Source organism: Cryptomeria japonica, chromosome 3 (assembly GCF_030272615.1).
Source record: "Cryptomeria japonica chromosome 3, Sugi_1.0, whole genome shotgun sequence".
NCBI classification, from domain to species: Eukaryota; Viridiplantae; Streptophyta; class Pinopsida; order Cupressales; family Cupressaceae; genus Cryptomeria; species Cryptomeria japonica.
The window spans coordinates 997,434,436-997,506,524 of record NC_081407.1 but is presented as its reverse complement, the minus strand read 5'-3'; the positions used below and the strand labels follow the sequence as shown (position 1 = coordinate 997,506,524).

Sequence of the window (72,089 nt, the reverse complement as noted above, 5' to 3'; positions counted from 1 at the left end):
CCTTGCAACAACCCCCCCTAGAGCAAGCGAGGGGTTTGAACCTGTGACCAAGCTCTGAAACCACTTGTTACAAGTGCAATTGTCATTTCACCAAAAGATCAACATGTTAATGCCCAATACAACCACTAGAATTATAGAATCCACAAGAGGCAATTAAGCCATGTCACAAACCCAAGCACTGTGCTACACAGCACAAGGAAACCAAGGGCACACACCTTGCAACAATAAGACCCCAAAGGTGTAATACGAATCTCCACTGATGTAGTGATATCTCCAAGAACCAACTGAAAATCGCAAAAAAATGAATCTACAACCACCTTTGCCCCCAAACGTAACTCAACCTCACAGCTAGGCCTAGAGATGTTGTGGGCATTATCCTTGATTGTTAAGAGTCATGTGCCCTTAGTAGGTACTCCTCCCCAATACAATCAATTTGACACCTATAGTTCTCAAATTGGTGTTGACATACCTAGGATGATAGTACACATGGTTGACTCCACACCCTCCATCCCTAATATCATGCTTCTACCATTCCCCTAGGTTAAACCAGCATGGCTAGCAATTCCAGTACCACTTATGTTGTGGCACATACCAGTTTTGTCAGTGTTGGTGTTATCCCTAGTGGTGGTACTAGTCCTCATGTTAGTGTTGGTGGAGGTGGTGGCATGCTTCTTGCTCCTCCACCTCCTCCTCCACCTGCTAATCTTGTCTTGAACACCATCTTGTAGAATATGGGACAATTGCAACAGCAACTCATGAACCTTGCATCTGCCACTGGCCAGTCTTCAATGTCTTTTTACTATCGCAAGAGTCCACTCGATATTACCATCCTTAACATCATCCTTCTCCAAGGGGTTGAGGCATTAAATTTTTATCAATTCAATGGACATGGTGACCCTAATGTTCATATTGACTCGTTCATGACTATGTGTAGTGATTACCATAGTTTAGATTTTTTCCTACTTAAGCTTTTCTCACATTCCCTCAAGGTTACTACGTTAAAATGGTACAACTCATTACCTAGTCACTCCATCCAAACATTTGACCAGCTTATGGATATGTTCCTCAAATGGTTCTAGGCTAACATTGGCAGTAGGGTCATCATTGTAGACCTTGTTCATTGTAAACAAAATCTAAAAGAGAAGGTTATAAATTTCATTTCACGATACCAATCTATCTCTACTAGAATCTCATTTGCCCTACCAGATAGTGACTTGCAAAGAATGTTCATTGGAAATATGTAGCCAACATTGAGGGAGAAGTTGTCTCTTAACCGATATTAGAATTTCGCTAACCTATGTTCTACTCTCATTAATTACCAGCATATGATGACTTGGTTTGGTGAATCTACTTCGAACCCTCATACTGGTGCTTTCGGGGGTATGTCCATGGAAGGGTCTAGAAAGAAATAAGTTGTGGCTAATGTCATAGCTATACCACCAATAGCTATTGCACAAGAACCATAGTGTAATAGGGTCTTCACCAATTTGAATGACTCCTATCTAAGATAATGCAAAAGTTGTTAAAGGATAACCTTATAACACTTCCAAAGATAAGACCTTTTCCCAACAACCGACCATACCCTCATTGGTACGATGGTTCAAAATTATGTCAATATCATTGTGTGCCTGGACATGATACTAAATGTTGCTATCATATTAGACACGTAGTCCAAGACCACATTGACAATGGAGCTATTAAGGTCGGTGAAAGAAAACATAAATCCAATAAATTTGTTAATAAAACAAATAGTGAATTGCAAATTTATATAGATCCTTTTTCACCGCACTCATCCAACTTCATCTATGCATCATCTAGGAATCCAACATCAAATGAGGGCCCTTATATTAACATGGTCACTATCACTCCAATCTCGCCTAGCAACCAGAAGACGAAAGTGTCAGACATATCATTCACCCTTCCAGATACCCCATATTGGGAAAGCCTACTCCTTTGTACATCCCTGTGAAGTTTAATGGTCAAACTATTACAGGTGTAATGGTTGATCCTTCATGCAGAGTTGATGTCATCACAAAGGAAACTTTGTTTGTAAATGGATGGCATAGGCTAAGATATGATGAGTGTCATGCTACCTTGAGAACGCATAATGGGTTATCTCTTTCCCCTTTGGGTGGTATCACCTTGACAGTCCTTGTGGGATCCAAGGTTGTTTCAACTACGTTCCTCATCATTCTTGAATTGGACCTCTTTCGTGCTAAGCTAGGTATTCCTTGGTTGGTAGTTATGGATGCAGTCCCCTCAATGATCCATAAATGATTTTCATCATGAATGTTTAGTGCATGTTGTTCAAGATACTGGATATTAACCATTAGTATCCAATGGAGATTTTTCGCTAGATCATTTTTGGTCTACGCCTATTCTTCCTCCTAGTGACTCAATGTATAGAGCCTATTATCAACATAAAATGAGAGAGTTGGATCCTAAATTGGTCCAGCCTAGCTATTTGTTGCCGCTTCCCACATCAACTTTCACTCTATCTATTCCTATGTTAGAGCAAGTAGTGCCTTATACCCCATCTTCGTCGGGAGCTAAGGTTAAGTCTGTTCTTCCAAGTAGACCTCCTCATTTTCCCAGGACTACACAACCTTCAGTGGTGTCTTTTGTTCCTACGAATGGACTTAGTGCAAACAAAGAAAAGGAACCCACATTGTCAAAGTCTACGGCCCGCCCTCTCTTTGAGCTCTCGATCCTAGTAGATATCCTCCATCCTATTCGATATGAGAAGGGGAAGTGCTTCCCTTGTTCTCATTTGTCACTGTTGGCTCCTACTTCACATCCTTTATAAGCACCCCTTGTTCCTCGAGCTACTCCTCAAGCAAAGTGGGGAAGGGTTCTTGTCACCGTGGATGTAGTGCCTATCTCGGGGGCACCTCTTGTTCCATCGATGGGGCCTTCTCTTGTGCCAGTCACAGTCTCAGAGGCCTCTCCTATGGAGCATGATGTTCTTGACCCTTCTCAAGATTCATCCCCTGGTCTCCTTATTCGTCATAATCAGTGTGCACGCGAGTGTCAGCATCTTTGATGGGCAATGGCCCAAGAACGTGATATTGCCTTGCAATCTAAGGGTGTGCTTTCATCATCTATTCTTGTTGTATTTGTTCTTGTTCCATTGGAAGTTCCAATATCTACATCATCTTCAGTGTTGTTACCAACCACTTCTGGGACTTTTGATGAACCTCCCTCCAAAAGGGTGCAGGACTTCATTGTGCCCTCCCTGGAGCCACCTCTCATCATCTCAATGCTTGAGATACCTCCGTTGTCTCAACCATTGGATATGTTGCACATGCAAGTGGTCTCTAGTGTTTTTTTACTTTATCCTCCTATTTCGCAGTTGCTTCTTCATCGCAGCTTTCCTAGGGTCCTTTAGCCTGCTACGGTTGATTGGAGGCTTGAGCCTCCTTTCCAACCTAAGCACAAGTTTGAGCAAGGTTTCATCCCAAATTTTCATCGTCGCAAGGTAGCTCATGTATGTTCCTCACCTATCTCTTTGTCTGCTCCATTGTTTTTTACTCTACTTGTTTCTATCTATGTTGTTGGGAACGCCCCACCTTCTCCTAAGTTTGTCACTGCCCCTCTTGTGGAGGCTAGCAATATGACTCCTACATCGCCTACTTGGACTGAGTCACCTACTTCCTCTACAGAGGTATTCTTGTTTGACTCTTTGGAGTATATCTCGATGATGTCTACTATCTTTATATGATCGTTGACTCTTGCCTCTTCTAAGCTTGTGGACGTGGATGTTGAAGTTGCCTCAACCCTCACTCTCATTGCTAGTGAGGTACCTAGTGTTTCCCTTACACTTGTTCCTCTTCAGGCTCATCCTCCTTCCCCATATGATCTAGATTGGGAGGACGATGATCTCCTAAGGGACAACCCTTAGGACAATACCCTTCTTATCTTGTAGCATTAGTGTGTGTGCATGATTGTGTTCCCTCATTCTTTCTTTACATGTTTGTTCCCTCTCGGAGGACCCAAGTCACTATGTTGATGCTTAGAAATGAGAGGTTGACTATCTTTATTTTTTGTGCTCTCCTGGAGGACCCAAGTTACTCCATAGGTGCTCGGATACATGGTATTTTTCGTCGTACAACTTCTTATATCTATTATCTTTTTCTTCTCTATGTCGTATCTTTCTTTTTGACATTCAGGACGATGCAAAGTGTTGGGGGCATCTAGGCCTTCCTCCATGTTGACCCGACTCTTTATTTTTATCTTTGTCTTCATGTCTTCTTCTTCAGATCCTAGAAATTTGGCATTATGATGCAACACCCATTTGTAGCTATACTATTTATTTTATCTTGCTACTATGGGTTCTAAAGCCAATTATTGGATCCCCTGTGCTCTTGCATTTTGTTTGATGTTGTGGGTCTCATGTGTCATCCGTCAAGGGTGACATTCCATAGAAACATCTCACTATGTTAACATGACACAACATTTCTTCTCCTTAGATCGGCATGCCTTTCATGCATACCATTGTAAGAGGGGACTATCATATCTACATAATCTGCATTTGCATCTAATTATCTATTTATCTTGTTTGCCTTGGTGGAGGTTGAACCACTTGATCTATTTATCTTGTTCGCCTTGGTGGGGGCTAAACCACTTGATCTATATGTCTTATCGCCTTTTGTGGGGATGAGTCCACTACTTATCAAATCAATCTATAGTTGCCATATCATATGGCTTTCTAGTATAACACAACTTGTTATCCATACTAGCAAAATCTTGCAAATCATCGCCCTATCATATGGCTATCTAGCATAACACACTTTTCTACCCATACTGGCGCCATCCTTTTTATCTCAACAACTAATATCTTGTATCTTTCATAATAGGGGTTTTCCTCTATTAATTGGGGTTTGTTTCTATTACACTATCTTGTCAGCTTCTTGCCTGATCGTTAATTATCAAAAAAATTGTCTGCAGCTAACGTGTTTGTAATGAAACAACTTAGCAAAATCTGATCCACTTTCAAGTTTCATCTCACTAGGGGAAACTTTATTTGATGAGCGAATTTTGTTTCCCTTTGCAATCTTGGTAGCATATCTTTACTTTATCTTTGCATCTCTCGATAAATATATGCTCGCTAAAGTGGGGGCAAAATGTAACATCGTAAATTGCACCTCATGCAATTCCACGTCACATGGGCGCCTCGCTTTAAGCTGATTGGAAACATTCTTTGTCTCCTTGTCCTTTTGTCCACATGGATTGCTTTGTCAGCTTAGAATTTGGCCTCTTCCCGATCATGTTGATCGTTCAACTTATGGATACTAGCACTTCGTGGAGACGTTCGCACACCGCACTAGCGTCCCACAAATATGTCAGTTTACCTGTGACAATTTGACCGTTATGCCTACACCTTGAAGAGTTTGTAACACCTCTATTTGTGGCCACCAACGTTGGGATTCTTCATGGGGTCTATATCCCATGCATTTGAGATGATTTTGGGATTTCTTGATCACTTGGTGAAACTCTCAAGCTTTGGGCATATTTTCTATATCTCTGTTAGAGGTTTTCTATCCAGCATCTTCCATTATCATGGTCTTTGGAGAGCTCTTGGAACTCAACTCTGTTCATCTAGGTGATAATTTCTTGAGTGTTGAAGGGGAGTTTCTCTCTTTCTTTCTTTGTTTGCATATCCATTCCTTTTATTTAGCATATCAATTGTTCTATCTATTTTATTTTACCTTTATCTCTTTTCTTACCCTTGTGGCTATTATCTTGGCTATTTGTGGAGGTGGAAACACCAAAACAAGGGTCTGGCTAAGGTAGACCTCTTAATACAACCCCAACATTTTCCCTTTTTGCTTGTGTGTAGTTTCATGATCAAGGGAAGGAGATTATCTTGTTGGAGGCTTCAATCGTGGATCGGTTGTAAGTTTCCTTCATCTTTCTCTATCTCTTTTATATGTTTGCATTCCATATTGTCTCTTTTGTTCAGCATTACATTATTAGCTTAGTGATATTATTGTGTCAATGTCCAATGTATGGTCTTTGTGCTTTGTCCATTCAGGACGTTAGTGTGTCACATTGGTGTCCCAATTCTGTGCATTTAGCAAAGTCTATTTCAGGGGTCTTTGTGGTCTTAGTTGTTTAATTTTGTACTTTACATCCCCTAGCTCACCTTTAGTGCCAGTTTAAGTGAGTTAGAGCGAAGGTCAGTTTGTTCCTTGAAGTTCATCACTTCGAGGGTAGCATTCCATATTGTCTCTTTTGTTCAACATTACATTATTAGGTTAGTGATATTATTGTGTCCACGTCCAATGTATGGTCTTTGTGCTTTGTCCATACAGGACGTTAGTGTGCCATGTTGGTGTCCCAATTCTGTGCGTTTGTCCTAAGATTAGAGACTTAGCAAAGTCTGTTTCAGGGGTCTTTGTGGTCTTAGTTGTTTAATTTTGTACTTTACATCCCCTGGCTCACCTTTAGTGCCAGTTTAAGTGAGGTAGAGTGAAGGTCAATTTGTTCCTTGAAGTTCATCACTTCAAGGGTAGCGAACCTCATCCTCTACAGTGAAAAAATTAGCTTCACTTCCTTTTTAACACAACAATATTTTTTAATTTTAAAATGACCATCAAACAAAGTGATATTTCTAACTTAACAAAAAATCACCAATTTAAAAAAATAAAATAGAATAATCTGAAACATGGCAATCGGTAATCTCCACACAAAATGACACTATTAAAAAACTTCATATCTGTAAAACACTATGGTTTTTCGTCTAATTTTTTGTGATTTAATAGCAATGGGGATACAAATCATGAATATTTAGCTACTGAAATTTCGAAAAAAATCTATTGTGGTTTGCAGATTTTAGAAACTATACGAAATGTTGTTTTGTGTGGAATTTAGCGGCTTGCTAAAAACACATGCTAAATGCATGTTTAAGTGACATATTTCTCCACAAAGGTCTCCTTAATAATAAAAATCCTTTGTGAATACTCATAAGACTGACATCAACGAAATATATTGAAAGCCATTTAATAAATCACAGCTGCTTTTTTCATTTTATTTCATTTAAAATAAAATATAAATCCATACATACTTTCTTAGTGGGAATAGATTAGCCTCCTAAAGCCTAAGCTATTATAAAATTGAGGTCTCTCTTTCCCATGCCTAATTGACTATAACTCCAGTTGCATCTGAATGCAATTTCTTGTATTTCAATCATTGATTCCTAAAGTTAAGTTGTTTTTATTCATTTATATAGTGACTATCATCATACTTTTAGTAGACACTTTCAGGCACAATAATCTTTTATATATTTACTGGATTCTAGCAGAGGATTTGTTCGAAATGCTACATCTATATAGAAACTACCTTTTCTTCTAGTTCCAGATTTAGTTCCTTATCTCATCATTGGAGATTATTGTATGATATGTATCAAAGAGTCAAAGTAAGTATAATTACATGCAAGAGAGGAAATTAATAAACAATTTTTCTTTAGAAATTGAATAATAAATCAAAAGCATTAATGGTTGCTTAAATTCTTATTTCCTATGAATTTGTGTAGTTATTGTAGAGAGTTGTTCACTGTTTCTTGCTTTCTATGGAAAGAGGGCAACATGTCTCAGCACGCGGAATGAAGTTTTTTAAATAGAATAATTATGAGTAAAAAGTGCTTCTCCCATCGTTTCATAGCCACGTACTAAAAGAGATTTCTTAACGTACGTTCACCTTTTCTTGTGGAAAGTTCTTTCACAATAAATAGTCTATCGGCTAATTAGGGGAAGAGCACTAGTAGCCGTAATAGCTAACTTCACGCACCCACAGATCCTAAACGATATATTGAATTTTGATATTTTTTTTTGGTTGTCTTCGTATGCGACTTAACTTCTTAAACCTATTGATTTGGCTTCTTGGTAGTAACGATCCAATCTCTATGGGTTGTTATGCGTCGAAAGGTCAAAAAGTGGTCATTTCAAAGTGTCAACCAATACTTGACCTCTTTTGCGCCAATACCCGCACACCAAAACACCAATATCCATTTATAAAATACCTAAAACCTAAAATATTTTTCACCTTTTTATTAAATATAATTAACCTAAAAAAATCATGACATGCATATAATTAAAAAAATGTAAAAATGTAAAAATGTTTAAAATGGGTGGTCAAAAAACATGTTGACCACCCATAACCCCCTTCCCGCAAAGGTATGGTGGCCCCACGTGGCACGAACTCCTGCTATCTTTTTTGCCCTAAAAACTTAGGGAAATAAAGAATTTTGAAGGTATTTGCACTCGCAACCTTCCGTCAGTGGCCTCCTCCGCAAGCTCGGCCTCCTCTGCAACCTCCGTCGACAGCCTCCTCCGCAACCTCGACATCCTCTGCAACCTCCGTCAGCGACCTCCTCCGTAACCTCAGCTCTCAGGTAACAATAACTTGTCCTCCTTGCATATTGGATGTCCAATGACGGTTTTGCTCCTTTGCAGCTGCATAATGCTTTGTCTATTGATGAATTCTCTATTTATAAAGTCGAAATCATTGCAGTTAATGCAAAAAAAATTGATTATTGTTCATAATAGTTTGAAACCCCTTCATTATTTATCATTTCCTTTTATGGGTGCGTTGTTAAATGGTTTCTCTCTATTTATAATGTCGAAATCATTACAGTGAATGCGAAAAAAATGATTATTGTTTATAATTGTTCGAAACCCCTTCATTATTTATCATTTCCTTATATGGGTGCATTGTTAAATGGTGTCTCTCTGTTTATAATGCCAAAATCATTACAGTGAATGCGAAAAAAAATTGCTTATTGTTTATAATTTTTCGAAACCCCTTCATTATTTATCATTTCCTTTTGTGGGTGCACTGTGAAATGGTGTCTCTCTGTTTATAATGCCGAAATCATTACAGTGAATGCGAAAAAAATTGATTATTGTTCATAATAGTTCGGAACCCCTTCATTATTTATCGTTTCCTTTTATGGGTGGGCTATTAAATGGTGTCTCTCTATTTATAATGCTGAAATCATTACAGTGACTGCGAAAATAATTGATTATTGTTCATAATAGTTCGAAACCCCTTCATTATTTATCGTTTCCTTTTATGGGTGAGCTGTTAAATGGTGTCTCTCTGTTTATAATGCCGAAATCATTACAGTGGCTGTGAAAATAATTGATAATTGTTTATAATTGTTTGAAACCCCTTCATTGTTTATCATTTCTTTTTATGGGTGCATTGTTAAATGGTGTGTCTTTGTTTATAATGCAGAAATCAGTACAGTGAATGCAAAAATAATTGATTATTGTTCAGAATTGTTCGAAACCCCTTCATTATTTATCACTTCCTTGTATGGGTGCATTGTTAAATGGTGTCTCTCTGTTTATAATGTCGAAATCATTACAGTGCATGCGAAAATAATTGATTATTGTTCATAATTGTTTGAAACCCCTTCATTATTTATCATTTCTTTTTATGGGTGCGATGTTAAATGGTGTCTCTCTGTTTATAATGTCGAAATCATTACAAAGAATGCAAAAAAGATTGATTATTGTTCATAATTATTCGAAACCCCTTCATTATTTATCATTACATTTATACAAATATACATATACACACACACATGTGTGTGTGTACACGTGGCACGAACTCCCGTTATCCTTTTGGCCCTAAAAACTTAGGGAAATGAAGATTTTATGTGGCATTTTCATTGTTTGCTCTACCTTCAATTTGTTAATATACTCACTGTAAATATTATCAAGCATACCATACATTACTTCCAATAAATTTCATATGAGAAATACAACAACATCAGCCAGCCATTTACTCATTTTATTTTCAGCTATATGGTTATTGTCTATATTATCATGAATACAGAAATAGAGACACAATACCATTTTATTTTGTTCAAAGATGTTCAATGATGAGTTACAGAAATAGATTTGTTTTTCATCATTTATCTCAATGGCATTGAGGGTTTCATTTCAATGATCTCTCTCTGTATATATATTTATACGGTAGCATTTTTTTGTTGTTGAAAGATGTTCAATGATGTAATTGTTCACTATCTAGTAGAATATCAACAATATCCAATTTTCAATCACATCACAGTTCACTATCTCGTGCTTCTAGTTTCTCTCCTTGTTATATAATGCTTCAAGTTTTCTACCTATGTCTGTGTGTCTATATATATATATAGACACACACACACACAACACAGTTACATAATTATAACTCCTGCATGGCTTTTTTGAGTTCTCTGGCTATATGGTTATTGTTATATAATGTTTCAATTTTTGTACATCTCTCTCTCTCTCTCTCTCTCTCTCTCTCTCTCTCTCTCTCTCTCTCTCTCTCTCTCTCTCTCTCTCTCTCTCTCTCTCTCTATATATATATATAGAGAGAGAGAGAGAGAGACACACACACACACACACACACACATTACAGGTACATACTTACAACTCCTGCATGGCTTTTTTGAGTTCTCTGGCTATATGGTTATTGTCTATATTATCATGTATACACAAATAGAGACACAATACCATTTTATTTTGTTGAAAGATGTTCAATGATGAGTTACAGAAATAGATTTTTTTTTCATCATTTCTCTCAATGGCATTGAGGGTTTCATTTCAATGATATGTCTCTCTCTATATATTTATACGGTACCATTTATTTTTTGTTGAAAGATGTTCAATGATGGAATTTTTCACTATCTAATAGAATATCAGCAATATCCACTTTTCAATCACATCACAATTACATATTTTACTCCTGCACCTCATGCTTTTAGTTTGTCTCCTTGTTATATACAGTTTCAAGTTCTCTGCCTATTTTGGTTATTGTCCATATATATGTATACACATACATATATATACACACATATACATATATATGTGTATGTATATATATACATGTGTACATGTATTTACATATACATGTATATGTATATGTATATATATATATGTATATGTATATGTATACATGAAGAAACACACAATAGCATAATATGTTCTATAACGATGGTTGATGCAAGTTCGCTGGCTATATGGTTATTGTCTATATATATTTTTATATGTATATGGACAATAACCATATAGCCACAGAACTTGTTGTAATCAACAACAGTTTCCTTATTCAAGGGTGGTCATTCAGATTGGTACACATTGAATAACTAAATTCCTTCTACAGTCAATGTTAAATGTTATAAATATTTCAATTTAAATTATATTGTTTTCAGTAAACCAGCATTTATTTCAATATAGTCATTGTAAATAATAATAACAGCCATGTTGGATGTCCAATGATGGTTTATACTCCTTCGTAGCTGCATTATGCTTTGTATATTGACGATTTCTTTGTATGCGGTTTACAGTTTCATTTCATGCTCTCTTACAGTTTAGTGTGCCTATATGTTTGTCATCCACACACACACACATACATATATGGTTATTGTCCATACACAAATACACACACACACATATACATGTATGTGTGTGTGTGTAGAATAAAACTAAACAATTCGAAGCAATGGAGGTCTGCATATTCAATATGACATGAACGAATGTTTCCCACAAAAATTCAAATTTGAAAATTGGTAGCTACCACAATTTAATGCATTGCACATTTGAATTATATTATAAGACAAAATTTTCCATGTCACTTTGATTACAATCCAATTCATTGCATATTTCTGAGTTCTGCAAATTCCCTTTGCACATTCCTTAGGTAACTCTTTCTTTGCAATATATATGTACGTTATACATATGCATATGCATATGTATGTACATGTGCATATGTGCAATTCTATGTACATGTGTGTATGTATGTAGCTGGATATGTATATATATGTACTTATGCATTCAATAATTTATGGATGATTTGTTGTTACAACGTTACGCTGCCATCGATTATTGTTGTTTTTTGCAGGCGTGCTAGAGCATCGAGGGAAGAACCATACTTGTGGAAGATCATAATATCAATGTAAATGTGTTTATTAACACACTTCAATTCTTTGGAGATTATACCTTTAATGCTTACATTTTATATTAATTTGTGTAGATATCTTAGGTAGTTATGCATTTCTTATTAAATGTGTTTCTTAACACACCTTAGTTTGTTTTGCATTTTGTTGTGATTGTTATGGCAGGCAATGATCTAGGACTCACTATGTCAAAGACAACAAGCATGCCTCTCAGGTAAAGTCTATATGACTTTACTTTGGCAATGATCTAGTAGACAATGCAATTTGTGAATTGTTTATGTTTCAATTTCTGAATTGTTTGTGTTTTATTTGTTTAAATTTCTCACTTAGTTCATATGTTTCAATCTTCTCTTTGTTGGAATTGTACTTTCACAATGATCTAGTAGACAATGCAATTTCTGATTTGTTTATGTTTCAATTTCAGAATTTTGATCTTTTTCAATTTGTTTAACTCATCATTGAACATCTTTCAACAACAAAAAAAATGCTACCGTATAAATATATATAGAGAGATAGATCATTATGCACACACACACACACACAGGTACAAAACTTGAAACATTATATAACAAGGAGAGAAACTACGAGCACGAGATGCATGAGTGGAAGATGTAATTGTGATGTGATTAAAAAGTGGATATTGTTGATATAGTATGAAGATGCAGATTCATTTCTCAAATGAGTAAATGGTTGAATGATGTTGTTGTATTTCTCATATGAAATTTATTGGAAGTACTACATGGTATGCCTGATAATATTATTTACAGTGAGTATATTAACAAATTGAAGGCAAAGCAAACAATGAAAATGCCACAAAAAATCTTCATTTCCCAATGTTTTTAGGGCAAAAAAGATAGCGGGAGTTCAACATATTTTTTTACCACACATTTTAAACTTTGTAATAAAAGTTGTATGTCTTGGTGTATATATGTGTGTGTGTGTGTGTGTGTGTGTGTGTGTGTGTGTGTGTGTGTGTGTGTGTGTGTGTGTGTGTGTGTGTGTGTGTGTGTGTGTATTTAGTCACTGTAAGTAATAGTATCAGGCATACACATTATTGTAATGATAAATAATGAAGGGGTTTCGAACAATCATGAACAATAATCAATTTTTTTTGCATTCGCTGTAATGATTTTGGCATTATAAACAGAGAGACACCATTTAACAGCGCACCCATAAAAGAAAATGATAAATAATGAAGGGGTTTCGAAGAAAACGAAAATATATTTAGTTGTTTTGCCATTCTCTGTGATGATTTTGGCGTTATTAAACATTCTTTGTGAGGATTTTGGCATTATTAAACTGTAAGAGAGCATTGAAATGAAATTGTAAACCACATACGAATAAATCATCAATAGACAAAGCATAATGCAGCTAGGAAGGAGGTAAACCATCATTGGACATCCAATATGGTTGTTAATATTATTTAAAGTGACTATATTGAAAGAAATGCTAGTTTATATTATTTACAGTGACTATATTGAAAGAAATGTTGGTTTATTGAAAACAATATAATTTGAATTGAAAGATTTATAGCATTTAGTTAACAATATTCATTGAACAGAGGGAATTTAGTTACTTTGTGTGTACCAACCTGAATGTGCGCCCTCGAGTAAGGAATGTGCAGAGGGTATTTGCAGAGCTCAGGAATATGCAATGAATTGGATTGTAGTGAAAGTGACATGGAAAATTTTGTCTTATAATATAATTCAAATGTGCAATGCATTTGATTGTGGTAGCTAGCTATTTTCAAATTTAAATTTTTGTGGGAAACAGTCGGTCATGTCATATTAAATATGCAGTCCTCCATTGCTTCGAAGTGTTCAATTTTCTTCCCTGCTTTGAATGAAACTTGGTTTTTTAAATTGGATTTTATGCAAATTCTTGGATATTGGGGAGCCTTACACTAGTTGTTGCAAATGCAGGTACCAAATGCAGATCCATTTAATGCTTGAAGGTGTGAAGTGATATTTGGAAGAATGTACACTTGAGTGTCTAAGAAGTTTACAATTGATTGTTTTTATGTCATGTAATGCACCAATAGTTGTGCATATGTAATTGTAATTGGAGTACATTTGTACTCTTAAGCCACTTGCATAAAGTGGCAAATGTAAACATTAAGTTTTTAAAAAAATAAAAATGTTTATTATTTGTGCAAGATGTTTTGTATTAAAATAGGAAATGTACCAGTAGTTGTTTATTTTTTTACTTTTTGGTTTTCAACTACTAATTCATTTGTGAACATGTATTGGTGTTAAAATAAATATTTACTGGTATTTTTTTATTTATGTACTGACCATTTTTTTTTTATGTTTTGGGGAGTCAACATGGTATTAAGGTGACGGTTATTGGAACTATTTCAGCTATTGGTACTCTTCCCCTAACTAACAAGTACCAAATGAATTGCTCAAGTTCTAGTTCTAGATATAAGGAAGTCTGTCACTTTTGCCTGATTGGAATCTAATGCAAAAAGAAACCCATTTGATTTATGTGGATCATTTGATTTATGTGGATCATCAAACTTGTCCATATCCACCTTTGACAACAGGTTCCATGATCCCGTATAAAGGCTAGCAGTTGAATCAAGATTGGTTGGTTTTTGTGATCCACTCTCGTTGCTTAAAAGATCATCTTGTGTCTTTACTTTAGAGAGGGGTGTCACATAGATAATTCTTAGAGTTGTAACATCGTTTCCCTAATGTCCAACATTTCTCCTTTCATATTAGTCACTTCTACTAATATTTAAGAGTATGTATTTTACATACCTTCTCACTTGTGCACTTTTTCATCTATTGGATCTAAAGCTCCAACTAAATAAAACTTTAAATCTATATCCTCTTTCTTAGGAGATTTTCCTAGTGTGTGAGGTTTATTAGGTCAACCTCTAGTTTGTGGTCCTATTGTGATGCCTTCAAAATATTTTTTATTAGAACTTATTCATAACAAACCAAAAAATACTAAAAAAATTACTATAATTTACCTTTACCTAGAACTCGCTTTAAAAAAAAAAAAAAATCTAAGAAAGTCATTATTTTAAAGCCTTTAAGAGAATTTGATGAAAACCCTAATTTCACAATAACTACTTCAAGTTAGCTTTGAAATACCTAAAATTCGGACTATAGTAGCTTCTTATGTCCTTGATCAATTCTCAAAAAAAAAAAAAATGAGAGAGTTATGCACTTCATAATGTGACCTCCAAAATTTTAATAATTGTCTTGTTTCTCGTCTTCCAAATGTCAAGATCATACTTTGGTACCACTTGTAATTAAATAACTTGCACAATAGAAGACTACAAAAGCAAATACTTAGAAATATTATAGAAATAATTGCAAATGGTTGATAATAATAAACCACTTGAAAATGATAAACTTCTAAAAGTCGACAAAAATAGAATTCATAATGTGATGATCAACCAATACTCACTACCTTCAATATATAACATACTTTTTTCTTGGATGCCACCTAGGATAACTAGATGGCCTATAGAAGACTAGAGAAATTTTTATATAATGTAATTGAGGGCAATGCTAACCACAAGTTGACTACACTTATCCCAATACAATTGATGATAGCACCTATAGAATGTATTTCCTTTTTTAGATGTTATGAAGGTGTATTTTGATCCTCATTGTCCTTCCATAATTAATCATGCTTCTATCTTGACACAAATTGTTTCACATAAATTCAAGTATCACACCTCTATTGACAATCATTCATACATGGTTGTTATACTCAAATCTTGTATGGTGCCTAATCTCATCAATTAGTTTTAATCGGTATTCAACATTGACATTAAGGCACGCGAACATTTTTTGTTAAAGAAGTGTGAAATTTAATTGCAATTCTAATGTAGTAATGTTGTAACACAAACAATATTGGAATAGATACTGAGAGACCCATGTTGTTGAGAGATTATTATTTTGTAATCGATTATCCTTATTACAAGAAATATTCATTGTAATGACACTCGTGAAGGAGGTAGAGTATAATGTTGGCAATAACAAACTCATTTGAGGTCATTTATGGTACTTTGTCAAATCCTAGGCCCTAGCAAGGAGTAATAGAGCACCTTGCATTTATTAGGTGGGTCCCATGCATGTTGGTGTAGGATGTTGGACACCATTCTTAAGATGTATATCCATGTAGGGTAGTTATTCAAATATGATGTCTATTATTGCGATTTACTATTCTTAGAAGATGTTCTTCATGTGGAGCATGGGTTTTGCATGAACCCATGGTTTTTACTATTTTGATAAACCATTTGTGGTTTTCCTCTCCCATTGTTCTATAAATTAGAGGCATGAGATAGCAGTTCCATGGGTTATTCAAACGTTCACATGTGTTGTTGAAATGTTGTCATAATGAAGAGAGAAGTGTATTGTTTTATGCACTCTTGTTCACCGATGATTAATACACATTTCAAACTCTCTTTAATAGTGGAGTTTCCCTAAAGAATTTCTCACATACATTTAGTATTGTGTTAAATTATCATGGTTTGTCAATTTTTATTTATTATTATATACCTTCACTAAATCTATAACAGTTAATCTAATGTATTAAGAAAAATCAAATTCGCATACTCTTTGAGGACCTCGCATTTGTAGTAGTTTAACTTGTTCTAACAACAATTTCTAGAGATATTCAACATTATTTCTTCATTCACTCCACCATGAGTAATAATATGGCAACTTGACAAGCTACGAATTTATTTAAAGGGAGATGCATTATCCATTGTAAAGGGACCTACTATAGCTCTCACCATGTGACTTTTTTCATCTTCATTCTCTCTTTTATGTGAAAGCATTCACGAGCCGTATTTTGCAAGTATTTTAAGATGTTATTCCATTTTTCCTTTCTTGGGAGGGGTTTTTCCTATGGGCTTTAGCCTTCATGGATATCCAAGATGACCACATATTCATCAATATTCATTTTTTATTTCATCTAAGTTACACATAATGGTTGGTGTTTGTGTAATATTCATACTTCACCTTAAATATGTACGAGTGTGATGCACCTATTAAATAATTTTACTTGAAATATTAGGAATATTTAATTTCCTTTACCTATGTATCTAATAATGGTGTATATACAATAAGATACACAAACGCTAGCAATATCTCATCAATCCTTAATTGATGGCAATTGAGTACCACATTTGATTAGTCGGTCACCTTTATTAAATCAAAAACACCTTTGCCTCAAAAGGATTTAACTAACTAATCTACTAATTGAAAGTTAAACTCTTGACTTCTTAATTAAACTAAATTAAGCCACCACTTGAATGTGGGTGATTGAGAGAACCTCATTACCTTTGTCATATCAAAATGAGTCAACTAATTCATTAAGTGTTAGTTAAAATCTTGACCGCATAGTTAAATAAACTTACCTCTTGCTTGGGAGTGACTAAGAATTGAACTCATGACCTCTTGGATATGTCACTTGCTTAAGTCAAGCATCTAAGAAACTACTTATATGTATTGCATCCACCTATTTGTTGGATGATTTTAATCTTTTTCACTCATCCATATTGGAATTTGTATTTTGCATCATTTATTTGTTTATACCTGTAGCTCCTATAACTCACCTCTCATCAACTAAATCTCGGTTGTGTTTCGACTATTGTTGAATCTTAGATAGACTGATACAAAATTAAATGTCACATATCAAACATTCCTATTACACCTATTAGTGTACTCATTGCATCTTAGGGTCTGAACAACTTGTTCCATTATAATTAGATCAGCTTGAAATGATTAAAAATTACACCCATCAAATTCCAAAAAGATTAAAAATCTTATACTAAAAAATAAAAATTATATCCAATTAGAAATAATTAAATATAATATGCATAAGTAAAATTAACCACAAAATTCATGTTCAAGGATGGTATAGCAACAAGGCAAATCAAACCACTAGAGAGGATATATGGAGATCTTCACTTGAAGATCATATCAAACTAAATTTGTTATGCTACCTCTAGAGGCAGTTCAAATTTAGTAGGGGGGTTTGTTCTTAGGAAATCGGTTGGAAAATTTGTTTATAGGGCTCTCTGTTCCTAGAGATAAAATCTCTCTGTTCCTAGAGATAAAATTTAACAATAATGTAGAAAGCAAAAGGATTAATAGCTACCTTGATAGTTGTTGCTTCTCTCGAGGAGAAGCCCGAGATTGATGTGGGTGTTGTCTCAATGGTAGTGATTCAAGCTACTACTAAAAGAAAGTTTGGATTGAAAACTAAAAAGGTAATGTTGAAGAAATGAAGGCTACAAAATCTAATTTGTAGGATATCGAATTTGGTCATTGTAAACAGATGTTGAATATAATAGTAGATCTCCTAGGAAATGTAAGTGCAAATCAAGAGCCATTAACGATGACATGGTCATGTATAACTCTTGGAAAGACCTAAAGAAACGTAACATATATCAACCAACTTTATTATTTAGTTCAAGAGCTGAGTTTGTAAGGTTTTTTTTGTATTCATTGGTGGAAATACATATTGCCTGCTCATTGTGAGTGGTCAATTTGGAGCATTTTGGTGCCTTGTTTTGTCGATGTTGTTTGTTTGCAAAGAGGTTGTATAGAAAGTGAGTAAGGATAACAAGCTCCAATTGGGTTGAATGTAGAAATAAAGAGTCACAACTCCCTTATTGAGCATTAGGCAACATTCAAGTTTGTACAAGGGGTGGCAAAAGAGAAAGGTTTGGAGTTTGACAAGTGTAAAGCAATTATAAGGGAGATTTTATAGCAAATATTGAGTTGATGGTGGTAGATGCAAATTTGCAACTATGGTTGTTGAAGGTATTTATATGAGATGAATTTGAAGAGATAATAACTCCAAATATACAAATTTGCAACTATGGTTGTTGAAGGTATTTATGTGAGATGAACTTGAAGATATAATGCCTACAAAGAAAATGGAGGTGGCAAGAGCAAGAAAGAGTGTGGTGATCATTATGTGAAAGAAGAAAACTACATCTCCCTAATGCATCATGAGGGCATATTTTTTAAGCAAGAAACTAGTCTTCAGGAGACATATTAATGTAATGTGGCTAAGGTGATGGCAGAAGTAATGTTTCACATGACAAGATGGTTGAAAGATAGTAATAAATACACTATAATAATGTTCTGTAATGGTCCTATCAACAAGTATGGCATCACAAGGTAGAGCTTAGAAATGGCATACAATTACTAGCATTGGCAAGGTCGACTCATCAATGAGCTCAAGGCAAAACCAACAGGTGTAGTAAGCATCAAGGAGGTGTTCCAACCTATTGTGGGTGTGCCTATAAGCGACGAGAATTAAGGGGTCACATTGAGTTTTAGATTTATGTCTTACAATCATGTTTTATTTGAGGTTGGCTTTTGTTAGGTTGATTGTATCAAAGGCTTAGTCCCTTTTTTATCAGGTGGCTTTACCAACATTGTGTAGGTATCAAATAGTTAGAATGTTCATGTAATGTTGGGCTATAATGTCTTTTTGCTAGCTATTGGCTATCCTTATTGTTAGAATAAGTATGTTTGGAAGTATATTCTTATGCTTTGAAGGGCTGCAATAGAACTCTCTCTAAATGATTTTTTTTTTAAATAAACTACTAATGATTGATAATTCAATGTCAAATGTTGTGATAAATTGTTAGAATTTAGTCATTAATAATAATTCTTCCTAGCACCAAATGCCTAGAGGTGATAAGAAAATTACAATTGGCAAATAATGAAAATCAATATTCTATATGATGGATCAAATTACAAAAGAGAACTTTGCCAGCATATAGATCCTTGGATCAATAAATCAAGAAGATGAGATGGTCAAAAGATATGGGTTTAACTACTAATTATTCTCAAACAAGTGGATTAATTCAATCTAAGAAAAAGGTGGCCTTTACTAAACAAAGGTGTTACCTAACTACTATCAATCCTTGGTACCTAACTACTATCAATCAAGGATTGACGAGATAATGGTGGCACTTGTGTACAATCCAGTTCCCCCAGAAGCATACCTAACTACTATCAATCAAGGATTGACGAGATAATGGTGGCACTTGTGTACAATCCAGTTCCCCCAGAAGCATATAAGGATGAAGCATATAAGGATATAGTGCCAGTAGACTGGATTTAACGTTATTTTGGGAGCCATACGATGACACGGATTTACGCGTGGGGAGCAGTCCCGGTTGGAGACTCAGTCATTATCAGCTAATGGTGGCACTTGTGTACCTCAAGTCATTATCAGCTAGTTAAATAAGAAAATTAACTATTCCTAATATTCTAACTAAACATGATTGATGAGATGATGGTAGCACTTGTGTACCTCAAGTCAAGGTGCACACATGTCATTATCAGCTAATTAAATAAGAAAAATTAACTATTCCTAATATTCTAACTCAATATTTAATATGTGCAATATCACACTTAAGATGGAGACGATCTAAGGTGAAGTAAACATTATGCCAACATAAAAAATGGGTTATAGTACCTGTTCAAAATAATTGCTTTTTAATGTCTTTTTTTTTGTTGTTGTTTTGAAACAGATGGCCTTAGAAGCGCCCTAAGTATCATTCAGAAAGAAGCCCAGTACACCCAACACAAGCCCCCCATGCCTATGGCTAACAGGTAGAGTTTCCAGGCACCACCCACGCCCGAATCAAAGCCCAAGGGGGGCTTAGGAGCATACCTCGGAGATACAGTTTCCTGCAACTTGATACAATGAAGATAACTAATTACACCCAGCAAAAGCAGCATAATAATTTGATTAGCAGGATTTTGGCTTTGATTAATAGAAACCCCTTAATCATATTTTCTTTAGTTATCAATTTGATTTGGTTTCCCTCAATTATAGCTATAGGATTTGTTTGTATATGGTCTCAGCTAATTAATTTCAAACCATTATCAATGCCCTTTATTTCCAGTATGATGGCCATAATGGGCTTGTGAACCCCGTCTGGATTTATGTGGTTATGGGTGTTGAAACTCTAACCCAAGTCCAGAAGACATCCATGTCTAGGTATTAACATGACTGCTTTAGCTCTTCCTTTGTTTTACTAACCTCACTTTGAAAAAAAACTCTCATTCAAACTGTGCTGTTTTTTTTTTTCAATTTTTCCTCTGGAATTTGAATTCAGACTGGCTTCACTACTTTTGTATAGTTTATGATTCCCCTTTCAAATCTGCATGCACCTTACTTTTTTCATATCTGAGTTACCGTTTGGTTAGGAGTTCAAGCCATTTCCTGAACCGTTCGATACTTGTAAGCTACTATTGCATTTCCTAGGTAACACACCTTTCTTGGCATTTTGAGTATTATATACATGAAACTAGAATCTATGCAATCCTCAATCTCCTGTTTGAGTTAGCTTGATGATGAATCATAGAGCATGATTCAAAATGTTGATCTAAAAATCTATTAGACAGTTCTCATAAAAAAGATTTACAACTGAATCAGTAATTAATATAGTTTCCTCTTTACCCATAAAAATCAACAATTATATACTCTGCAATCCAATCAAGCAATCCTCAATCTCTTGTTTGAGTTAGCTTGATGAAGGAATCATAAGAGTGTGATTCAAAATGTTGATGTAAAAATTTGTTGGGCAGTTTTCTTCAAAACAAAGATTTACAATTGAATCAGTAATTAATATTGTTTCCTCTTTACCCATAAAAATCGACAATTATATACTCTGCAATCCAATCAAGTGAGAGGCATGCAGTAGTTCAAATCTTACAATAAATCACATGATGTATTGCAAAAGAAAGTTACTTCAGTTCAAAGTCATAAAAATAACTTGTAAGCTAAAGCAAATCAAGAGGGGTACAATTTACAGCCTGCATAACAGTAAACTGTACAAAGCTAACAATGGTCTAAAGCAAACCATCTTAAGTAGACATTCAATCTGAAAAATGAGACAAGCATACATTTTATACCAACATATATGCTTATAAACATGTCACTTGAAGCCCAGTAGCATCTTAGGGCAAAAGATATCCACATCGACTGTTGTGTAAAGGACCATTAAAAATTAATCAAAGTGAGACCAACAAATTTACAAGTTAATAGGTAAAGAATACTTCAAATAAAATGAATTTTCACTAGATAGGATGTTACAGTGGTCTTGATGTCATCTCGTGGATTGGAGTATCTGAGAAGCTTCCAGATTACCTTTAAACTTTGAAGACAGGAAAGAATGTCTAATTGCAACTTTAAACTTGTGTTGTGCCAGCAGTAAACCCAGGATCTTCGCATCTGTATCTACCATCTGGTCCTATTCCAAAGCCTTTTGGATCTGCAAACACGTTCTCAAGAAGCTGACCACGCTGTGGAAGAGGGCTTGCATCTGCAAATTCCACTGCATCTTCAACAATCTCATCAATCTTCTTTTCAATTGCCTTCAAATCTAATTCATTGGCCAGATTATTCTCTACAAGGTATTTTCTTAAAGATACTATTGGATCCCTTGCTGCATAATGAGCCTTTTCCGCTGCAATAGCAAAAGAAACTTATCAAATATGCATTACCAGATAAATATCAATAACTGTAGAGTGCCTCCTCTTGCTAAATTGAAAATTAAAAACAGTGGAAAATAAGCATTTGCAGCGTAGATAGTTACAGTTAGGTAGTTTCATTAAGGAGGTTCGAGAACACAGTAGTCTGCTATTAGATAACTTACAAGTCAAATGCAGTTAATCTGCGAAAAATAAGGCTCAAATTGGACATGTAATTTTGTCATGTCATAGATTCTACAGTGTTTCCATGGACATCAATAAAGAATTTGTTTTGTTCATAAAACAAATGCAAAAAGGAAGGGATTCTAATGTAAATCTAAAAGGTGCAGGTTGCATTTATCATAGCAATGGCACAGTTAAGGTAGACAAAGCTAATCTTACCAGGATCACGAAGCTCATCAGGATCAGCCAATGAGTGACCTCTAAATCTGTATGTCTCACATTCAACAAGTGTAGGACCATCGCCTCTCCTTGCTCTGGCTACAGCTTCCTTAGCCACTTCTCTCACCTTCAACACATCCATCCCATCAACATGAACACCTGGCATCCCAAAAGCAGGTCCTTTCTTCCAAATCTCTGGAACTGAAGTTGCCCTAACGTGGGACATTCCAATAGCCCACAAATTGTTCTCCACAACAAAAATAATTGGAAGCCTCCAAAGAGCAGCCATGTTCAAGCACTCAAAGAACTGTCCATTATTGCAAGTCCCATCTCCAAAGAAAGCAACTGTAACTGCATCAGCACTGTCATCCTTGAGCACTTCACGCTTATATTTGGTGCTGAAAGCAGCTCCAGTAGCAACAGGAATTCCTTCTCCAATAAATGCAAAGCCACCAAGAAGGCCGTGTTCTTTAGAAAACATGTGCATAGAACCTCCTTGCCCTCTGCAACACCCTGTTGTCTTTCCAAAGAGTTCACTCATGACAGCACGTGCAGGCACACCCTTGCTGAGTGCATGGACATGGTCTCTGTAAGTGCTGCAAACATAATCCTTAGCCTTTAGGAGCTTGATAAATCCTGATGAAATGGCCTCCTGCCCATTATACAAATGCACAAACCCAAACATTTTCCCTCTGTAATACATCTGTGCACACATGTCTTCAAAGGATCTTCCCAGCACCATGTCTTCGTATAGTTCCAAACCCTCCTCCCGGGTGATCAGCTGGAAGAAATCATTCCACATTCTCCATAAAGACAAGTTTTTTCATACAAAATTCAGAGCACTACAAAAATAAATTTCACAAAAATATCCACATATAGACCAATCCAAAGAAATCATTCCACATTCACCATAAAGACAAGTTTTTTCATACAAAATTCAGAGCGCTACATAAATAAATTTCACAAAAATATCCACATATAGAACAATCCAATAGAATACTGCAATCGACGTTGAAATTTAACCTGAAGGATTCACTAAAATAGCGTATTTGACTCTTAAACTGGATACATTTATGCAATATTTGTCAAATTTGGCCAAAGGGTTATCTGCCTGAACCCAGAGATTTCTTTTATTAACACAAGTATTTTTAATTAAAAAGAAGTGTATGAAACCCTATGTCTTCTTCTGATCAATGTTTGTGAATATTGTTTTGGATAAATAACTGCATTGTAGATTTTTCACACGTCTAGAAGTTTTTATAATCAGCTTCAGAAGAATAATCATAACCTAATGTTGAAACATCAATTCTATTTCAACTGCCCATCTAAGATTCTCTCAAAGATAAATCATGGGTCAGAAACAGGAAAGAAAGATCCATAAACAAGGGTGACTACTCCACACCACTGCTCATCAACAACAGATAATCTAAGCACAGTGTTAAACCAAGCCCAATGGTTCAATATGCAACACCAATACTAGTAGAATGGATAGAATTTTTCTTGATTCAATTAATGGTAACAATCCTCATAACCTTGCACAAATCTGCACGTCCTCACATGCTACAACGATTGCATACTAGTGTAATGGTTCAAATACCTAATGTCAAGATTCTCTCAAAGATCAAATATGGGCCCGAAACAAGAAAGAATGATCCATAAACAAGGGTGAATATTAAACACTGCTGTTCATCAACAACAGATAATTCTAGCACAGTGTCACACCAAGCCCAATGGTTCAACAAATACTAGTAGAATGGATGGAATTTCCTTAATCCAATTAATGGAAACAATCATAATAACCTTGCAAAAATCTGCAACCCCTCACATGCTACAACCAATGCTCAGACTAACTTGCAAATGAAATAAACAAGCAAAAGAATATACAACAAGAAGGAACCATGGCAACAATGTTTGACCTAGAGAAACCCAATGCGGGAAGAGAACTCCAGTGATGAATCCACTAGAATGAATTTTTGCAACAGTTCCTTGAATTGAGTTGGATGCACATCAAATATGGATAATCTCAAAACCTTGTATATGTTGTCTACAGCCACTGTATAAGTGTCAAAACGAAACACAAAGCATCAACTAGTACTCTTCATTGTGACCCTAGCTGATACAACCTGCATCTCTGCTCCTCTTAGACTATGACCCCTCAAAATGATGAAAATGAAAAAGTAAAAATGCCTTCAATGCTTTTTAGTTTTTCCTCATTTCTCGAGCAAGAATGTAATTAATAACTCCCTCTTGATTCCTAAAGTCAGCAGACAAGTACAAATTCCAAAAAGGAGAAAGAAAATGCCTGTCGTTCCAAATTCCAGTTCCCTAGCAGACCAGAATGTGTAAATGAGTCATACGTCCCTTTGTGAGGTCTAGGTCCACAGGAGCAGATTCCAGTTCCTTGCTGGCAAATTAGGGTTGACCTATTTTGTCAACCACTTTACCTAGATCTTCCATAGGCCATAACTTTTGCATCTGGACTCAAAATTAGGTGCTTGCTTTTTTGAAATTGTACTAATTTTCAAGGGTTATCCAAATCTCTAACCAAATTCAACTTTTGATTCCATATTCATGTTCATTTTGCCCCTGCAACATAACTACGTCTACGAGACTCTGAATGAGCTGAATCAATGCCAGAAGTTGTCTCACCTGCCAATGAAGATTCCAAGATATCTCATACCATTCCAAAACCTCCATAAGCATAAAACAAATAGTCCACTGTCCAAAAACACCTCTATGACATAGATTTGACAACACGTACCAATCCAATCTTGAATGCAAGACACCTCAATAGATGAGAAAAGTTACAAGTCCTGAGTGAAATTGGAAAATGAACAGCACGAACAAGTTGGAATCCCTGGGTGATTTAAAAAAATAGGAACTTAACAATAGTACCATCTAAGGACATGTGTCACGCCCCTGCTAGAAATCATAACTTTAATAGATAAATTGTAGCCTTAATAAATAAATTAATAACCTAGGCAAAGAAATAAAAAAAAGGCAAGAGGCCCACCCCTACTAAGTAAATTAAAATGGCATTAAATTATTTTTAAGGGCCGACTAGGATAATACCAAGGAGCAGAGACTAGTTTGAGGAAATTATATTTACCAACTGTTATATAATTGCACTCAACGGCAGTGATTGGTTAGGAGGAGATACTTCCCTTCCAAAGGGGATGATGCTAGTGAAAGGATGTAACCTTTCCCACAAACAAAGATACAAAAAAGGAGACACTCCATTGTAGAAGGCATCCAAGAAGGATCAAATCGAATATAATGGACATTGATTGGAAATCACAAAATAGAAAATAAAAAGCAGAAATCTGATTTCTGGTTAACAGCCTTGGATACAAAAGTTTACATATGATATGAATCATGGAATGATCAAATAGAAAATAAAGAATAAGAAATCTGGGCACTGAATGAATGGAAAAAAGCATTTGATCTACAATCAGAAAATAAGACAAATAAGAGCAGAATCTGACCTAATATTATCAGCCTGAATTAAGTAAGTTTATGTGTGGAAATGTGATGAGTATATAAATGCGATATCTATATTTAGCTGAAATATATAGGGACAATCAATCAATGAATTAAGATCAAAATTCAGAGATATAAATTGCATTCAGACAAGGCAGCCATTTGTATTTAACAAGTAATTGGTATGTGTTGTGACCATCTCACACATCGCCCCATCAAAATGGGGACCCTCGCTTTTTTTTGTCTGGCTTTCTCTTTGCTTGCCTTTTCTCTGCTTTCGTAGTCTTTGAGTGAGGAGAGTTGGTGAATGGTCTAGGTCAGGTGAGTCGATGTTGGGGTTTCTTTCGAAAGCCTCCTCTCGGTTTGGTTTATGTATTGTTTTAGGATGATTGAGAGAGTCATTGCTCCTTGTCAAAAGTCTAGGAAGAAACCTTAATGTAGTCTTGCTTTTGAAGGTCTGATAGCTTAGTTTGAGTGAGTCAGGGAGATGAGTGAAGAAGATGAACTCTTAGAGTCAGTGTCGTCAAGGACCCCCCCCCTCCCCCTTAAAGATTTGGATTAATCATGAAGCAGTAATCAAGTGCAACCTCGAAGTTTGAGTGAGAATTAAGAATTTAGGCAAAGAAGACCAAATTCGCTCAGGTACCTTCCTGAGGTACAGGAGCGAATTTCTCCTGAGCTTTCTTTATGCTCCTAATTTGGATGGAAATTTAACTCTTGAGCATGGAATGAAGAGAGATCAACTTGAATTTGCCCTTAGGGGTGCACTAAGACAAACTTGGACTTGAAAATTCGTCAAGGGAGGGAAGAATTTGACCTAAAACATCAAATTCGCTCCTAACCCTTCCAAGGGTACAGGAGCGAATTCTTCCTAAGCTTCCTTTGTACCCCCAATTTGGACAAGGGCCTCATTCCAAGGTATCAATTGAGAGAAAGATCAACTTGAGCTCACATTTGGACATATATTTAAGCAAGTTTAGACTTGAATGATCAAAGGAAGCAAGCAATTTGAGGCCTGAACACCTAATTCGCTCAAGTACCTTCCTAAGGTACAAGAGAGAAATTTTCTTAGAAGCCCATCTTGCCTCTTAAATCATTTAGGAATCCTTGACTCTAGGCTAAAATCTAAGCAAGATTGACAAATTGATGCCTTGAGAAGTGAATTGAAGCAAAGGAAATGATGAATTTGAGACTAAATGACAAAATTCGCTCTCGTCCCTCCTAAGACCCTCCCTTTTGCTTCAAATATGGACTAATTTCATGCCTTGGAACCTCAACTAGGATGTTATCATGCCTTGGGAACAATTGAAGTAAGGAAAATAATGAGAAAGTGAAGGATTTGAGCATCTTTGCCAAATTCACTCTTGACCCTCTCAAAGGGTCCAAAGCGATTACATTGAAGGCATGTACCTTCCAAGGGTACACAAGCGAATTTCTTGGAGAGACTTCATACTTCACCTAAAGCATTGAAAGAATATTATTTTGAACAAAATTAAAGACAAGTTAGCATGAGCATGATGAGAGAAGGATTGGAAAAGTTAAGTTTAAGAGCAAAGTTGAAGGAATGAGAAGTGAACTGAAATTAAAAGGAATTTCGCTCAGGACCCTTCCCAAGGTACCAAAGCGAAATGCATTGAGCGAAATGACTAATTTGCTGATGATGGTGTGTTGAAAGTTTGCTTCAAGGTGATCCTGGTGTTCAAACATCTCAAGCTTCCTAAAGATCATAAGTATTGAGCATGCCTTCATTAATAGGTAAAAAACTAGAGGATATCTCCTAGTTCGCTTCTGTACCTTTCAAAGGTATAGGAGCGACATTGATGATTGAGGCATGTACCTCTTCAAGGTACAAAGGCGAAATCACCACAAGAGCAAAAGAAATTGGAGAAAAAGCAATGCAAGTCGGCCAAGGGAGCATTAACGAGTTAACAAACCGATTTCACCCTTTGGCACCAAAAACAATTTTCAAATTTTAATGAAAAGTCGGCCAGCTTGGAGAAGGTATAATTTTTATTTTTTTTATATAACAAAGTCGGCTTTTCAAGAGAGAGATGAAAGCACCTATATAGGAGAGTTGATCCTTGATCACTCATCATTCATTCAAACACATTCTTCCTTAGCGAATTTAAAGTGCAGACTTAGGAAGCGAACTTCATCAGCAGATTTCATCAAGTATTAAAGAAGCCAATTACAGATCCTAAGAAGGAAGCTTAATAATCTTCATGAGCCGAATTTTACAAAAAGCAAACTGCAGCGGCTGACTTGTAGGCGAATTTCAGAGCTTCATAAGGCAGATCAAGGCAAATTTAATAATCTTCGAACCTAGACGTAATTCTCCAAAAGTGCGAATTCAAGGAACAAAGGATATAATTGATGAATTAAGAGGGTGAATTTAGAGAATACCTACCCTTCTAAGAAGGCTCTAACATATTTAAGGTGCAGGTCTGAATCATTTAAGGAAGCTATCTTGTGAAAGCATCACTTGGAAAGGAGGTCAATTCAACAGCAACTAACCATTTACCCATCTTTTCAGGTTGATATCTTTGAAATTAAGGTTAAGGTATGTGCAATCTGATTTATTTAAGGAGATTTAATGAAGATCTGATTTAGTTCAATGTCAATTATTTTTGTGAAGTTAGGTCTTTATGGTTCAGCTTGATTCATTTGTCAGTTTGAAAATTCGTAATTTTAAAGATTATTCTTTTTTATTTTCAAATTGAAGTTTATAGTATAGGCATAGTTGCTACTTTAAGGTCTTGGATTGATCATCCTTGTGACCTATCCCTCTAAAACCCTAACTTAAGGTATCTATATAGGTGACGAATGGCAAACCCCAAGGCAAGTGGATCCTCTACTCGGCAAGCCCTCATTAAGGAAGATCAAAGGAGTGACGGCATAGAGACAAAGATCACATCGAGGTGGGGTAACATTGAAGATACCAACCTAGGAAACTTCAATGTGAAGAAGTTTCGTGAAGAACACTAGTTTGGCAAGCCATCACCCATAGCCAAGAAGATAATTGAGAGTGGAATCATCAAAGCGGCAGGTTTCCCTCCCACAGTCAAGTGTCATGAGCTAATGATCGAATGTGCCAAGCACTATGATTCGCATTCAAGGACAATTATGGCCAAGGATGGGAGTGTCCTCGCCTATCTCTCAGAGGGAGCTAAAAGTGAAGTTTTTCATCTTCCAAAGTAGAGGGATATGATCTACAAGAGCCTAGAAGGATCCAAGTCTATCTACAAGGATGATCATGACACTCGTCTTAATTTCGTCAATAAGAATTGGTTGCTCAAAAGTAGGTCTCGCCTGAATAAGATACCCAATGCACCTCATAGAATTGATTTCCAAGAAGAATTCAGAGACTTGATAACCATGCTTAATCGAGTTGTAGGTGCCTCTCAAGCCTTCTTTTTCGACAAGTGGATGTTTTTCTTTATACAAGTGATCGTACAAGGGAAAGGGATGTTCAACTGGGCCAGAATTATTAGTAATCACCTAGATGTGCAGTTGAGGAGGTTAGTCCCTACTAAGTCATTCCACATGAGCTCATATGTTATATATTCTTTAGCCAGATGTTATGAGTATGCAGGACTACCACACAGAGGCATTGTTGGGAGAGGGCCCGGGGAGATAAGGGTATGTGATTCCTATGCCCAATTATATCATCCACCTAAGAAGTAATACAAGATAGTCAATGATACTTTCGCAATGCATATCACTAGGACATTACAAGGAGGAATTCATCAACGACTATCTCTAGAAGCACAAGAGCTTGTGATGAAACACGATGCATGGTTCATTCAATTTCCTAAATTCACCTACATCAGAATTCATGGATGTCCTTCACCTCCTTATATGTTGCCAAGGTATCCAACGGATAGGATAGTACTACTTGAGGTAACTCAACAGTTGGCAGCGTGTGCTAAGGCATTGAGGCACAAGCATGGGAATGGTATCCCTATACCCATTTCGCTTGGAAATTCAATTGAAGTTTGTCCTAATTCTCAAGCAGCTGAAGATGCAGAAAAGGAGCTATCTCTCTACTCATTCACATCTTTTGATTCGAGAGATAATTTTGATCCTAGTGGTCATATGGAAGAAACAGTCGGGAAGAAACACAAGCATGGTCCCAAGTAGAGGATTTTTGGATAAAAGCTCAAGATGATTTGGAAATAAAGAAGAGGATGCACTCTCGATTGCCCTTGGATCTTATCAAGAGATGCAAAGTTTATAGAGTGGCAGATCAAGCACAAGACAGTAGCAGATATCTTCACTCTTCCTATAAAAAGGAAGACAAGGAAGTGAAGATCGATTGGGATGAACAAGAGGTCACTGACTTGAGAGCATTGATGGATCCAATTTTGAGTTGTACTCACAGATGGGTCGATGTTCAGCATCAAAAGTTGAAAGAACAAGGCATAGCTATGACATTCAACTTGGAAACAAGATCGGAAGAAGGAGAGGCGAGTGCAAGTGAGAACACTTCTCATTCCAAGGGATCGAAGAGAAAAGAAGGATCTGAAAAGAGAGAATCGTCCAAGAAGAAACAAAAGGTGAATCCAGATCATCCTCCTAGTGCTTCCTCTAGACATGAAAAAGAGATAGGCCAAGGAAAGGATCAAAGAGAAAAGGTATATGAGATAGATGAGTCCATGGAGTCCACAGTGCAGAATGATAGACAAGACAAGAGAAAGACACCTCAGCAATCATCAAGTCAGTCTTTTCCTCTCCAAGTTTATGATAATGAACAGCAAGAAGAAAGAAATGATGACGAAGAGACATCTCCTTTTAGAGGCGAGAGGCCATTGCCTGAGGAAATGCAAGTAAAAGAAGGAAAATCTTCCATTCCAAATTGGCTTAGAGAGAGACTTACAAGGGAAGTTGTAGTTGAAGAAGAGGAGCAAGTATTCGATTTGGAAAGTCTTCTAAGCAAGTCTCAAGAAGGGATTGAAAAGAAGAAAGCTACAAAGATATCTAAGGTGATCAGAGATGATACGGGCTCCAGAAAGATACAGATAGCTACACCAACGGTGGACAAATATGATGATGAGATAGTGGCAGAAGAATATGATTTGGAGACATTTGATCTTAGTCCACTTACCTCCAAGCAGGCCATGGAAGATGCGACTGATTCAACGAGGGCAGTCAATGATAAGCTAAAAGAAGAAATAGAAAAGAATAAAAGGTTGGAAAGAGAGATTAATGCTTGGAGGAACTATTTTAGCCAGCTTAATGAGCCATAAGGGGACAGGATCCAATAGTCTCACCCTTGCAGGCACTCCCTCTTGACTCAATAAATCGAGTAGAAAAGATGAAGAACTCAGCCCAACACATGGATACATGGATTGATAGATCCTACATGGTAGCCAAGGAATTTGTCGGAAGAATGATGAAAACAATCCACAGGGCCATCCAAGTCCTTGAGATCATTCATAATCTAGTGGTAATTGTCGATGCATTCACTCACACTAGAGATATTACCATCTCAGTGTTGCAAATAGTAAGAAAGACATCAAGACAAGTTTTAGCACAAGAAAGGCTAGTTGATGGTGGAACTCATAATTTCCTACAATGGTCAACTTTGCTCCAAATGAAGGAGGTTCTATTCAAGGACATCAATAGTCGGTACAACCAAGTTGAAAACACCATCCATCCTATTCAGGATAAGGTGTTTGATGTACTATGTGCAATCCTTGATAGAAGGATAGAGATTGAAATAGATGTGAATATCCAAGAGTTGGAGGACAGAATCAAGGCCATCTTTTGTAGAGAGGACAGCATGATTACAAAAAAGCAGCGAGATCAGATGTATACTACTATGTTCCTGATTGAGAAAACAAAAGAGCTGGAGCACGGATGGGAGATGACTCTTCTTGCGGCCTTTGATGAGGTCCTTCACTTAGAGGAACGAATGAAGAACCTGCCTGAGATTCCCATTGCAGAGATTGAAGGGATTACGTCCAGATTCATTGAATATGCCAAAAAGAAACAAGGAAAAGGGAACAAAATTCTAGATGAAAAGTTGTTATGAAATGATGTGGCAATTCAATCCCTATTGGAGGATGCTTCCTCATTATTTGTGCCAATTTCTATTGGCTATGTTATGATAATGCTTATCTAAATAGGGTTATTTTTGTAACAAACCCTAAATAGGGTTTAGGTGTCAAAATCTGAACCCTTGATCTTCTTTAAATTTTGGGCCATTCATTGTATTCGAGAATGCTATATAAGCTCTCACTCATTTCATTTGTAAAGGAATGTTAATTTAGCAAAGAGGTAGTAGTTATTCATACAGAGCTAGCTTGCCGGTTCGGGTTCGAGCACCGGTTCGGGTTCGAAGGACCGGCACGCCGGTAAGGCAAAATTTTGAAAAGGGGTTTGGGTTCGTTTGGGTTCGTTAGTACAAAAACAATTAAAACATATATATATACTATTATTTATTATATACTATATAATAATATAATATACTATAATATTTATATAATATAATATATATTATATTATATTATATTAAGTTTCATACAATAAATAAAAATATATATTATAAAACATGATTCCCGATAAAAAAATAACGACGTCTATCCCTTAAATATATTATTAAGTTTTAGTAGAGCTGCGTTGGAACAATAGTGAAGGATTTCCCACGCTTAAGGCTCGGGCGTCAAACAAAAGGCACAGGCTCCAGATTGAGGAATGCCCCGAGCGTAAAAAGTCAAGAAAAAAATCTCATCAAATTTCTTTAAAAAGCCATACGGGATCTCAAAATTTCATACCCCAAGCTCTCCCGAAATGTCTGAACTTGCAACCTCACGCACCACGTTGGACTCATAGACTGTTATTTTTAAATATATTTTAATTAAAAACCCTAAGCACTACTCCGTACGAATATTTGGGCGAAATACAGCAAATATTTTAGGTCTTCTTTTTCAATCCGCCGAATTTCAAACATCATAGCCGAAATTAGGTGAACCCGATAACCTAGGGCTGTGGCATGTCAACAGAAGGAGGCCAAAACATTAGATAAATTTTGCCAAAGTTAGTCACCGAACCAAACCGAACTCGAACCCGGTAACTTAGATAGAGAGTAAATTTGGTGAAGAGAGAAAGTAGAGCAATTGTTGTTATATTTTGCTATGAGATTAATGAAACATTGAAGTTATGGTGTTTTATTGCAATCTTTGTGGCTTCTTACATAGTTTATCTTCTTGAATCACTTTATTTGAAGATAATATTTAGATGTTAAAGTTAGATTGAATGATGAGATGTTGTGTATGAACTATTGTGAAGCTCATAGTCCAAACCTTTAGCCTCTTACTGATTGTAAGTGTGCCCTGTGTGGTGGAGATATTGAAACTGTTTAGGGTTCAATCAATGCTTGAGTATTGATATGTATCCTATTGATAGTATCTATGTTCATGAATGATTTGAAAATCTTTGATTTCCCTTAGAAGATTGCACCGATTCCAGTAGAGTTGTTGTTCTATGGCGATATTGAAATTGGTAGAATTTCACTAAGATTGCCCTCCATTTCGTCATTCATAGGCCTACTTTAGCATAGTCTTCCCTAATCCCTTATCTTTTGTCCTTTTTTTGAAACATCGGTTAGTATTAGTAGACTCCAGTTCCTCATTGGTCAAGTAGTTGCAAGAACCAGCTTTCATAGAAAGTACGTAAGGCCCCTTGATGAAACAGCAAACACAACGAACATTGGTGCTTATCCACACGTAGAGAACCTACATACCAGAACCTTCGAGTTGCCTCGATTGATCCTTAGGCGAAATCTTCAGCATTCAAGGAAACTTTGTTCAAGAGAGGATAAGATGCCTATGGGTATTTTATTCTGTGTTTGATCATGTAGAAAAGACACATCAACAGTATGCAATATGATTGAGTCTATTTTTTATTATGAAATCTCTACTGAATCTTGAATTTATCTATTAAATTAAATTGCCAGTCTATTAAGATTCTTAGAACTAGTATTTAATCAATTAATTTTCCTACAAGCAATCACATGTGGGATTAGTAAGGAAACAGGGTAGGGAGATGCAGTAGACCAGTTCCCTCAATTAAGTAGACCACCCCAAGTTGTTTTGCTTGTGGACCAAGGAGTTTAATTGTCTTGGTTGGATGTTCCACACCCTTGGGCTTAAGTTGTGGAGAACAGTCTCCCAGCCCTATCGTTCTTCCCATCAAATCCCTAATATGGTTGGCTGTTGGAAAAAACTATAGTATGGATCCAAATGTATTTAGGAGATATTGTTTAACAATACAAATCATCACAATCATTGTCATTGATATTAATTGATTATTTCACTTAAGTTCAATAGCTATTATGTAGTTTAGTTATAGAATACTCTTTGTAAATAAGTCATATTGTTGGAATTGTTATTTTTAGGCAAAAATCAGATATATCCAAAAGGAGGACATTACAGCATATTCGTAGTAAATTGAGTAAATAAATACAATTCTGGGTTCAACAGTCAACTGAGTGGGAAGAGTATAACAGCAGAGTCACATGCAAATGCTTCGCAAATTTCTTTTAGCAGGCAATGCTCAAATTTTACAGGAGATTTTTTTGACGCCAGTGGTTCCATATTTTTTGCCTTGCTTGTTTTAAGTAATTACCAAACAGTGATAGATTTATTGTACCAAATTTGAAGGTAAAATCTAGAAGACAATGTCAAAAAGGAGGGAAGACAAAATGTGCAGCCATATGACAAATTGGTTACGTATTCCAAGAAGACGTCCACTACATTTTCATAATCCATCCCCTGCTGGAAACATTTGAGGTATGTGGGCACAGGTTTGAAACATTCCCCAGCCATCCCCAATTTGCTAACAAACTGTAAATGTCCCAAAAATGTCAATTTTTTTTAGGAATGCCCACAACCATCAAGACATGACTAGTCATCCTCAAGAGGGAGTGCCTAGATATCCTTTGACATTTCTAGGTGTTTCTTAAAAATAAAATGAAGTCTCAAGGACATTTCAACTAAGGGATGGAAGCAATATAAACCTTGTCCTAATCAACAGAAAATGTCTTATTTATAAGACATCACAAATTTTAAAATTCATAGAAGGCAGCAATCGAGGGTTAACAACAGCCATAATTAATGACTCTGCAAATCACACAAGCAACAAGCAATAAACATCAAAATAAATATTAACTTAGCCACGATTCCTTAATACTGTGATCAAGGGAAAAAGACACACTATAATAATAGTGGGGTGCGATTGTATTAAGGTTAACAAGCCGCTAATGAAAGGGCAGCGGGTATGAAGGAAGGGACATCCCTTTAAAGAACGACTGCAACTAAATAAGGGACACCCCCTTTCGCATTCTTCTTCAGGGGAATATAACCAGATCAGCCTGGGAGTGGACAAGGCATAAGGAAAGACAATTGAACAAGGACCGGTATTCATAAGAGCAAAGCAATCCTTAATACATCAGCGATCAGACATTTAGATCAGTCCAGAAAATCTTAATTATTGCAGGCTGTAGCATTGTTATTTATTTATGGTATGCATGAGATACTTAATGTATGCAGGAATATGCCGGAAGGAGGGTTCTTGGTCCGGCCTCGTCCTAACTGGTTGCTAAAATAGTTATAGAATCGAGCATGCAGGAACTAGCTCTGGAGTAAGTAGGTTCTTCGACTGCACCTGGGACTGGATCCACTTGAACTTAAACTGGGTAAACGGCATCGTTCTGGCAAACCGTTAATGGGCGAAAGTTGGTGGGTGGGTTATAGATAGAGGGGCTTAACTAATTGCTTAATAAACAGGATCAACCACTACAACTATTGGTGCTTCACCGACGGCTGCTTCATCAACTGGATCGACTGCAATTCCTGACCCCGACCTGACCATCTCCTCGACTTCCGGGAACCAGTCTCTCCCCTCCGAGGTCCACCATGCCAGGAGGGGGATGACAACCCCCAGCACTTTATCATCTCCCAACTCCTTTTACAACTTTTCCCCTTCACTCCCCCCTCAGGACATGTCATGCATGGGGGCGGGGTAGCTTATAATAGTAGGGCCCATCCAACCCTAGGCGGGGGGTTTTCCTATATCCACCCACCCTCCCCCGCCTTTGAACATTAATTGACTGGGGCTGATTAATTAAGCAGAACATTTCAATCGGTGGAGGGATGGCCCATCAACAATCGATGAATCCAACAGTGAAGACGAGGGCTGGGTAAACGGTACTACAGCACTCACCATGTTTCAGATATAAGGTCACCGTGGGGAAACCATTATTGGCGTATTGGCATTATTGGATTTAACACAACATGAGGGCACTACTACCTGGTCTCAGGAGGTAGAAGACTGATAATCCCATGAGGCCAAGGGGATGCAAGGTGTCCCCTGCCCTTGGTCTTAGAAGGGAAGGACACTCGAGACACCCTATTGTGATTTCCCCACCAACCTCAAGTTCAACAATGGTTAATATATTCAAGGAGTCTCAATCATGGCCAGACGAATAAGGTGGCATGAGTAGGGAGAGCAGGTACAAGCTTCTTCACTAGGTCCACCACCTCATGAAGGATGGATGGCAAAGGGCTACATGTGGCCAAGAGGGATGGTGTATCCGCTCTTGGGCCTAGGGTAGAGGATTGCTTCAGGCGCCCTGTCATGTTCCCTTATCCATACTGTTATGATTAAACACAAATATTAAATTATCGATATTATATGATTGAGTTGGTTGTGATAATCAACATTATGTATTGTTTTTTTCAATAATTGTCTAACTTGTTTGCAGGGTTTCAAACAGGATCCATCTTGTTTTGTATTCTTTGGTAAAGGTTATTCCTCTAACTATATTATGCTCCTTGTTTTAATCGAATTTGTGATTCTAGGGCAAAATCTAGGGTAATTCCCAAAAGGGGACATTACAACATCCACCAACTGTCTTAGAGAAGGATGCCTGTCCCCTACAGCCCAATCTCGAAAAATGCAATTTAAAAACAAAACATACAAAAAATGAAAATAAATAGGGGATGCTTGGGCCCACAAGCAGCACCACACCCTTTACAACAACCAAAGTTGCATGGAGATGGATATGGATACAAATTCAAATACAGTATTGGATACAGATACGGCCAGTTTTTAAGACCCCAATATGGACACGGTTGGACACGTCATTCATTAAAAACACATACACATAATATAACACAATTTTCTAAGTTATTAGAGGAGATTTTCATTACTTTAAAAGCAATATAAACATATAATTGGTACATACATTATTATAAGTTGCTATAAAATTTTACAATATGCAAAAAATAGTAGAGTTGCATTGGAAGATAGCCCAAAAAATGGGTCGCTGAAATAGATAAACATTCATTTGTCTACATCACTTGGTGTACGTTTTGTTCGTACCAAAAACAAAAAAAATTATTTAAGTTTTTTTTAATTTAGGAAGATTACGTCAACTTTTAAAAAAATCAAATCACACAGTATTTGGCATGGTTGGCAAGTCAAGGTTTTTTAGGCATGCGTATGTACAGTATCAAGCATGTATCCATGAAGTATTGCATACGGATACAGAAATATGCATATGCATACCCAGGGAGGGGCTGAGATGTATCCAGCTACTTTGACAACAACCACACTAACAAGTAACGACTGAAAACAAAAAAGTCACTCATTTTGCCATTTCATATTATGTGAATAAGATGGCAAAGAAAGAAAACAGCTGTAAGAAGAGAAGATAATAGCAGTGACAAGAAGGCGAGAGAAAATCAAATCTACATCTTTGACGTAAGTTTACCATCCATTGTTTATTAATTATTTGCACAAATTCTTTTGCATTTTTCTTGTCTTTTTTTAGTTTCAAACACTTCAAGAGTCCTTTTTTGTTTTATATTTGCACTTGCAGCTGTGCTTTGAGTTTTTACTTTTTTAACAATAAGCAGCAATTAGGGTAGTGAAGATGAGAAGGTTCGGGTTCAATAAAGAGGTCATACAAGTACCACTCAGGGTTCTTCTTGAAGTGGGAGTGTTAAAGAGGATTGTCGATTAAAATAACCCATTTGAATGCCCGTCCTCTCTCCTAAAATTTTATGTAGAAGGCCTACATTCTGATCGAATCCTAAAATACCCCTTTTACAATATGTAAAATCCACAAACAAAGTCAAAAAAAATTCAAAGGTGAATAGAGTTTGGCTATATCATTTGTGCAAGATGAATTATAGGGGTAGCTACAAAAAGATTTATTATTATGTTTTGTGCATATATGGATAGGGGTACAAGGTTGTGAAAAAAAAACCCCAGCTAAGAAGACAAAGGTGACTAGGTTGTACATGGAGGACGATGCAATAAATAATAGAAGGCTAGTAGAGACTATAGAGCCTAGTATGTCATTGTTCACCCAAACCCTAGATGTTGAAAGTCAAAGGGGGGTAAGGATTCTATCAAAGAAAAGAAAATGGCTACTAATATTGCAAAGATGTTCATATTGCAATCATAGGAAGTGGTGGATGCTTCATTTGCCAAAATTTTATTTGCCTATTCTACCCACATCAAATTTAATTAGCTTAGCTTGATTATTGAATTATTGTATATTAATTGTTTAATATCAAACAATTAGGCAAGAGGATTTGGTTATGTTAAGTGTCTTTTGAAGAATTATTATGATGGTGATAGCTAATCATGTAAGTCTGATAGGAACTAGTGACACTCTCTCACATTGGAGAGAGAGTATTATTGAGGAAAAGGTTTTAGCCGATGGTGGCAACTTGTCATGACAGAATCACACACACACACTCAGAGTTATGTAGCTAAGTTGCATAAGATTAGTACATATATGTGTTCCTCACTTGTATACAATTTCCTAAGGATGAAACCTAGAGAGCTTGTGTTAGTATTGAGTCACGAGCCAAACTTAGCACAAGAGTGTGCTACTTGTTGATATGTAGTGGTATTCGGCATTCGACCAAGTTGAACCCCAAACTAAATGGAATTTGGCATTTTCTTTTATTTAATTATTATTATAAAAATTAATATTAAATATAGAGCATTATATGTTAATATTAAATTTCAATACTACTATAGTTATGAAATAGAATTAATAGTATTATTAATTATTATTATATTTTAAATATTGATATGTTAATATTCTTATTTTATTTTGGAGAAAATACTAAAATGATTTTAAAAAGATAAAATAAAAATAAAAATAAATTAAAATTGTTTTTCTTTACCCTCTCACGTGCCTTGTGATGCTACCATAAATGGCAGGAATTCTTACCATGGAAGCATGCTGGCTTAAGTTGTGAAATTTGCTTTGCACCTGGCAGCTACAATTTGCTTAAAACTTTCTTGCCAAGAATGGAAAGAAGGATATTAAAATAAAAAAGAGTTGAGTTCAATAGGGAAGCTACCCGTCTCCATGAATTTTAAACCATATGCTAAACCTTGGGGCTGCAGTTTTCACCTGCAAGATATAGTAGAGTTATAAATTTATTAGTGATGTTGATGAAAAGGTGCAATAAATGATGAAGTGCTGGAACAAATTATGGAATGAGACTCAGATCTTGGCACCCAACAGATCTTGCAGGCGATTGTGATGATTTATACAGCTCAGGAGATCAATCTTGCTGGTCTGAAAATTCTCTCATTTATTTTATTTCTGAGGCGTTTTAATTGCAAATATATAGGGCATTTTAAGGATGGTAGTTTTATATTTGTTTCTAATACAATTTATGTTTTGGCCATGATTTTGTGAACTAGAGCACCAACAATCTCTCGACAAGCCTGAACTTCATAATTTTCAACAATTTCTTGCTTTGTAGAGGGAATATATGGTTATCAATGGTGAGGAAAAACATGAACCTTATAATTCTCTGTCATTAGAATTGTGCGATGTTTGATTTGAAGCTTCATTATTTAATTATCAAATTGAGCCTGTTGTCTCTACCTATATTACATCATTTTGTCTAATTCAATACAGTTTGACTTGGTTCATTGTGAGTTATTGTTTTAGATTGCGTTTCCTTGTGTGGAGGAAATGCACAATCAGAACAAAGAGTTAAATCTATTATCAATAATGTACTTTGTTTGATTTCTTTGTGGATGTGATTATTAAAGAACACTTTTTAGGGAAATATGGTATGGCAAACTCAAATATGGTGTGGAGATGCTCCTTCACTTGTCAAATCTTATTTTAGTCATCACAACTACCTTTTGTTTGGAATTAGCTTACCAAGTGATTTCATCCCTTCGCCCAAATGTGGTTTAGTGACAACTATTCACAAGCCATTTTTCAAATTTTGTGATTTTTGCTGTCAACGGGGTTAAATTGAAACCCAAATTTGAACTATTAAGAGATGCAAGTTGCAACCATCATTATCATAAAAACTTTCCTCTAAACAACCTCATAGAGTTGGAAATATAAGGCACCCTTGTTTGTGTACAATTGTACTCTTAAAGTCAAATATTATACAGCCATTTAGGAACCTAGGTATTACTGTCTTATAAAGACTCCGTGTGTCAAAACAAAGAGCTTGGGAATCGCTAATTAATTCTGAAACAATTGCCTATGTGCATAGTTTGATGGATTTCTGAGGTCTACAAAGCAACAAAATCTTTTGAAGCTGGCCAAAATAACTCTCAGCAATATAAATTGAAGAGAGAAAATTAATAGAATATTAAAATAATGTTAATTTTAGTATTAATGCTCAATAGTGTATATTCTATTTTAGTTAGATCGTCTTCGATCTTCTCAGCAGTTTCTTATTAGAAACTTGCTATTCTTGTAAATATTCGTGTATTATTTATGAGCGTCTTGCTCATTCTATTAATGAATCAATTCTTTGAAATCCATATGCTTCTGCATTTGTTTTATGGTATCAGAGCGGTAGTGATCTTGGGCGGATTTTTTTCCTGTAATTCACATTTTCGTGTGAGGACCTATAATACACGCTTGTGTGTGAGGACCTATAATTCACGTTTTTGTGTGGGGGCTATCGCAAGGTTTTCTTTTCTGTGTGTGTGTGCCCGCACTGTAACTCCCGCGTGACCTCTGCTTCGATGTTTCGTCTGTCCGCGACCTCCGTGCGTCTGCGACCTCTGTGTGTCCGCAACGTCACGCGACCTGCAACCCTCGGCGTCGCGACCTGCACCCTCGGCGACGCGACGCGACCTGCAAACGTCTTGCGACCTGCACCCTCGGTGACACGACGCGACCTGCAAACGCGACGCAATCTGCACCCTCGGCGACGCGACCTGCAATCTCGTTGCGATCTGCAGTTTTTTTTTTCTGCGCGTCAAATTTTCTGAGCAAATCATGGCTTCCACAACCCTCTGTTTTTTCGATTAAGGTGTTTACCTTCAAGTTTTTATCGAAAATAAATTTTTCTTGCAGATTCTTGGTGGGTTTTTTGAAACCTAATCTGGGTAGTCGCCCGATTTTTCTGGGTGCATCGTTTTCCATGCCTCAATTTTCGAGCCAACAGATTTGAATTTGGTTTTCAGATCCCTTTTGGGTTTTCTCTCGTCTTTCAGTACATTGGGAAACGTGCAAATGGAAGGCAGTCAACACTTTAATGGCCACAATTACAACATCTGGAAACAACGTATGTTGACCATTTTTGAATATAGGCTTCTTGACCAGCTTGTTTTGGGAAAAGAGCTCAGTCTTGGTACACCTGGTGCAGATCAAGATAAGTTTGATGAACGCAATCGGGAGGCAGTTATGCTTCTCAAACTCTCAGTGACTGATGATCAGTTACCACAGATTCCTTCCGACAAGACAACTTCCGACATCTGGAAGCATCTGAAGGAATTGCATGAGACATCCGACAAGAGCCGAGCATTCTTTCTAAAGAATCAGTTGTTCTCCATTATGATGGACGAACGTATGTCCTTACAGGAACACCTCACGAGGATTAAGGATATTCGAGATCAGCTCAAAGCTATTGGTCGGACTATGGAGGAAGAAGACATGGTAGTAATCACTTTGAAAAGTCTTCCGAAATCGTATGAACACTTCATTGAGACCCTCAATATTACTTCCACTAATGTTGATCTGAAGTTTTCAGAATTGTGCACCAAACTTCTCCAGCAGGATCGTTGGAAACAACAGTTTAGTAGTGGTACTACATCAGCCTCCTCGGAAAATGCCTTCACAGCCCAATCCTTTCACAAGGATAAAGGCAAATTTCAGTCCTCTCAATCTTCTCAGCAAAAAGGCTCTTCTCAGACACAGGATGGTGCTAAGAAGAAAAATGTGCAGTGCAATTACTGTCACAAGTACGGCCATATGAAGAAAGATTGCCGTCAGAGGCTCGCTTCTGAACAAAAGAAGCAGGGAGGGTCACATCAGAAGGCAAATGTTGCTGAACATTCCGAGCAGAAGGAGTCTGCCTTTTATGCCTTTATGGCTAAGCGGTCTTCAGATCATGCCAGGTCTTTTGCTTGGTACATCGACTCTGGTGCGTCACGTAACTTTTCTCATCAGCGTGACTGGTTTACAGACTTCTCATCTTTCAGTGATTCCGTTGTATTTGGCGGAGGTGAGGAGTATATAGTTGTTGGCAGAGGCACTGTTCAGATACAGTCTGGTGGCAGGAATCTCATCTTCCTGAATGTGTACTATGTTCCTGGTATGGAACTTAATCTGCTCTCTGTCAGTCAGATTATGAGGAATTCTCCTCAGCTAGATGTGGTGTTCAGTGCTCACAAGTGTTCCATCATTGATTGGGAGACTCGTCTTACTGTTGTTGTTGGTCTAGAGGATCATGGCCTATGCAAGCTTCTTGACACTGGTGATTCTCCTGAAGTGGCTCTGGCAGCTCGTGTTTCTCCTCTCAGCACTTTGTGGCATCAGAGATATGGACATCTCAACATTCAGTATCTCTCTCAGCTATCTCGGGAGGGACTTGTTTCAGGGTTACCTGATATTTAGACTCAGCATCTTGGAGTATGTGGCGTCTATCAAGCTGGCAAACAGAATCGGACTTCATTCACACATGGACAGTCTTGGCGCACATCTAAGGTACTTCAATTACTTCATGCTGATATTTGTGGTCCTATGAATACATCTTCTGTTACTGGTTGCATATATTTTTTGCTTATTGTAGATGATTTTAGTAGAAAGATGTGGGTGTACTTTCTTAAACACAAATCAGATGTATTTAGTATCTTTCAGAAGTTTAAGTCCTTTGTTGAAAAAGAGTCTAGATATAGCATCATTACTCTTAGGACAAATAACCGGGGGGAATTTTGCTCTTCTGCATTCTCCAACTTCTGTGATACCCATGTCATCAAACGCCAATTGACTACACCCTACACTCCTCAACAAAACAGTGTTGTCAAGCGTCACAATCGTACGGTTGTTGAGATGGCTCGCTCTATGTTACAACACAGGAGTGTTCCGAATAAGTATTGGGCTGAAGCAGTGTTTACTGTTGTCTACCTCCTTAACCGTTCACCTACTCAGGCTGTTAAGGAGAAGACTCCATAAGAGGTTTGGTCTGGTCAGAAGCCTAAGATCAGCCACCTGAAAATTTTTGGCTCTGTTGCCTATGTTTGGATTCCATATGCTAAGCACTCCAAGCTGGATTCCATATGCTAAGCACTCCAAGCTGGATTCCAAAAGTCAGAAACTCATGATGATAGGATACAGTGATCATCATAAGGCCTACAGACTGATAGATATAGACACTGAACGTCTTATCTTCAGTCGTGATGTTGTATTTGATGAAGACAGAGGATTCTTTCAGTCCCCTTCTTCTGAGCAGTGTTCTGAGGATTAGCCTCAAAGTGTTCTTCTTCCATTTGGCTAGCTTGATGGGAGGGATGATGCAAAATCTATTTTCGATGATGCACTACCTGAGTTCCCTCTGGAGAATAATCCTCCTCCTGCTGCTTCTGTTCCTGATCCTGAGCCTCTTCCAGCTCCTCCAGATGTTAGCACTTCTACTCTCCGGCCTAAATGGTGGGCCAAGACCATTGGTGATCTCAAGGATACTGAGCTCATTGAGGGTAGAACCTCCCGTAATAAGAGCAAACAGCAGCATACAGTCAATTTTGCTCTCATGGCTAACATACACAGTGTTTTTGAGCCTCAAACATATTCAGAGGCTAAAGGTATACCTGAGTGGGAACAGGCTATGGAAGCTGAGTTCCAGAGTCTTCAGAAGAATCACACTTGGACCCTTTCTGATCTTCCTTCAGGGAAGAAGCCCATTAGCTGCAAATGGGTGTACAAAGTAAAATACAAAGCTGATGGAACCCTAGACAAGTATAAGGCTCGTCTTATTACTCGTGGGTTCTCCCAGAAAGAAGGCATTGACTACGAGGAGACTTTTGCTCCTACAGCCAAAATGAGTACCATACGGCTCGTTCTTGCCTTGGCAGCCCAGTTCAGTTGGAAAGTCCATCAAATGGACGTCAAGAGTGCTTTTTTGAATGGTGACTTACAGGAAGAAGTCTACATGACGCAACCCCTAGGATTCAAGGTTGCTGGTCAAGAACAGAAGGTCTGTAGACTAGTCAAAGCACTCTATGGTCTGAAACAAGCTCCTCGGGCTTGGTACATGAAAATTGATAAGTACCTGACAGATCATGGTTTTCAGCAGAGTCCATCTGATGCAAACCTGTATATCAAGCATACTAGTAATGATGTTCTGTTTGTGGTTGTCTATGTGGATGACTTAATCATTACTGGCAGTTCAGCACATTTGATCACTGGGATCAAACAGGATTTGTGCCGCACCTTTGATATGACAGATTTGGGACTTCTACATTACTGCTTAGGAGTTGAAGTCTGGCAGACTGAGAACAGTATCTTTCTCTCTCAGTCCAAGTATGCCAGAAGTCTTGTGGACAGGTTCAGAATGCAGGATTGCAAACCTGCCTCTACTCCTATGGAACCCGAGCTCAAACTTTCAGCTCAGTCATCTTCACCAGTTGTGGATGAATCTCTGTTCAGGCAACTAGTGGGCAGCCTCATCTATCTTACTGCCACTAGACCTGACATCAGTTTTGCAGTGAGCTACATTTCACGCTTCATGACAGCTCCCAAGGCTAATCATTGGATAGCAGCGAAGCGTGTGCTGCATTATGTGAGTGGCACTCCTGATTATGGACTTCTGTACACTCGGAGTTCTGATCCTATACTCAGTGGCTACACAGATTTTTACTGGGCAGGTTCGATTGATGACCGTAAGTCTACAGCAGGGTATGTGTTTAGTTTGGGATCTGGTGCTGTCACATGGACTAGTAAGAAGCAGCAGGCAGTGGCTCTCTCCTCGACAGAAGCAGAGTATCGGGGAGCAGTTAAGGCATCTTGTGAGGCGGTTTGGCTTCGACGAATCCTTGCGGATATGCATGTCTCCCAGGCAGGTCCTACTCCCTTGTTCTGTGATAATCAGGGAGTGCTCAAACTCGCCAAGAATCCAGTCTTCCATGAAAGAACCAAGCATGTGGAAACTCATTGTCACTATATTCGACAGCTAGTTGAAGACGGATCCATCCAGTTGCTATATGTTCCTACCTCGGAGCAGCCAGCAGACATCTTCACCAAGCCCCTTGGTCCTGATAAATTTGTAAAATTCAGGGGGTCTATAGGTGTTGTTAATAGATTGAGCATTAAGGGAGGGTAATAGAATATTAAAATAATGTTAATTTTAGTATTAATGCTCAATAGTGTATATTCTATTTTAGTTAGATCGTCTTCGATCTTCTCAGCAGTTTCTTATTAGAAACTTGCTATTCTTGTAAATATTCGTGTATTATTTATGAGCGTCTTGCTCATTCTGTTAATGAATCAATTCTTTGAAATCCATATGCTTCTGCATTTGTTTTAAAAATAGCCATCAATCTCTCTCCTAAAGACTACTTGTGTGGTTGCTCTGAAGTGACCATACTCTACTTGGGGAAAATAAAGGTTTGCAAAGCTATAGCGAAATTTGCAACTTGAACCCAATTATAATACTTCTGTATTATTCAAGTGAAGGCTTTATTTAATGTACGATGTGATTAATACATTGTGACCCTAAGGGCAGAAAGCCTGAGTACCTAATCTCATTATGTATGTTGGAAATCAATGAACAAGAAGGTCCATGCAATATTGATAAATTCAGCTTGAAACACCCTACTTCTACAGCTTGGCTAGTGCACAATATTATAAAAGTTTGCTTTATGTCAATGGAAAAATGAAAAAAGAAACAAAAGCTAGAGGCTTGGTTGAGGTGTGGGCAGAGGCTTTGATGAGGATTTGAATCTAGGTTTGTAAATGCATGCAGGTGAAGTAGATAAATGCTAGCAAACATGCAAAGCAACTTTAGGATAAATATCATTTAAAGATTCTCATGCTCTTGGCATATATGATCTACAAGTTATGTTCCTAAGTGGAGACTTCAGGCACAATATGTGTTTGGGCTCTAGTTGCCTATTGAAGTAGACCCTCTAGAACTACTGCCAAATTTTATGTACATAAAAACATAATTTAGAATTAGTTTGTTTCATCAAACTGCTGTTCTGGTAAGAATCTAGCGAACTGTATTGCAAACAAAACTACTCTTAAATAGTTGGGATTCTTGAAAAACCGTTTTTGGGTTTTGTTCTTCATTGTTTCCCCCTTCTAAAACATATTGGATTTTTAAATTTGGACAAGGGGCATAAAAGTTATGAGTGTTTTAGTGCTGTCCTGTTTCACTACAATCAGCAGATTGAAAATCAATAAGTGATGATATGATGAAAATATGCAATTTCAAAGGGTATTATCATTATGTATAATATTATTTTCTTAGAACTATATTATTGGAATTAATTCTAGTATGGGTTTATATTCTGGATATTGTATTCTCCATCTTGATCATAGCGAGGTGATTGAGGCATTCTATGCCATAAACATTAATTATTATTGATTTACACTTACAAGTGTACAGCATATTTGCATTCTCTTCCATAATATATTATCAATTGACATGCACATTAGATACAAGATGCATGAACCTATAGGTATGCTAGCTTGTCAAAATATTCACACAATGAATAAGATTCCATCATGCATGTTGGCCACATGGGGATAGATCCTTTGTGATGGGTCCAACTACTCCATGTTAAAATAATATTAATATCTTCTATAATGGTCATCTTCTATTCTTAGTGGTCATCTTAGTTGTCGACTTATTTAGCTATTTAGCTTTTTAGTCGACTTATTTAGCTTGTTTAGTTAGCTTTTTATTATTTATCTTTTTAAGCTATATTTAGCTTTTTAAGTTTTTTAGCTTATTTGATTTCACTTTAACAACTAGTTCTATTTATAGAACATCATCTTGTAGGCTCTATATATAAGTGTGTATATCGTTCAATGTAATTATCTAATTATTTTGTTCAATCAATTTTTCATGGTATCAAAGCGGGTCAATGGGCTCTTTTATGGTTTGGCGAATTTTTTAAAAATTCGTACCCTCTTGCCTGGAATTTATTCCAGAATTATTTTTTAATTGTTTTTTTGGTGATATTTTGCAATTTTTGGAAGTTCTTTTTGGTGATCTTTCAAGGGTTTTTGGAAGGAAAAATTTCGTTTTTTTGTAGGGTCGAAGGTCTTTATGTGAAGAAATCTGGTGGGCCTATTCGTGAAAATTGTGGGTTGTTTTTGCTCACACGGGCTGAAGATTCGCGTTTTCCTGTAACCCGCATCAGGGTTTTTTTGGCATTTTTTGCGTCAACTGTCTTCGGCCGCGCGACTATGTTTTCCATGCGATTTCCGGCGGCGTTTCAATGGCAGTGGCGACATGACTTTTTTCGTGCCTGTATTTTGTATGATTTCCATCCTTTTTTCACGACAGTTTTTTTCCTTTTTGGCGATCATTTTTGCTGCAGATCGTGTTTTTTTTTTCATAGTGTGGAAATTTTTCAGCACGATTTTTCAAAACCCACGCACCGCAATTTTCGGTACATTTTTAGCAGCAGGGTTTTTCCTAACGGCAGTTTTTATTTTTGTCCGCAATTTTTGCACAACTATGGCCCTGGGTTGTTTTATGCAGATTTTAATATGCGATTTAGGCAGACTTCCCGCGCGATTGATGATCTAGGTTCTGCATTGACTCTTCCATGGCAGCAGCCTGATTTTCAATTTCTACTCCTCGCGATTTCGTCTGGTTTTATAATTTTTTACCCATAAAAAAAAAATTATTTGTTGGGTTTTAAATATTTTTCCCTTTAAAAAAAAAAATTATTTTGGTTTCTTATATTTTTTTTGCCTTTAAAAAAATATTATTTTTTTGTAGATTATTATTTTCTGATTTTTTTCAGAAAATTTTCAGGGTTCAAATCTGTAGGAAATTTTAATTTCTGGATTTTTCGGGCAAACCTCGAAATTCGTGCATTGGGTTTCGTGCCTCAAATTCCACTCCGGGGTTTCAGATTCATTTTGCAGTTGCTTCTATTCTGATTTTTAATCAGATTCTTCTATCTCGTGCCTTCACTAGGTTGACCTCGTTCAACCTCAATTTTCGTGATGGCATCTTTGACCAACATCATGTTGGAACACAGTCAGAAGTTTAACAGCTGCCACAACGCATGTTCACGATATCTGAAAATCGTTGCCTTGATCAGATTGATTTAGGCCAGACCTCGTCCTACAGGTCCCAAGGTTTTTACGATTTTTAATTTTCCTTAAAAATTCTCATTTGTAATCCGCAAAGTTTGCGTGGGATTTCCAGGGTTTTCACGATTTTTTCCTGAAAAATTGTTTGCTGGTTTTTACGATTTTTTCCTCAAAAATCATCTGTAATACGCGAAGTTCGTGTGGGATTTGTGATTCGTGAAGTTCTCGGGTTTTGATCGATTTTTCTCCTCAAAAATCGTGCTTTGTTGCAGTCAATTTTGGGTCACACTGCCAGGGCAAACATCTACAACAGTGGTATCTTGCAGTCTGTTTAGGAGTTGTTGGAGAAAACAGTGCTCAGTACTCTTCTGCAAAAGGGTTTGCTGGTTTTTCCTCAAAATCATGGTTTTAGGCTTCAGTAATTGGCGTGTGCCAGATCTCTAATTCGCGTGTGAAGGCTACATTAGCTTGGATGGCTTTTGGTACTCTTGGTCATTTACATTCTGCAGATCCTGGGAGGGCCTTCGTAGCAGCAAATGGTCTTTGCATTTGTGATCATAACACCTGCAATGTCTTCTGTAGGGTATTGAGTACAATGACCATTTGGGAGGGTGTTAAAATAAGATTAATATCTTCTATTCTTAGTGGTCATCTTATTTGTCGACTTATTTAGCTATTTAGCTTTTTAGTCGACTTATTTAGCTTGTTTAGTTAGCTTTTTATTATTTAGTTTTTTAAGCTATATTTAGCTTTTTAAGTTTTTTAGCTTATTTGATTTCACTTTAACGACTAGTTCTATTTATAGAACATCGTCTTGTAGGCTCTATATATACGTGTGTATATCATTCAATGTAATTATCTGATTATTTTGTTCAATCAATTTTTCACTCGAATGGAATAGCATGGGAAAGTCTAGTACTTCGTGGCAAGGTGGATATCAACTCGACAACGCTCTCTTTTTTCTACTTTAGGTTACGAAGGATGTAAATGGAAGAGGTTTGGTGATGCAAGTGTTAATCTATTCATGTATCTTGTGACCTACTAATTGAGAAGAGTAGATGACACTTACTTATTTGCTTATGTTGTCATTTATAGTTCTAAAGTTTTTTTCAAGGTGTGTGTGCTTGCATCTGTAACATTTAATGATTTAGATTATAGTTATGCCAAAATATTGTAAATGGACTTGTGTTAATGGTATTGGTTGTAGAATCATGTCATATATTTTTTTAAAATTATTAGTCAAGTTTTGGCTCATGTGGCTCTAGATTACATTTACTTTACTCAATTAGCATTTATACTTTAAAGGTGTGTATCAGTTGGACATTACACATGCCAACTCAGGTTCTTCTACTTCAAACAAATGTTGAAAAATGCAATTGCTATTAGTCCCTGATATGCTTCCATTAAAAAACATAAACTACACACTAGACCCCTTGATAGAGAGTAGTCTAAGGTGAGTGTGTTGATAGAAGACATAAGGAAAACTTGAATGAGGACAAGCTAATCAATCGTCATGGATGGGTAGATCAATATTAGACATCAACAACTTGTCAATATAATTCTCACATGTGAAGCTAGCTCTTATGTTGTTAGAGCTATTGATTGCTCAAGAAAGAGGAAGGATTCACACTTCCAATTTTGTATTTTGAAAGATGCTATACAAGAGGTTGGGGACTCAAATGTTTTATAGGTGGTCACCAATCAAAACATATATGTATATCAATTAGCTTGATGGCTTAAAGCGCTTACAAGCACTTTTTTTGGACTCCATGTTGTGTTCATATGGTGAACAACACATTGAAAGACATAGGGAAAATAAATTGGTGAAGAGGGGGTTGCAAATGTTCATTTACAATCACCACACCTCATTTGCTCTCTTAAAGACTTTTTCAAGAAAGGAATTCCCCAAGCCCGTGCAAACTAGATATGCCAACTATTTTATCTTGCTAGAGAGGACGTTCAAGCTGCAGGAGCCTCTACAATTAATGATGATTAACGTGGAGTGAAGTAGGTGGCATAAGGCATACATGGTTGAAAAAAATATGTATGAAACAAAAGAACTTTGATGATGATTGGTGATCCATAGTGAGGTAAGAATTTATTTTTATTTTTTTTTTTTATAAAATTCTTAATTTATTAATGTTTCTACCTTGCGAAATTTTCATCCTTTGTAACAGCACTCACTCCTTGTCATTAAAGTCTTAATTTTAAAATAAATAAAAAATTGTTTGCAAATGTGTTTGCTCTCCCTCAATTCACTACTTGTGTAGATAATAAGATATGTTGATTCAGACTCCTCTAGTCTTGAAGACATTTAAAAGACATTTGACAACATGCTTGGGTGAATGAAGCAAGCCATTCATAACAAAGATCCTAATCTGGGATTATATGAAAAGAATATCAAGTCCATTGTGATGCAGTAATGAAACACCATGAACAACTATTTAATACAACAACCTATGCTTTAAATCCCAAATGGTGTGCACTAAAGTCTAGGAAAGTACTTCCTAATGATGAAGAGGTGAAAGAAGGGATCATGAAAGCCCTTGGAAAGATGTATAACAATGAGGAGACAGCTTTCCTTCACATGTAGTGGTGTGTCTTTGTCAATCTCCATGGTCCAACATTCAACAAACTAAAGGTGAATGCAAATAAACCTACATTAGATCAAACTAGCCCTATTTCATGGTGGACATGTTGGCGTAACTGTGTCATCTATTACATTGTTGGTTACCAGTAGTTGTTGCAACTGTTAACCACATTGAACTCTTATATATATGTACGCCTGCATTCAATATGATCAATGAAGTTTTACCATTTCCATTTTCATTTGGTATCAGAGCGCAAATCTGGAGGAGTTAGTGTAGTTTCTATGTAGAGGCATGGATTTTGCAGATACATGCAAAAGGCATTTCACAATAAGAAGACTAGGATGTGAAGAGCATATTTTTGTTGACGAATTCCATTTTGCTTAGAAGTTTTCTTCATTCTTTGCATGATGGGTAGATCCAGTGCGTGAAGATTGTTGGTGCCTTCGATCCAGTACGTGAAGAATATCGGTGCCTCCTTCCTGCACCGATTCAATAATCCCCAATCTATTGGATCTTGCATCTTTGGTTTTCAATGCCAGCACAACGAATCTAAACCTGCAGAACCCGTGCAAGGAGATTGAAGGCGGCGGTTATACATCATACGTTTTAAGGCATTTGGGTGGCTTAGCCATATTTGCAAAATCATGAAGCAGTTGCAAGTGATTCAGTGAATGCTTGAAAACATGAGAAACTAGAAGGCATAGAAGAGGCATCTGGTTTGTTGTGTTAGGCGCAAATAGAAGTAGTTAGAGGTGGTTAAAATTGAGGATGGCAGCAAATTGACGGTAACAACTTTCTATATTGAGTAATATGCCTTGCTTTTCAGTATGACTGTGATGTTACAGAATGATAGAGCCATCAATATCCCTAAATGGCCTTGCTTTTCAGTATGACTTTGATGTTACAGAATGATAGAGCCATCAATATCCCTAAATGGCTAGGCAAGTAAGGAATATCTCAATGAGAAGGTACGATGACAGTTGATTAGAAGTCAGTATTTTTAGTTTTACATTGAAGATTTAGGTAAAACTAATTGTCTTGCTTTCTATTTTGTAATGGAGAAATAAAGGTGGTTGAATATTTCAACATATTTTGGGGGGTAAGGATAATAGTAATTTGTTAAAATGGAAATTCCATTAGATAAGTATTCTGGATTTAATTTTCAAACTTGGAGAATGAAAATTCAAATGCAATTGATGAATAAGAATTTATAGGGTATAGTAAGAGGAGAGGAGAAACCACCTACACATGCAACCAAGCTATTAGCCTGGAATAACAGAGATAATAAAGCGAAGGCTATTATTGGTCTTGCTCTTTCTGACACTGAATTGCATCACATAGATTTAGATAAATCATCAAATGAAATCTGGGATAACTTGAATAAATTGTTCGGAGCCAAAGCGGTCAATGCAAATCTCTCTCAAACTTCAATTGTTTAGGTTCAAGATGGAAGATGAGATCACAATGTCAAACCATTTAAGTAATTTGTGATCTCTCATTAGACAGCTTGCAGAGGTTAAGGCTCCTGTAGATGATGATGATGCAAAGGCCATATTGTTAAACAGCTTGCCTTCAAATACAACAATGTTGTTTTCACGCTTAGTCAAATACCTTCACAAACTCTAGAAGGTATGATTTCAGCTCTTCTAGCTGAAGATAAGAGAAAAAAAGAAGAATCGGAAGATGATCCTCAAGGGAAAGCACTGTATTCAAGAAGCAACTACAAAAGATCAGATTCTCAGGAAAAAGCACTTTACTCAAGAAGTCATTATAGAAGATCAGAGAGAATTAAGTGTTTTTATTGTAAGAAAATGGGTCACACAGCTTGGGATTGTAGAACTCGGGCTAGTGATGTGCTTAAGGGAAAAGTAAAAGAACAATCTGATGAAGGCAATGTTGCTTGTATTAAAGATGAAGATTCCACAGATGATGAATGTATTATTAATGACTCTTCTCCTAGTGTCAACTATGCATTTGCTAGTGTCAATGGTGCATCAGTGCTACAAAATTTCAAAATTTTGGAGGCTGGCGGCATCAGAGGATGGAGGAATTTCCATCATCTCGAGATTGCTTCTCAATTTGAGATGGTGTTCTGCATGAGAAGCAATTTTGGCATTTTTTGGTTTATGCTTTCTTTTTTGTTTTCTTTGTTGATGCTAACAAATTTGAAGAATACATGTGTTGTGAAGATTATATTTTGGAGATAAGTTTGAGAATTGGTGTTGAGCTCAATATAGGTTGTTGTCAAGCAAGCTTCAGAGTATATGATCGAGAATTATACCCTTTCGCGATCATTAGACAATGATAGAGATCTGTCGTATCTCTTAGGGATCATTGTTGAATAATTCAAGACTGTGGTTCGAGAGTTCGGGACTGAGAGCTTAAAAACAAAGCTCGAAGCTACACCTTTCTGAGGGTCAAGAGACAACTTGATGGAGCTCCTCTTGGTTCAAGATTTGCTTCTTCAAGAGAAGATCTTCTAAAAATATGTATTCATATAAAGTAATCAGCAAGTTTTGTTGTGTAAGCCTTAAGGGGGGGTCCCTAAGGCCAGTTTTTAGGAACAATGTAACAAGGGGGGGGAATGTTGGCGTAATTGTGTCATCTATTACATTGTTGGTTACCGGTAGTTTTTGCAACCGTTAACCACATTGAAATCTTATATATATGTATGCCTACATTCAATATGATCAATGAAGTTTTACCATTTCCATTTTCAGGACATAGCATGGCAAGGATGCGCTAGAGTTGAAAATGCTTTCCATTCACCTCCTTTCAGATTGTCAATTCCTCTACTACAGAAAGGAATTGGTCCACAAACAACTTCATCAATCAATCAAGAAAAATTGGCTCACCTCTCCACAAACAAAGAAGTTTGTGGCCATGCATAGTGCATTGTGACTTCATAATCAACAAACTCCTAAATATCGTCAAACTTTAGCCACATGTTGGGATGTTGATCTCAAAGACACCACACAAATTGATGAGATGCAAGGAGGGACTCATTGGGATTCCATTGAATGAGGCGATCCCTCATAGTGGCAATGACTCAGACTTACTCCAGTTTTGATAAAATGTTAGCTAATGCTGATTAAGGACAGCTACAGATTTTCTTTTCTTTTTTTGTTATTTTATTGTTAAAATTTGTAGTATTTGACATTTTATTGTATTTTTATATAATATATATATATGCACATTGACAATTAAGGCAATGAAATTTTGTTAATTTGTATGTTGACTCTCATGTGAAATCTCAATTCAGCTCTAATGTTATATAATAAGGTTCTATAATGGATATGATCAATGCCTTATCAATGTTATGATGTTATCATTTGAATACTAGAAATTTCTTATACTTATTTATTTTCCCTACTTTTTTAATAGCTGTCCCCTGCTGGCCCCAAAAAATGACCTCTCAAAAAATCCATCCCAAAAATGTGTCCCTCTATCCCTTGCTTTCCCATCTTAGAAGCTTGACGGAATATAAATGTGTGATTAAGCAGCAGCTGCGTAATTTCAGCCCCACCTACATATATATAGGACTATAACTATAGAAGGTTCCAACTTATGCACTATGCTTATTAAAAAACTACAGGGGACCACCTAGGCGTTAAGAAATCAAGTATTAAGAAGCCGGAAGGAACCATGCCATGAGCCCTAGAAAGATAGGACGAAATAAATACCTCTCAAGCATAGCTTATATGTCAGAAAACACCCTCATTTCACTGAAGGTGGATGAAGAAGTAACTTACTGTACACATCAGCACAATTATAGAACAAAAAAATTCTTTCATAAAAACAACTTCCGATGTCTAGTTTGCATTGATATTGAGTTGAGTCATCCACCCCTGGAGGCAGTGTACTTTAATGGAAGGTACAAGCCCTGGGTCAATTTACCAAAATAGATACCCTTTGGTTGTGGCATTTTACATGTAAGTAAATTATATCATCAATAACAGCTGATTCAAAGGTCAACAAACGACGAAAGGTGCAAGTCTAGATACCAACTGTGGTATTTAAATTCATGTTAACTGTAAACTGTGTAAACTAATGCATCCACATCACAATACGTCGAAGACATACGTGCAAGCCCTGTGTGATTTGAACATGAAATATATTTAAGAGCCGTGACATCCAAAAAATATGTTAATCATAAGCTTGAACAGGTTACAGTAGTACACCGGAGGCAAGGTGCAAGCCCTGTGCGAATTTTAATATTATTGATATCTGAAAGCTATCACATCTAAAAGATATATCAATCAGTTGATTGAAAAAGTTACAGTATCAAATCTTGGGCGCAGCCTTGCAAGGTGAATTTGCCACAAAAGATAACAATAGTGAATGAAAAGTGAAGTCAAAAATTATAAATCTATGAAAATGAAACGTCTAAATTTGGATGCACCCTAAAAAGATAATTGAAAAAATCTACTGCTTAATAATCTATGATGCTGAAAAGAAAAAGCTCCTTATAAAATCCACACTTCCCAACCCATAAAAGGACATGTCAATTGTAAAAATGGGAAAGTGTTATCATCCAGTCCCGGGTGTATATTAAATTTGAAATAACCAGTATACCTCATTGATCATAGAATCTAAACCAATCGTGTCAATGAAAATGACTGTATAGCTGACTGCAAATGATGGAGAAAAACATTCTTAAGAAAAATACGAACTTACAAGGTCTTGCTTTGCATCGACATTGTCTTGAACTAGCTCTGAAGGCGATGCAACAGCATAGACCCCCATGCGTTTTCGTGCGCCCACTTTGGTCAATCCGCGTTGTGAAAAGACTAAATCGGAACCCTTGAAACCCTTTTTCTCTCTCGCCCACCTACAGCCCTTGCTCGGCTTCGCACAGAAAGCTAAGGGCGCCCTGGTAACACAGATCGACGGCCCTGCAATTCGACAAGTCGACATTGTAGTCATTTTTTCTCTATCTCTCTGCTGCAAATTGACAACTGATATAACTGAGAAAGGGCAGTTGGGTGTGTTCAGCTGTTTAGTTTTGTGACACGAAAGGGGGAGTTAATAAAGGCACGTTTTGTGTCTTCTCAGGCCGTCTGTGACGCGTTTTATTGATGGAGAGGATTTGGAAAAATTCCTGTGCGTTGATGAGAGGATAGGAAATAGTGGGTGAGCGACACTAACTACAACGTGGAGATTGAAGCTTGCTTTTTCTCGTTACTTCATCCTATCAATTCCATTACAAGCAATGTGGGGCGAACACGCAAATACCGTTACAGTGAAGTCAGTTAAAAGAGTGATGGTTTATGCCAGGGTAAATTCACAAGAAGGGAAAAAGAATTCCCAAAGGAATACTGTTCTTGTAATCTTAATTCTGATATAGAAGAATGTAAGGTTCTACATCAAACCCAAAATCATATAGTTATTCAAAAGAAGTATTAATTATAAATTGAAATTTCTTTGGTTAAAAGTGAAGGGTTTGAGTCAAAGTTGTTCAAGATATGATTTTAGTCTTATTTTTTATGATATTGAGGCATTGTACTCAGCAACACTTGATTTCTATTGGGCATATTCAAAACCTGTCAACTTCATTGGGAGCAACACTTGATCTCTATTGGGCATATTCAAAATCATTCAACTTCATTGAGAGACCAAGAGAAACACATTATATTTAAGTTGACAAGGAAAAATTATTTAAAAAGTTATTTTAAGAGGGGATGTTTTACTCTCTCATATATAGAAGAGGGAGATATAAGATTTGAAATTATGTAAAAACAAGTATTATCTAATGAGACAATATGTGTTATGAGATTAATTAGAATTTTTTTCTTCAAACTTTCAATGGTTACCTAAGGTTGTAGTTAAAAATTCTCCACCTCCACCCCCTCTCCTCTTCCCTTGTAACGGCTTCCAACTCCACTCACCCCAACCTAAGAGTTTTTAAATCCACGTGGCATTATTATAATGCATCTAGATTTTTTGAATTCCTAACAATATATTTTGGAATAAATTTTGGAGGAAGAAATATTATTTTCAAATATTAGAGTTTTTAAGAATGATTTGGTTTCCTAATTTTGTCATTAAATAAAAATGTTGTCATGAGTTAATCCTATAAAATTTATGGGACCACCTTATCGTTAAAGGTTTCTAAATTTTTAGATAAAAATGTTGTCATGAGTTGCTCCTATAAAATGTATGGGACCACCTTATTGTTAAAGGTTTCTAATTTTTTTGGTTAACATCTTGAACAAGGTCGAAGAGAGCTTTTAGATAACTACCAAAAGTTGAAAAATGGACATTGTAAAAAACGTTATGCCCCTTGAAAGAAAACTACTCCTTTAGGCTTAGAAGGGGGCTAGACAAGTGGCAGTGTGATCATTTGTATAGGACAACACTAGAGTGATATCATGTCTAGCAGGGAAAAATGGTGATGCAACTAGAAAAACTAGTACGGATTCCAAACTTCTTTAAAAATTAGTTTAATATCTAATTTCAAAAGGTCTTATGGACTTGATGTGAATATTAAAAAAGTTTATTTTTTTGTTTTGAGCTTGAGGGTGCTAATATTTATATTCCCACCCAATCAAGGGCTAAGCCTACTGATCTAATGACCCTAGTGGTCGATGTTTGACAAAGCTCCATTGGGGAGTTGTAACCCCGTACATTGACTTTGCGACAACAACAAGAAAGGTGATACCAACAATTACAAAGGTTTTATAGAACCCCCACCAACCATTTTTTTATTAAATTGTTAATAAAATTTTGTTTGTGTAGGAATTTTAATTGATTGTTTTGATTCCTTAGAAAACGTTGTTGGTCATATGACAACTCTATGGGAGCAAAAAAGAATTGCATTTTTAAAGTGGCCAAAATTTGGCTTTATGTCAATCTTTATTTCTTGGCCCTCCTAGATCCAATGGTGAGGTTCATTTTGTCCCAAGGGGTCATCTATGAAACTTCCTCTACAAAACCCTTGTGTGAAGCCCACCCAAGATACTCTTTTGACCCAACATTTTTCAAGCTCTAGATTTGCAATAAACCCATCAAATATGGAAACCTCAAAACTCCAAATCTACAAACAACAACCTCCATAAAACCAGTATATCTCATGATGTCTCAAATCTTTCCTATATTGTCATGGATTTAACTGTGTACCAGATCTACTCAAACAAGGATTATACAAAACCTTAGATCTTACACCTCCCATAACCATGAATATAGCTTTGATGCAAGTGTTAAAAAATAATGCATAATACCTGGAATGCTTAATCCATTTACTATATAACCCCATGAGAAAAAAATATTTATATTCTAGAGGAGGAAAATTTAACCACTGTGAAGGGTGTTCAGACCCCATGAGGATTCAATATCCTTCTCTCCACTTCGAGCGAACCTTTGGGGTTCTCTAACCTTTAAGTTTTCTCACTAGGATGGAGAAGTGTTCAAAACCATATGATACTAGCAGGTAAAAGTATTCTAATCATAAAAGTCAAAAGTATAGGGTATCGAGACCACCTGATCAATTTCATATGCTCTCTATCTGGGACGTATACATGGGTCAAGTATGACAACACGTTGCGCAAGCATCCTGTATGGATGAGGTACCAAAAGGTATAAAATTGCAAATACTTCCTACTCTATTGCAAATGCAATGAAAACAATAAAATAGAAACTAACTAGAATACAAAAGGATAAGGAAAAGATATAAATACTTACAAGTAGTCCAGTAAATGAAGCCTCCAACATATACCACCTTCTTCCTTGCCAAAATTGTGCAAATACAAGAGAGGACAAAATGTTGGGTGGCTATGATTAGAGGTTTGTCACAGTCAAACCCCCATTTCAGTGTTTCAACATCCACAGACAACCAAATAGATAGTGTGTGATAAAATGATAATAAAAATACAATAAAGAAAATGCAACAAATGATATGCTAAACTAGAGACAATAAAATGAGTAATGTAATGAACTAGAGAGGAGAAATTTCCCTTGAACACTACAAATCGGAAGCTTGTTGGGTGAGGAAAAGCGTAGACCTCCCAAGTTGACAAAGTTTCATTATGAGTAACAATGGTGTTGAGATGCATCAACTAAAATGGAAGACGTTGTGAGAGATAGAGAGAATGAGAGTTTAAAAGTGTCTTCTAAATGCTTGAGAATACAAGAGAGAGTGAAATGAAGCCAAAATGGTAAGTTTAAAGGGATTGGGAATCATCTTGACATCAATGAGAATCAAAAGAGGTGTTACACTACCAGAATTAACAAGTGTAATGTCGCAATGGTCATCTTTAGTCGGGGATATTTGTGGGATGAATGCACAGCATGAAAATGTCTCTGCGACACACAAGTGTCTCTAAACAATTTGAACAAAACAGTCAAGAAGATATGCATGAGAGGTGCAAAAGACAAGTTGATCAAGCAAGTGAGGTGGAAGCTCAATCATTGTCTTTGATTCAACTAAAGCAAAGGCGCTATGTGACATGGAATTGTAAGGGTGCAATTTATGATGTTACATTTTGCCCCCACTTTAGCGAGCATATCGAAAAGAAATGTATGCTAAAGTAGCTCAAGAAAAGAGGGTTAAGAGAATTATACCAAGATGTGAAGGGGAAGCAGATTCTGTGTGTGTGAAAAGTAGAATAAGTATTTGCAAGTTGTAAGACACAACACTTCAATTAAGTCATTACATGTATGGTTAGACAGATATAAGCATGAATAATAAAACCATAACAAATCAACCAATTGCCTTCTAAAAGATGCGAGTATAGACTTGCTCTCAAATTTGTATAAGCAATACCGGCGACTAGACTACACCAAGATGAAGGATTTAATCTATATGAGCATGGTATTAAGCTAAATGGATGCAAGATGGATGAAAGATGGATGAATAGTAAGCTATATAAATTCAAGCAATCATAATTGAACTAAATATGCAAAAAGGCTAAACTAAGATGCAATAATCTCAAAAAGCAAGCACGATATCTTCAATGACTCCAGAGCAAAAACTGTATAATAACAATAAATCTCTAGGGTGTTTTGAATGAGAGATGAAGGTTGAATTTATAGAGAATCACAAGAGAGACCAACGGTCAAGATCAATTAGCAAAGAGCGGTTGAGATTATTCAAGAAAAAACACAATTTAGGATAATTGAAATAATTGAGAAATCAGATTCAGTTAACCTTGAGATAGATTCCAATTATAGTTTGATTGAAATGCATTCAAATTATAAGTTTGAGTTTGCATTGGAGATAAAATTCAATTAATCCATGCACTTGTGATAAAAATAGGTGATTCCATGCGATTTCTTTGATTTATTCAAGAAAAGAGTCTTTTCAATGCAACTGAACTTCTTTTCTCAAAAGCTTTGAGTTTCAATTTTAGAGAATGACTAATAATTCATTTAATTGTTTTTCTGATTTCAAGTTATCTCAATTTAGAAGAAGAAATAATATCTCAAGTTTGATTTCTCTTTCAATTCAATTCTTTTATTTTATTTTCAATTTAACTCTTTCTTTGCATATTGATTCCTCTTTTGTAATAAATTAATTCCTTTTTTATGATTAAATGGTAGATTTATCAATTAATTAAATATGCTAGGATATTTAATAAATTAAATAGGATAATTGATCAAAATGATTTACTGGAATGATTTAATTAATAAAATAAATATTTAATTAATATAGAATAATTCACTTGCCATGTGATATTTAATGATTGAAGAATTAATTGATTGTGTGCTCAAAGTTGATTTAATTTCCTTTGGTTAGGACCTTGGTGATGTTGTCGAGATTAGGGGCCCCTGGTTTAGGTGACCATTTTTAGGGTATTACATTTTCCCCTCTTTGAATTAATGTGCAAGCAGCGCATTGGTTCAAAGAATAGTTGATGTATAGGAGATACCAGTTCTGAACTTGATTGATCACAAACCAAATGAAGAGTGAGGTGTTTAGCTTATTTTGAAGTGATGAAACTTAATAGAGTTGATTAAAGCGATATCAATCCTGAACTTGATTGAACTAGGACCGATGAAGAGCGAAGATACCGAACTTGAACTTGATTGATTGAGAAGTGGATCTTACTGATCTAGAGCTTGACAAACTAGACTTAGTGAGCGAAGATTAAAAAAAAAACCGGTCTTGAACTTGATGGATCAAGACACGATGAGCAAAGATAAATTGTCCAACTTGATTTGATGTGATGTAACTGAACACCTGCTTAGATTGAGTGTTTGATCAAAGATACTTTTTAAACCCTTGATTGAGTTTAAACGAATAATCATCTTGATGAAAAGCGATGAAACTAATTAACATTAAGAGACTGATTCAGATGAAGGCAATATCAACTTGAATTGAAGCGATGAAACTGACATGCCCCTAGCGATAAGAATTTGTTTGATTTTCTTTAGTTGAAAAGATTTTTGCTCGACTTTTGATGAAGATTTGAAAATTTTCTCGACATTGAAGATGTGAGGTCATGAGGTCATGAGTATGCCCCCTCAGGAGCAAAATCGAAAGATAGCGAGGGTACATGATTTTAGGCAATTGTTGGCGATGATAATTATTTGAGCACAAAGATTGAGCCAAAAGAATATTTGAAGATTTAGCGATGATTGATGTGAAATTGAGTGCAAATTGAAGAAAAGAATGAGAATGTGATGAAAGCACTAAGTGGTCTCAATTGTGTGAAATTGACTAGAAGAATGATCTCGGATTTCGATTTTGATCCCAAAAATGGAATCAGGACGGGCAAATTAGCTAAGGGTACAGTTTTCATGTCCATCAGAGCAAGTTGAAAAAGTAGGGTTTTGGCTTTATAAGGGGTCCAAGTGTCATTTTCAATTCATTTTAACCTCTCCAAGTTTGAAATTTAAAAAGCCTTCTGCGAAGAAAAATCGTCATTCTGATCTAGGAGCATCGATTTGAGTGCCAGAGACGTCACAACAAACCGTAGAACTACGAGCCAGCAGTAAGTAATCAATTTTAAGCCTTCACATTTCATCAATTTTGAATTTTGGTTGATTTTTTTTGTTTTTTAATGTCGGCCAAAATCGGTCATTGTCGTTTTGTCGTGCAGCTGATACTATCTCTCCTACGATAATTTGTCCTTGTGTGGTTTGTCGTATTAGGCCATATGTTTTGTCATTTGGGGTCATCCCATGTATCGTACGAGAGTTTGCTTGAGAGCCCATTTTATTGTGCGAGTGCATGTCTTTTGTCGTATGGGAGTCTTTTATCGAGCTACATGAATTCCTGACTCGTACGAGTTTATTCTTACACTGTGAAATGTTGTATGGAACACAGTGAGCATTTTTAAGGGTCAAAACATTAAACTTTCATTTGGCATTTGGTGTATTTGGATTTGCATGATGTTTAACATGTTGTATAGCGTAATTGGGATGACTTGTTGATGCTCTGTTGTTTGATTCTTGCAGATTCGACTACCACATATCCTGTTTCGGTGTGTCTATCCTCCTACGATGAGGCTAGTCTGTGAGCTATCAGATATAGATAGAGCACATATTGATTTGTGTGGCTTTACTCACCTTTTACAGATGCCTGATATATGTGTGAATCACGGGATGCTTACTGCACTTGTTGAGCAGTTCCATTCAGAGCATAACACCTTTCATCTACCAATGGGAGAGATGACTATTACTCCAGAGGATGTGTACAGGGTTTTGAGGATTTTGTTTGTTGGGGATAAGGTTGACTACGATTCTGCTCAGCGTCTCGGTATCTTAGCCTTGAGACGCACATTTCATGATGAGTACATTCTTGAGCAGGCTATCACCTGGGATGATATGATGGCTAGGTACAATGAGCAGTTTCTGCTAGCATGTGTATTAACAGGGTTCATTGGTTGTTTCGTTATGTCGGACAAGGGACAATAGGGCTTCTTATGTGGCTGGGCTAGGATGCTCGAGAGACTACTGACTCATCCTGAGAGATTAGGGTGGGGATCTTATTTGTTAGCCCACATGTATCGTGAGATGCATGAGATTGCATACAGGGACGAGAAGAGCATGGCAGCAAGAGTGTTGGTTCTGCAGATTTGGGCCTGGGAGCATATCCCAGTTTGTAGACCTATTGTTGATAATGCCAAAGATCCACACCAACCGATTGTTTATAGATATTCTGGATATGTTACTCAGCCCCATCTGGGCAAGACAAAGTATTAGCGATGACAGCTTGATGATCCGATCATTGTTGTATGGAGACCATACAAGGGTCTAGAACTGTGGGACAACTAGAGAGCACAACAGAGAGATATGTTCATAACTCGTCCTCTTATTGGCATATCTATGACCGTTATTGAGTGATTTGTTGTATCTCGAGTTATGAGGTAGTATGGCAGGCCTCAGGGGATTTCACAGGAGTTCACCACCTACGCCCATTATGGGGAGGAGGAGAGATGAGGATGGCCCCCTAGGTTGTCATAAGCATTGAGCATGTAGGCGCTTGCCAGATTGCAGTGACTTTGATGGGACTGTCTGGAGGATATTGCAGATGCGGGGGTATTGCCTTAGTACAAAGATTGGTTTCAAAGTCATCCCTTTCCTAGATTTATGGATTTGGATGAGCATGCACCTCTAATAGAGAAGGTTGAGGATGAGGCCCTTGCACAAGCACAAGTACAGGGACAGGCATAGGGATAGAGAGTAGCAGGTTCTAGGCAGTCAGGTGGTGATCCTGGTGCTAGTAGAAGCAGAGTACCAGCTGGGGGGAGACAACAGCAGAGAGGCGAGGATGAATCCCTTGGAGTTATTGGTGTTGGGACTAGTGGTGCTAGGACAGCAGAGGGTGGAGGAGAGGAGGAGTGAGCAGCTCCTAGATAGGTGCGACAACGGAGAGATGAGCAGGGTGGAGATGGAGGTAGAGAGCCTGTGAGGGAGTAGGGGGCAGCTGATGCAGCATGGTCTATGAGATCCAGATTAGTAGGTTTGCAATCACACTTGACAGTGGCTCAGACACAGCTTGCAAAGCGAGATCGACAGCTGACGGAGGTCAGAGTTGAGCGCGATCGTCAGCTTGCTGAGATGAGGGCAGAGAGAGATCAACGTTTGGCTAAGGTTAGAGCAGAGCGAGACACTCTTCAACGGGAGGTTTTGCATCAGACCAATCAAGCGACTTATTACATTGCGACATATAGCGTAGTAGTTCCTGTAGCACAGCAGGTTGTCCCATATTCTCAATATATGGCTCGATCTGAGGAGCTCGGGCACCTAGGCAAGATGTTGGTCAATAGGCTCCACCTCCTCCACCACCTGGCGATGAGGGAGAGGCAGAGAGCTAGATTTTTATAGCTCTTAGATTTTGTTATATACCCCATTTTTTTGTAGTCCATATGATTCTTACTCCGATGAGAGATTGTAGATGACAATTGATATCATTTGTACCTTGAAACTTTTATTTGTACTCTGAGATATTTATGATGATATATACGAGATCTTGATTTGATTTCATCGTACTTGTGTTGATTGATTATGAGATATTTTTATATATGCTTTATTCTATATATATGCATATTTCTTCAGTATGGATTATGTAATGTAGATGAAATGAATGTATGTTTATTTTTGTTTCTTTTTCATATGCAAATAAATGATGAAAATGAGTAACTAGTAATGCAAAAAATTATTTTTCTATGTGATAATATGAATGCAAACAAGTATATAATGAAATGTATGGATCTATATAAGATGTTTATGTATGCATCTAACATCTCAATACACAAGTACTCGATCGAAGAAATGATGAAAAAGAGACCACTTAGCTGAGAAATGATGATACTTCAAACTCTCATTCAAAAGATAAAGAGATCATTGTTATCACACAGAAGTCACTCGAAATGCACAAAATGCAGAATGAATGCAAACTAAACCTAGTCACTGGATTTGAAATGCTTAATTTTCATCACTGAGCATTTACAAACATAGCAGGCAGAATAGAGTTCCTTTCTTTTCATGTGCAATATTAATTATCTTGTCCGCAATGACCCTTTTTTCGTTCATATCCTTGGACAAAGTACGCATGCATTTGGATTGCACATTTAAAGAAATTCCCTCAAAACAAACAAAGAAATGATGCCAACCTCCCTGTAACATACAAATAAGCAGAGTCGAGGTATATGTGGCGATTTCACCTTAATGTGAAGACTTATCATATACACCCAGCTGATTAGATGTTCCCAGATCATCAAAATCATTCCTACAAGCAGAAAACAAAGAAAATGTTATGCCTCCAATCCTTGCTCCTCTTAGTCAAGATAGACTTCCTCGAGTTACTCAGAGGGAATAATAATCGAAAACCAATATAAAAGATAACACACAAAGAAAATTGCATGCATATCTCAAACTATTTAGTGATTGTTTTCAGTAATGTTGTTTTGCTTGTTTACTCAGTGATAAAACTCTTCAGTAGTTAGGAGATAGGTGACTAACTCAAATTGGATGACTGAATATCACTGATGGAATGATGACTTGGTTGATACTGCTTAGGGCATGTAAATTGCTTAGTCGATTACCCTAAGACTAGGACATTGATCAGTTTCAAGCCATGAGGGTTCTAAATGAACCAGGATGTCACAAAAAGTGACTAAAAGATATGTACAAGTGAAATCAAAGATGCAGGAAAGCGGGAAATACCAATGTTGTATTGATAGATGGAGTGCTTGAGTACAAGAGGTGCCTATTTGCCAAGTTTTCACTTGCTTGGCAAAGATTTTTTAATTTTTTTTTCAAGACATTTTATGATTTTTATGATTTTTTTCAGGACTTTTTCAGTTGTACAGGTTGCTAGAGCAGAGAATACCAAGTGAAGAATTTTTTCAAGTGGATGGTGTTGATCGGTTCACGGAGTTCTGATGTTGAGAATTGATAGGCACCAGAGCTAAAGACTACAGTAACGATGTAGGGACCTATCCAGTTGGGTTCAAACTTCCCTTTATTGTCTCGAAATTGTTGATTTTTTGAATTTTCTCTTAGAACAAGGTCACCAACCTGAAATTCTCATTGTTGAACCTTCTTGTTATATCCTTTAGACATTTTGTTTTGATACACTCTCAGATGATCAAATGCCACTTGTCGACGTTCATCCAACAACTCGAGTTCTTGCAATCTAGATATTATGTAGTCTTCATTAGTAACGAGACCTTGCAAAGAAACTCTCAAAGATGGTATTTCCACCTCAATAGGTAAGACTGCTTCGGATCCATACACCAAAGAAAAGGGTGTAGCCCTAGTAGGTGTTCTAATACTTGTTTTATAAGCCCATAGTGCAGAATTGAGCTGTAGATGTCAATCCCTCCCAGATTTGTTTAATGTTTTGTGTAAGATAGTCAGCAATTTTTTGTTAGATGCTTCAACTTGTCCATTACCTTAAGGGTAATATATGGATGACTAGTGTTGTTTGATTTTGAATTTCTCATAGAGCTCATCTAGATCTTTATTCTTGAATTGTCCTCCATTGTCAGTCACAATGGATGAGGTATCACATACCTGCAGATGATATAGTTAAGGATGAACAAAGCTACGTGTTTACTGGTTGCTTTGATGAGCGGAACTACTTCTACCCACTTAGTGAAGTACTCAATGGCAGTTATGATAAACTTGTGTCTATTAGATGATGCAGGATATATTTGGCCAATGAGATCAAACACCCATTGTTGAAAAGGCCAATGTGTAATGAAGGGTATGAGATCCCTTGTTGGAGCATGTATGAGATTCCCATGTAGCTGACACTTCTCACAAGTTTTAAAAAACTTTATAGCATCTTTCTCCATATATGTCTAGTAGTAGCTAGCCCTTAGTAGTTGTCGAGCTAAAATTATACCATTTGAATGAGATCCATAAATACCTTCATGGACTTCAGATAATGCGTGTTGGGACTCTTCAGTTTCTAGACACCTAAGCAAAGTACTATCCAAACCTTGCCTAAATAGATCGTTAGCAATGATGATGTACCATGAAGCATTTCAGGTTAGGTTCCTTTTCTCATTACGGGTAAGATTTTTTGGGATAATTTGGTCTTGTACATAAGAGTAAATGTGGTTGTAGCAAGATGAGTCATGTCCAATAATAAAACAGACTATCTGGGACTCAAGAGAATCATAGGCAGGGTAATATAACTCCTCCACCAAGAATTCAAAGCAAAAATTAGATTCTTGTAACTCTGGTATAGATGCCAAGGTGGCCATAGCATCTGTTGCTTTGTTTGCTGATCTGGGGATCTGCTAAAATGATACAAAAGTAAAATATTTCTTGAGATCATCCACCATTCTCTTACAAGGCATTAGTTTCTCATCTCAAGTCTAGTATGTATCATTTATTTGGTTTATGATTAGTTGAGAATATCCATAGATGTGTAGTTCCATAACCTTCCATTCAATAGCCAACTTGATCCCGTTTACCAAAGCTTCATACTCTGCAATGTTGTTTGTGCAAGGGAAGAGAATCTTGTAAGATTTCAAGATTGAATATTTTTGAGGAGTAATAAAAATTATTCCAGCACCAGAACCATGTTGAGTGAAAGACCCATCAAAGAACATCTTCCACGATTGTTGAGTAAGGTGCATGATAGATTCATTTGGAAATTCTATATGCAAAGGTTGAGAGTCTTCAAGTGGAGCATCAACAAGTTGATCTACAATTACCTGTCCTTTGATGGCTTTGCGTTCTACATATTCAATATCAAACTCTGTAAGAACCATGACCCATTTAGCCAATCTTTCGGTAAGTGTTGCTTTACTGAGAAGATATTTGAGCAGATCAATCTTAGCCACTAGCTTGATGGAATGTGCTAACATGTAGCGTCTCAATTTGTGTGATGCAAAGACTAATGTCAAACAGGATTTTTCTATTATAATATAGTTCATTTCATAAGACACCAAGGTTTTGCTTATATAATATATAGCTCTTTCCTTTTTATTTTCATCTTGTGCCAAAAGTGCCCCTAGTGATGAATTGGTAGCTGATATGTATAGAATCAATGGTTTACCTTGAATTGGTGGCATCAGTATTAGTGGATTAGCTAGGTATTCTTTGATTTGATGAAGTGTTGTTCACATTCTTGATCCCAATTGTATGTTACTCCTTTCCTTAATACTTTTGTGAAGGGTTGAGCTTTATCTGCTAGTTGAGAAATAAAGTGTCTTATTGACTGGAGACGTCCTTGTAAACTTCTCATTTGACTAATATTCTTTGGAGGTGGAATTTCCATTATAGCTTGGACCTTCTCAGGATCAACCTCAATTCCTTTCTTTGAAATAATGTAACTAGTAATTTCCCCGATGTCACTCTAAATGCACACTTTTTAGGATTTAGTTGGAGCTTGAATTTTTCCATTCTATCTAGCATGAGGCCTAGCTCTTGAATATGTGTGGATCTCTTCATAGTCTTTACTAAGTTGTCATCAACATAATCTTCCATGTTTTTATGCACCATATCATGAAAGATAGTAGTTACTGCTCTTTGGTAAGTTGCTCCTATATTCTTTAGTCTAGATGGCACGACGTTCCAACAAAAGGTTCCCCATGCATAGGTGAAAGTTGTCTTTTCTTGATCTCTAGGAGCTATTTTGATATGATTATAACCAAAGAATCCATCCATTAATGAGTACATCTCATATCTAGCAGTCATATCCACTATCGTATCAATGTTAGGCAATGGAAAATCATCTTTTGGACATGCTTTGTTGAGATCTCTGAAGTCTGTGCAAACCCTAATGGATTTGTCTGCCTTTGATATAGGTACTATGTTTGAAATCCATTCTGCATAGTCTATAGCTTTGATAAATCCAACTTTTAACAATTTATCTAGCTCAACCTTGACTAGTAGTGCCACATGAGGGTGCATCTTATGGAGTTTTTGCTTGACCGGTTTAACTCCTGGTGTAATAGAAAGATGGTGCATGATAAGATCGGGATCTAGGCCTAGCATATCGGAGTATGTCCATGCAAAGTTGATCTTCTTTTCTAAAAAGAGATTACTGAAATCTTTTAACTCTTCTGCTGATAGTGATTGAGCTAAGTGGATGATATGTGGTGTCTCTTGACTCCCAACATTTACTAGCTGAGTTGGTTCAATCAATATAGAAGACCTTTCCTGGAAGTGACTTGGCAGTATATCAAGTATCTCACCTTTGGGTGCCTCAGAGAGGTTTTCACCCTTAGGTACGTCCTTTATTTTCTCTATTTTTTATTCTTACATCGCCACAATGTGGTTTTCGCCATCAAATCTTTTCTTTTTATTTATTTTTTATTTTTGCGACTAAGATACTTGATATTTGTTTGAGTCATGTTCTCACTTTGTTTACTGGTGGAAGAGTCCATTAGTTCAACTGCATTAAGGTAGTAGGCTAACGTGTAGTCATTGGCAAAGATAGGTATAGGTTGGTTTTCGAGACTACAGTCAATTAGTTCAAGATGTACCAAGGATAAAGTTTGAACAGATTCGAGGGACTTCATGGTATTATCATCATAACTTCGGACCGACAAGTCGAGTTCTAGAAGACTACCTTGCGTAAATGTCTCAAGACCAAGAGTAGTTACAACATGATCATTGAAGTGCATGTTAATATTTAGTTGACCAAATCCAATAGACCTACTTCTAGTAGCATTCTCTACGCCATACTGGACTACATATCATGGTTCAACAATAACAAGATCGGTAGACAGATTCTTGATATCCATGACAGAGGAGCTAGAGTTTGATGTTGAATAGGTATTGTCATAGATAGGACTGTTGTTGGAGCCATCAGAGTCATAAGAGGAAGTTTATGACTCGTCTTCAAGTGATTGAGTGAATGTATGTATAGTGTCAACACCTACATCTTTGATGTTTCAAGTTCCTTCATGATTTGGTTCATTTATCACTTGTATCTGACATACATGTTGACATAACCTTGATGGTTCTGTGAATCTCTGTCTTCTACTCCATTCAGTTTCTTTTGGACTAATGACTGGTTCTGTTTCTGTAGCTTCCAATTCTTCTTGTGTAGTTCCATACCTGATTTGTTCTTTCCTATTAGAGGGAGACATATTAGGTGAATAATTTTCTTGTGTTCTTCCTTCTTTCAGCTTTTGTTCATAGTCTTCTTGACTTTTTAGTCTAATTTCTTCTATCTCCCTTTGCAGCTTTAAGCACATCAGCTCTTGTGTGTCATCTATGATATCATTAGTTTCTTCTAAGGTTTTTATAGTAGATGTATCTAAGAGATAATTTGGACCCCATTCATACTTGTTCGAGTCAGTTTCTGAATCATCTACTTGTTGTCTACCAGTGTATGTGACTGGAATTTTCAGTGGTGCAAACAATTCTCTGATTCTTTCTAACTCTTCTCTCATATCCTCTGGGACTTCCACTCCTTGTAGTGTTGTAGTTGATACCATTGGAACTTGAGTAATGGTTGTTTCCTCTCTCTTGATTGCTAGTTCTTCTTGTTCTTTTTCATACTCTTCTCGAGTCTGTTGAGTGTTTACTTCCTGTGATGTTGAAGATAGTATCTTTTCTTCCCCTTAGATTGATGATGGGAAGTATGTTTTTGGCGTGATGTCTTTCCTGGATTGTATCCCAGTCCAACTTTATCATTTGTAGACTTAGTTTGTAGCTGAATAGGTTCAACAATATCTTCTTGATGTTTGCCTAGAGGACCAGTACCTAAATATCCCATGCGTTGAATCATCTTATATCCTGGACCATATTGTGTCGGGGAAATCTCACAATGTCGTACTTCTTTGTTTTCACTATCTTCCTTAAAAAGCCATTTAAGAACAACATCCTCTTCTATTTCATCTGCAAGGGAAGTAGAGGATTGTACAAAGAGACCATCATATATGACATTTGGAGTTGAAGTTTGTGGCTTCATAACCTCTTATGGTTTTCCTGACTGTCTTGGTGATGGAGGAAGAGATATTAGTGAAAGTATTGATTCTATCTTGTATCCATCCATGCCAGTATTTGTGATTTTCAATTTCTTTTCTATGTCCTTCATCAAGGTTTCTGAACTTTCAACTGTAGAGGATTCTCTATTATGAGGCACAAAGGTATCAACACTCTTTGTCAATGCATTACAGGGGAAGTTTGTATCAACAGGAATATTGACTTCAACTCTGTTATAAGGAAATTTCAAGCACTGATGATATGTAGATGGAACTGCCTTCATTTCGTGAATCCATGGCTTGCCCAGTAAGATGTTGTATGACAGAGGAAGATCAAGCACCTGGAAAATAACATCTCTTTCTACATGTCCTACCCTAATCGGTAATAATACCAGACCTTTAGAGGTTCTTTCTTCTTCATCATAAGCTTTGATTGTTATTTTCTTGGCCAGATCAATGACATTTTCAGAAAAGCCTAGTTGTGTAAGCAGATTATAGGTACAAATATTCAACCCAACGCCTCCATCTATCAAAGCACATTTAACTCAGTGTTTATGGATCATAGCTTCAATGTGTAATGGCTGGTTATGTGGGTGATTCAATGAGTTTTCATCTTCTTCAGAGAAAGTGAGATAATGAGGCGAAGTCAGGTGACCCACCATAGATTGAAACCGATCAATATCTAAATCTTTTGGGATATTAGTTGCGAGCAACGCTTTGTCCAGGATCTCTTTATGAGCAGAAGAGATTTTGAGAGATTCAAAGATGGAGATTTGAGCATTCATT

At 36.7% G+C, this 72,089-nt stretch overlaps 1 protein-coding gene across 1 annotated transcript; it reads right to left on the bottom strand.

The window, feature by feature from the left end:
- Positions 1-21,802: 21,802 nt before the first annotated feature.
- On the bottom strand, positions 21,803-56,782 carry LOC131045301 (pyruvate dehydrogenase E1 component subunit alpha-3, chloroplastic). Its single transcript, XM_057978866.2, has 3 exons — positions 56,140-56,782; positions 22,825-23,605; positions 21,803-22,418 (listed from the first exon to the last, which is right to left on the bottom strand). The coding sequence occupies exons 1-3, from the start codon at positions 56,386-56,388 to the stop codon at positions 22,141-22,143; spliced, it is 1,308 nt and encodes a 435-aa protein (XP_057834849.1). The 5' UTR covers positions 56,389-56,782; the 3' UTR covers positions 21,803-22,140.
- Positions 56,783-72,089: the final 15,307 nt, after the last annotated feature.

Coding starts and splice junctions, on each gene's coding strand:
- LOC131045301 (XM_057978866.2), bottom strand. CDS start 56,388: ATGACTACAATGTCGACTTGTCGAATTGCAGGGCCGTCGATCTGTGTT. Junction 23,606..56,139: donor TCGATGCAAAGCAAGACCTT/GTAAGTTCGTAT, acceptor GATTTCTTCCAG/CTGATCACCCGGGAGGAGGG. Junction 22,419..22,824: donor TGATGAGCTTCGTGATCCTG/GTAAGATTAGCT, acceptor TTGCTATTGCAG/CGGAAAAGGCTCATTATGCA.